A 72,089-nucleotide genomic window follows, 5' to 3' on the forward strand; every position below is an offset into this window, starting at 1 on the left:
ACCGAGCAAGTCTTCTGACTCACTCTTATCCGTGCTCAACGCGCTTCGCGTGGAGGAAGTGAACTCACTCTGCCCATCGTTTTTATTGTCATTCGAAATATTCAACTTCAATGTTCACAATTGTTTGGTTGATTCTGGCATGCCAATCGGTGTCATGCCACTCTCTATTGCTAAGTGGATCAATGCTCAATGGAGTAGTACAACTGCACAAATAATCCATCATAATAGAACATATGTGCCAGCCATTGGTGAACTTTGGGATGTGATCATCCAGTTATCGTTTGACGGACGAGTTCATCAATGCATTAACATTGTGACTATGGACATCCCGTAAGCATATGGCTTATTTCTCAGCAGAGACTGGTCTAGCAAGCTGCAAGGATACTTTGCTACAGACTGGTCACACTTATGGCTTTCGCATAGGGGCAGAAACAACTATATCCATGTGTTTTAGGAAAGATACATGAAGCATAATGTTACTACCTTGGATGGTCAAAATGAACCGTTGGCTTTCGCAGAACTTATGTTCAACAATTTCTTTCTGGAAATGCAGCTTGTGTGTTATCTCGCATAGCCAACCCCAACCCCACCAGACAAATAGTTGGGTCTCCTTCCTTGCCCAATTGGCGAAAATGAAACTTGTACCATAGATTGTAACAGTAAAAACAATAGTGACAATAGTACTAGCGTAGCAAGTGGTCCTTGTATAGATAATATGTGGACCCTATACTTTGATGGATCCAAGACACAGGAGGGCTCTGGAGCTGGTTTTGTTTAGACGGACCTATTGCAAGGGAATCACTTAGTCTCAAGCCGCTTGGAGTTCGAGTGCATGAACAACACTGCCGAGTATGAAGCACTCATTTTGGGCTTACAGAAAGCCATCAACCTCAACGTTGTTGTGCTTAAAGTGGTAGGTGATTCAAATATCGCAGTATGTCAGGTACGTAACAAAATACATTGTGTTTCACCCCATATTAAGAGTTACCAAGAAGAGGTATGGCGACTTACCTCTAACTTCCAAGCCTTCAATATTATTTATGTACCAAGAATGCATAATGCAATTGTAGATGCTCTAGAAAATACAGCCGCTGGGATGACACCGCTTAGGGATAAATTTTCTGTTGAAATTTTGTATAAGCCATATATCCCTGATAACATCACTAATTTGCATGTTTTTGATGATGATCAACAGATACTGCATTTCATGTCCAACACTGACGTCTTCATGGACACAGTGATAGATGAAGACGAGCATGAGCAATCTCAGTAGAGTGCAGCTGATGACAGTAAATGCAACCTCATCTCCAAGGGTGTGGTATCACTTGAGAAACTGTATGACTTGTAGAATTGTTTTCAGGGGCTGGTGAATGCCAAAGCCCACAGTTCCACAATGTTGTATGAATATATAAACTTGGGAACAGAAAAAGATCCGAAGTTCATGAATCTCGATACATGTTTCACACTAGAGGAGTGACAAGCTTTTATCACCTATTCAGATAATACCGTGATCTGTTCATGTGGACGTATGATGACTTGAAAACATATGACACACAAATATTCGAGCACGTCATTCTAATCAAAGAAGGGGCCAAGTATTTTCATCAGAAGCTAAGGAAGGTACATCCATCACTTGTACCCCTCATTCAAAAATAATTGACTAAGATGCTGGAGGCTTGGATCATTTACAAGGTTCATCATTCCATGTGGGTTCCAATCTTAGTCCCTATCAGAAAGAATTCCCAGGAGATCCATCCGTGTGTTGATCTCCGAAATATTAACCATGCCTCTAAAAAAGAAAACTACCGAGTGTCATCTATGGAGCACGTACTATAGACAATATCTAGAGCAAAGATGTTCTCTTTGTGTTGACGGTGTTGGACCCACCAATATGTCAAGGGGATCTCCCCGGTAAGAAGTCCCAATTAGACCTCAGACCGTTTATTGTAGGAGTCCTAATAATGGGTCGTAGAGCAATGCCTTGACCGCAATTTCACATAGAGTCAAGTAAGATAACTCTATTGGTAGCAAGGGTGTGACCGTTGTAGTGAGTCAAGGAAGGTGCATGAGAGGTTCTAACACCGGTGGGTTGAGATGAGTGCACCCCTTGGCTGTTAGGCCCCTATAATACTAGTGATTCCCCCATTACTATTGTCATTATATTCCTTATTGTTATTATTGTGTCCCTATTGTCCACATATTGTTATTATTATGCTCCATAGAAACCCACTATTGTTATTTTTGTGCCCTTATGTTATTACTGTTATGTCGGCTTAATTATATTGTGACCCCTTAGACTCCTATATATAGAAGGGAGGTTTAGTCATTTGTATCATCCAATAATTGTTCATTTGTGTAATGTAAAGGAGGTTACCCCCTCAAAGAGGCAGAATTCTAAGACGTTGATCTATCTTTTCTATCTTTTTGTGAGCTGGTTACCTAACATTTGGTATCAGAGCATTAGATTCTAGGGTTTCGCTGCTCCAAACAGGTCGTCGTGGAATTTTAGCTATAAATATTTTTCTGTGACATTTCAGAAGCTACCAAACAAACCCATTTGAGCTGAAATCATTTTGAACTTCAGGTCCAAATTGCAGAGCTTGTCTTGCTATATTTGCGGAGATATGATCTGAGGAATTCAGTGTTTTTTCAAACTCTCGAATTACATTCCAAATAGGTGACCTGGGGAAAATCATCATAATTTTTGTTTTAAGCATCATATTGAAATTTCGTAAGAAGTTTTAGAAAGAGGATGGCCTTTAGTTTTCTGTGTATCAGTTTTAGGTACTAAGGTCGAAACAATGACACGTGGTATGTCGTACAAGTTCGCTCTACTCAACTAGTGTATAATTAGGTCACCATGGGATATTTGACTTAACTCTTCCTTGGAGAATCCAATCTTGATCAGACTTGCGGGGTTAGAAAGAGGACACAAAGGGCTACCATAGGAAGAGATTTCAGATATTTGAGATCCGCCGTTACAGAGATACAACAGATTCAATATCGAGATCTTACAAAGTGAAAAAAATGTGTGTATTTGTTTTTTAAATTTTGCATAAGATTGGTTTGAAAAATTAGTTTGAAGGAATTCAAAGGGAATAGTGAAGAACTATTAGCATTAATTAATGCCCCAAAGAAAGAAAATGGAAACACCTAGTAAGCAACCTGAAAGCTATAGCATGACTCATGAAGAAGAGGAAGAAATGCAACATGATATATCAAAATTACAAGACCAAGTACACCAAATTTCACTCTCACTAAAGGTAAATGAAGCCAAGGTGAATGGCGTGGAAGCTAATATGAATGTCATGCAAGTTAATATGGATGTCATGGAAGCTAAGATGAATGGCGTTGAAGCTAATATGGATGGCATGGAAGCTAAGATGAATGGCATGGACGCTAATATGAATGGCATGGACGATAAGATGGAAGAATTGAATAAATTTGAATAAGTTGCTACAAGAAATGGTCACTAATGGTGGAAGAGTAGTAAAGGAAACTCATTATGAGAACAAAAGAAATTTTAATCATCATTTCATAGACTCTAATGTTGGATTGAAGACCCAACATATTCCAAAAATCGATATGAGGAAGTTTGATGGCAAGGATCCCGGAACATGGATACTACAGATGGAGCAATTTTTCGATCTCCATAATGTACAAAACACACAAAAGGTACGTATTGCAACTTTATATTTGGAACCAAATCAGTTTATATGGTATCAATGGCTTTGCTCTCGTAAACAAATTGTCACTTGGGTAATTTTTACGGAAGAAATGATAGCACATTATGAGGATACAAAAAGCAACACCTTTTTTAGCCAATTGATAAATCTCAAACAAAAGGTTTCAATGATGGAGCACATTGAGGAATTCCAAAAATTGAACATAAGGGTAAAAGATATTCCAGAGGAGAATAGGATTGATGTGTTCATAGGGACTTTAAAGGATAAAATCCAACATGAGGTTCACCTTTGGGAACCTGATTCATTGGAGAAGGCATTCAGGTTAGCAAGAAAAATGGAAAGCAAAATTATGGCAACCAGGAAGCCTACCACTAACAACTATAAAGTTGGAAGTGTTGTTTCCCCTAGCCTTCCACAACCTGCAAGGTTGACACCACAACAATTGGAAGAAAAAGGAGCAAAAGGGCTTTATTATAGTATTGATAGGAAATACACTAAAGGTCATAAGTGTGCTGAGAAGAAATTATTCTACATAGATTGTGAAGGGGAGGAAGAAAAGGAAAAATAAATTTTAAAAGAAGAGGATATACTCTAGGAACAAACCCTAGATAAAGAAGAAATGAATCTGACCATATCTTGTAATGCATTGGCTGGAATTACCACTCCTCAAACTATCAAGATAGAAGGACATATCAAGAAGAAAAAGGTAATAGTGTTGATTTATTCGGGAAGTACCCATAATTTTATTCATTGTAAGATAGCAAAGGAATTGAATTTTTTCCTATATCCAGCACCAGAGTGTCAAGTGATGGTTGCAAGTGGAGGAACCATAAATTGCTCTGGAAAGTGCCATAATATCAAGCTATCCATGGAAGAATATGTATTGAATAGCCCAATGCTTTCCATTCCAATGGGTGGTGTTGATGTTGTACTAGGAGTCCAATGGCTACAATCCTTGGGTACAATACCTTTTAATTTTTAAAAACGTTTCATGAAATTTTGTGCGGAAGGAAAGGAAGTTGAATTAAGGGGTATTGCAGCGAAACCAGGAAATATAATCAACTCTAATGGTATGACAAAGCTTCTAAAGAAGGAACAACAAGGTGTAATTGCAAAATTATGTTCCTAGAGGTTCCCACATCGAAATCATCTATTTCTCTAGATCAAGTTTTGGACAATCATTCCAAGGTATTTGAGACTCCCAAAGGTCTCCCACCTATTCGTGATCATGATCATGCTATTCATTTGATTCCAAGAAGCGTTCTTCCAAACATTAGGCCGTACAGATATCCCTATGCCCAAAAGAGTGAAATTGAATGCATGGTTGCAGAAATGATAGAGGCTGGTATAATTCAACCTAGTTAAAGTTTTTCTCTGCTCCAATAGTATTGGTGCACAAGAAGGATGGTTCATGGCGCATGTGTCCGGATTATAGGAATCTCAACAAGCTCACTATTAAAGATAAATTTCCCATTCCTGTCATTGATGAATTATTGGATGAATTGAATGGATCAATTTACTTCATGTTGTAGATCTGATCCAAAAGATATATGAGAATAGAAATAAACCCAAGAAAGAACAAGATCAAAATAGATAGAAATGATTCTTTATTATCAAACCCTTATGGTAGGGCAACACCATACATTCACTCCTTAAGGAAGGAGAACACTCCACAAGCCATATGCCTGTTCATACAAGAATCCTTCACTTCATATCTCTCCATGTGGAGTCTCTAGCCTCTATATAGGCCTCATACATACAATACCATGGGTCATTACCATGGTTCCCTCATACCATCAACTAATACCATGGGCCCATTACATTATTATTAACTACTTGTGGTCCCTTACATGACATGGGTTAACCACCTTATTTATTACTATGGCCCATCCCATTATTACATTATTACCTTGGGTACCTCCCTTGGTACTCCATATTATCCCCCCTAGGTATATAACACTTCACCAATTTGGATCTTCGTTCAGGATATCATCAAATCAGAATGAAGACTGGAGACATTCCGAAAACAACATTTAGAACTCATGAGGGTCATTGTGAATTTTTGGTCATGCGTTTTGGCCTTACCAATGCACCTTCTACATTTCAAGGTTTGATGAATTCCATTTTCAAACCCTTCCTTAGAAAAATTGTGTTAGTATTTTTTGATGATATACTAATCTACAACAATTCTTGGAAGGATCATGTTGAACATGTTGACAGGGTGCTCAAACTATTGGAGGAGAAACAATTATATGCAAAAAGCTCCAAATGTTTCTTTGGAGTACAAGAGGTGGAATAACTGGGTCATATTGTATCTCATGAAGGTGTTAAGGTAGACCCTAGCAAAATTAAAGCCATTAAGGAATGGAAAATCCCCACATCCATAAAGCATCTGTGAGGATTTCTCTGGTTGACAGGTATTATTGCAAGTTTGTTAAGAATTATGGGAGAATAGCAGCACCTCTAATAAAATTATTGAAGAAAGATGCATTTTCATGGAATCCAGAAGCAACAAAGGCCTTCGAACATCTTAAAGAGGCAATGTGCCAAGCACCGGTCTTAGCTACGCCGGACTTCACAAAAACCTTTATTGTGGAATTTGATCCTTCAGGAAATGGAATTGGTGCTGTTTTAATGCAAGATGAAAGACACATTGCTTTCGAAAGTCGTCCATTCAAGGGAAAGTATTTACACAAAGCTATATATGAGAAGGAAATGTTGGCAATACTACACGCACTTGAGAAATGACGACCCTACCTAATGGGAAGACACTTCAAGGTAAAAACGGATCATGATAGTCTTAAATACTTTTTAGAACAAAGATTATCCTCTGAAGAGAAACAAAAATGGGTCACAAAGATGTTGGGTTATGACTTTGAAATCATCTACAAAAAAGGGAAGAAAAATGTTCTGGCAGATTCACTCTCAAGAAAGGATAAGGATGTGGAAGAATTGTTGTGCGCCATTTCTATTATCCAACCAGATTGGATAAATGAAGCAAGGGAGGAATGGAAGAATGATGAAGAAGTGTGGGCACTCATTTGAAAGTTACAAAAAGATCCTAGTACATCTGATACATTTAGATGGAAAAATGATTCGTTATGGTACAAAGATCGCTTATACCTATGTAAGAATTCCCAGCTCAAACAAAATATTCTTATTGAATTGCACACTTCTCCCTTAGGAGGGCACTCAGGATTTTTAAAAACTTACCATAGGGTTAAGAAGGATTTGTTTTGGGATGGCCTTAAATCGGATATTCAAAATTTTGTGGCGGAATGTTTGGTTTTCCAACAAAATAAAGTTGAAACAATTAAGACCCTAGGTCTATTACAACCTTTATCCATTCCAAGACAACTTTGGGAGGAGGTTTCAATGGATTTTATCACAAGTTTACCCAAGTCCGAAAGAAAGAATGTCATCATGGTGGTAGTTGATAGACTTACCAAGTATGCACACTTTTGTGCATTATCACATCCATTTAAAGCTAGTACAATTTCTACTGCATTTATGGAAACAATGCAAAAGCTACATGGAAACCCAAAGATTATTGTAAGCAACAGAGATCCCATTTTCACTGGAAATTTTTGGACAGAATTATCTTCTTGTCTCAGTAATCAGTTAGCTCATAGCTCATCTTATAATCCTCAATCTGATGGGCAAATTAAGATAGTAAACAAATGCTTGGAAGGATATCTTTGTTGCTTTGTATCTGATGAACAAACACAATGGGTCAAATAGTTGCCTCTGGTGAAATGGTGCTATAACACTTCCTTCCATACTGTAGCAAAAATGACCCCATTTATGGCACTTTATGGATATCATCCAACATCCATCACATCATATCTAAGAGAAAATTATAAGGTTCAAGTAGTGGAACATCACATCAATCATCAATAACAAGTTCTCCAAATCTTAAAGGATAACCTCACGTTGGTGCAGAATAGAATGAAACAACAGGCAGGATTCTTTTATTTTATTTAATGATGAAACAAGTCCTCCCACTGAGGATAAGCCATTGGCTTTAGAACTGGACACACACACCGATGAAGAATTGGTTGCCCATACTGATGAAACTGTCAAAACAATCAGGGCAACCGGCATACAAGAAGAACCTCCCCTAATAGAAAATTCAAATCTGCCCACTGCAAGAATGACTGAAACTCTCGATACTAACCACAAGCAAGAAATCACATGGTATTTAGAGTTTGATGGCTCTGTCAACAAGTTAGGAGCAGGGGCAGGTGTATGGATTCACAGTACACAAAACAATCATGCAGAAGGCCATGCCTACAGATTGAATTTCAAATGCACCAACAACATGGCAGAGTATGAGGCTCTCCTTTTAGGCCTTAAACTGCTCAAAGCTCTAGGAGCTGCGAAAGTATCCATTTTAGGTGACTCTGATTTAATCATACAACAAATGAAAGGCAACTTTGGCACTAATGACAATAGAATGAGGGCCTATAGGACTGCTGCCACTAATATACTCAATGCATTCACTGAATCCAAGCTTGCCAAGATTTCAAGAAATCATAACATTCATGCACACAGCCTAGCCACTTTTGCTAGTACATGCAAGCTTCCTTTTGAGCCAAATCACCATTTCACTGTTGAGATAAAACATAGGCCCGCTGTCCCAAAGAATGTTAAAGATTGGCAACTGTTTGAAAATGATGCCTAGATTAACAATTTCCTCACTCTTGAGCATGAGTTTTCAAATATTAACATTGACATGGATGCTATGACAAATGAACAACAGCAGACAAATGAAAATCAACAGGCTGTAACCGCTATAACAACCAAACAAATGCTGAACCCAACTGTTTTTGACAATGCAAACAAAGAAGAGCTGAAACAGATGCATTTGGAGGAAATAGCCGAAACAGAGGCCGAGATCGTTAATCTAAAGGATAACTTTCTCCCTGCTGGCCTCACTCTATTGGAAGATATGTTTGATGCAAATGATGTGCCCAAAAGGCCAATAATGCAGCCCTTAAACACTGCTATAGAAGAACACAACATTATGACAACAGAGGAGCCCAAAATGATCAAACTATCTCAATCTTTGCCACCCGATCAAAAGCCCAAATATGTTGATTTGTTCAAAGAATTCCAAGATGTATTTGCTTGGAGTTATGAGGACTTGAAGTCCTATGACACCTCAGTAATCCAACACACCATTCCCTTAAAACCAAATCAAAAGCCCTTCAAACAGAAACTAAGAAGAATCAATCCTATGCTTCTTCCCTTGATTGAAAAGGAAGTGAAAAGAATGTTTGAAGTAGGCATAATAGAACCCATCAGATTTTCTGAATGGGTATCCAACCTTGTTCCCACAAGAAAAAAGACAGGTGAGATTAGGCTATGTGTAGATCTAAGAAATTTAAACCAAGTCTCCCTAAAAGACCACTATCCATTGCCAAAAATGGACCACATCCTACAAAGAGTAGTGGGGTCATCTAGAATCTCTTTGCTAGATGGCTTTTCAGGTTTCAATCAAATACTGGTTCACCCGGATGACCAAGACAAGACAGCCTTTACCACACCGTGGGGAACATTTAAGTATGTGAAGATGCCTTTCGGACTTAAAAACGCTGGTGCTACCTTTCAAAGGGCAATGGATATTGCATTTTCCAAGGAAATACATGATTTCCTAGTTGTCTACCTCGATGACTTAACCCCTTTCTCCAAATCTGATCGAGAACACCTAAAACATTTGAGGCAAATATTCATGACATGTAGGAAATATGGCATTTCCTTGAACCCCAAGAAGTCTCTCTTTGGCCTTGAAGAAGGCAAACTACTTGGCCATATCATATCAAAGGACGGGATTAGAATAGATCCGGAAAGGATCCAAGCCATCCTCCAAATCCCATATCCAAGAAACATAAAAGAGTTGCAAGCATTCCTTGGAAAGATCAATTTCCTAAGGAGATTTATTCCAAATCTAGCCGAGCTGATAAGACTGTTAAGCAACATGTTAAAAAAGTATGCTAAGGTATAATGGTCTCTTGAGACCAAGCAAGCCTTTGAGAGTATCAAAGCTGCCTTAACCCAAGCCCCTGTCCTCACCAGTCCACAATTTGACAAAGATTTTATCATTTTTTCTTTTGCATCTGAGCACACCATAGCTGCTGTCCTTTTGCAAAAGGATGATCAAGGAGCAGAAAAGCCAATTGCCTTTTTCAGCCGAGCCTTAAGAGATGCTCCTTTGAAGTACCAAATCATGGAGAAGCAGGCCTATGCCCTTGTTAAAGCAATCAAAGATTTCCGAGTTTACATTTTATATTCACATGTGATTGCCTATGTCCCAAATGCTGTTGTAAAAGACATATTAACCCAAGAGGGGCTAGAAGGCAAAAGAGGCAAGTGGATTGCTAACATCCTTGAGTATGACATAGAAATAAAACCAATCAAGCTCATAAAGGGACAAGGTTTAGCCAAACTGATGTCCGAAACAAAATTTCAAGCCTTAGACATTAACCAAATGGACAATGAATAGGAGCTGGCGACTCCACAGATCAGTGAAACCTTTTTGCAATCCCCATGGTATGCTGATATATGCTTTGTATTGTTAAACCTGTTTGCTCCCGCAGGATTGTCCAAAACCAAGAAAAGATTTTTAAAGATGAAGGCTTCAAAGTTTTGTGTCATAGATGGTGCTTTAATTTGGAAAAATCATGAAGGCATACTGCTTAATTGTTTAACCATGAATGAAACTAACAATGTCATGAAAGAATTCCATGCAGGGGACTGTGGAGGACATCTATATTGGAAGTCCACTGCTGATAAAATTTTAAGGGCTGGTTTCTATTGGCCCTCTTTGTTTGCAGATGTAAAGAAGTTTGCTATCTCATGTCATAAATGCCAAATCTTTGAGGGCAAAAGAAAGTTGTTACCTTTGCCTCTTAAACCCATCTCAACCGAGAAACCTTTTCAACAATGGGGTCGTGACTTCACTGGAGAAATCCACCCCTCTTCCTCAGGCCAGCACAAGTGGATTTTAACAGCCACCGACTATTTCACTAAATGGATTGAAGCCATCCCATGTAGATAGGCCAATGAATCCATCATTATCCAATTCCTTGAGTGCAATATCCTTTCTAGATTTGGCTGCCCTGAGAAGATCATTACTGACAACGCTGCTGCCTTCAAATCCAAAAAGATGATCAATTTTTGCCATAAATTTCACATTACCTTGGGCCATTCCACAACCTATTACCCTCAAGGTAATGGCTTGGCCGAGTCATCTAACAATAGCTTGATTAATACTATCAAGAAGATCTTAGAAGAAAACAAAAAGAACTGGCATAGAAAGCTCACAAATGCCCCATGGGCAGACAGACTTTCAACAAAGAAATCCATTGGAATGAGCCCTTATGAGCTGGTGTATGGCATAGAGGCCAGATTTCCATCTTCCTTGGGCACTCCTATCATCAAGCTGTTACAAGAGATCCAAGTAGAACCAAATGATATTCAAAGAAGAATAAACCGGACCATTCATCTTCAGCAAACAAGAGAACAAGTCTATAACATAGCTCAAATTTTTCAAGAGAAGCTCAAAAAGATGTTTGATAAGAGAGCTAAGGCTGAAGATTTCTGTGTTGGCAACAAAGTTCTAAGGTGGGATTCACAAAGAGAAGACAAGGGAAAACATGCAAAATTTGATTTTTTTATGGAAAGGGCCATTTTTTATTTCTGCTATTCAGGGCTCAAATCTGTAGAGGGCAGCACTGCTGAAGAGGGCCCTGTTAATGGCCGAATGTTAAAACATTACCATGATCCCTTTTAAGGGATACAATGCAGCTCTGTATATATCTCTTTGTACATTGATATTTGTATATATCAACACTTTGTTTTTATTTTGGGTATAAGCAGTCTGATTGTTAGAGGAACAGTAGCAAAGTTTGTGAAGACACAGTTAATGCCAGTATTCCATTTTTAAAAAGCTCTATCTCTGCATTAATCTCAGCAAAACAGCAAGAGCAGTGTTGTCATATCACAACAATTCATGGTAAAAAGAAACTGTTTGCAGCTTGCAGTCTTCAGTCAAACAGTATCAATAAGAAAGGAGCATTTTTTAGTTTCACATCAGCAACTGTTTCTAAACCAGAGACTAAGGGAAATACATCAGTTTTGATCCATATCTTGGATCTATTTCAAAGGCAATGCTTAAGCAACATTGTATATAATATCAAGCACGCAAAGGAAAGCAGGCAGTGCTATGTATTTCACAATATTTCAGTTGAGGAGAGGGCTGCTCATATTTCAATGTTTCACACTTTTAGTAGCCAACACAAAGAAAATTTTCAGTCCACAGCAACAATAGAAGATCAAGGCAGTCTGACCTACTGTTCTTGGCTTTTCACAAGGAAAAGCCATCCCCAAGTGGAGCCACTGTTAGCCTCCTGTTGCAACAGGTGTTCATCTTTCATGATTGACAGTTGAAAGTGCCAAATATGTCATACTTTGCATGCTGCAATGCTCCATATTTCCAAAAGAGGCCAAAGAAGAGGCCATGAAAGTGTGCCAGTCTAAATGCCACTATTGTATTCCAATTTTGATGAGTTATTCCTTTTTGAAGAATTTTCTGTTAAAGGAAGTCCAAACAGTTTAATCTTGGCCTCCCTAGGTTTCAATTTCTTGTTTTAGAATATAGAGAATCATTATCTGTCCAAACAGTTTAATCTTGGCAGATTTGTAGATAGGCAGAGAAACAAAGGAGCCCAACTGCTTAATCTAGGCCCTTGGAAGAAATAAGTGTAGATTTAGATAGGAGGATAGCAAAAAGAAAAAAGGATAATCAGGGTTTGCAAGTTCAAGTGCACCCACGCAAAAAGGAGAAAAAATGTTATGTAAGTAGGCTGGGTAAGTAGTTTTGTGGTTGCAGAATCAAGCTATGTGATCCATTTCATGTTTTCAAATGTTATATTTACTCAGATCACAATTATGAGGCAATTTTCTTTTGGAGGAGCTCAAGCTGGACATGTCTAACTTCCCCTTCTTCTTATTTCCCAAATCATTCACTAACCACCCCAAAGAGGTCAGGATCTGCTTGACAACTCTTGAATTCATCATCTTCCACTATATTTGCCTAAGTAAAGGTCCACTTTTCTTAGGAGTACTATTGATTCACTCTTTGAGTCATTTTCCCCTCTAAAAAATAGCCTAAGATCCCTTACCTTAGCTCTTTCTGGTCATTTTCATATTGACTCCTAACTCTATTATCTAGCTCCCTATATCATTTCCTTATCCCCTATTGTACAAAAACTATATAAAATCCCAAAAATATTACATATTCCCCTCCCCTTGGCATTATAGCCATATTTATCAAGTCCGGGAAATAGTAGTCCATTTGGGGCTCCTACTAACCCTTCTGTGTCCTAACCTGGAATTAGTCTGACATCTGGTCACACTAATAACCATTTCCCCTAAAGTCCTAACCCTACAATACTCATTTCCCACCCTTATCCTAAGGTCATGCATGTAAAATATATTTTACCCCGCTTGTATATAACCCAAAACCCACTTTCCTAAAGTTTTCCCCCCGCCACATTAAAACAATTAATAAAAGCGTCGCGGGCCCCGTATCTATCCTTCCGCCATTTTGATCGTGCCACCGACCATCCGATCTGATGTGCCCAAGATCTACGGTGGGCGGGTATTTTTGTGCCCCGACATGCTGAGGGTTAGCATCTGGGAGATGGGCGGTTTTCCCATCGTACTCCCGCCACGCGTCACCCTCTCGACTGTGGCGGAGCCCCTTCCTCTGAAACCGCTTCTGCACAAAAGCGGTGCGACATGAAGCCGGATACTGCCCTCCCCTGTGTGACGTCGGTGCCACGTCTCCCCCATGACATCATCATCCTGCGTCAGCCTCCTGCCACCGTGTCCTTGCCATATCATTGCCACGTCGCTGCCACCGTACTACCACGTCATCACCCCACCGTACCGCCACGTCACCTGGCCGTACTGCTGATGTCACCCTGCCACGTCACCACAGTACTGGGACCCACTGCTGACGTCATCATCAAAAAGTGCGCGAAGCGCGAAATCTGCACCAATGGATGCCCGGAATGAAAAACCGAGGCAGTTTTTGATGCGCTAATCGCTAAGGGAAATAGGCCAAAATGGAAAGCCCTTTCATGGCTTGGCCACCAGCAGGCCCGAAAGTCGCAAAATGACAAGAATTTCTTCGCGCAGGATTCAGAAAAGGGGCAAAGACAGTTTTTAAAGCAAAAAAGGGCCGAACCACAGCCATAAGAGGTCGATGGGACAATTTAAAGAATATCAGCGGTGAGAAAAGGCGCACATTCAGTGCCCAAGCATATCAATGAAGCGGCAAAGAGTATCAGTTAAATGTTTTTAATGGAAATCTTTATTCCCAATGTAGGTGAACATTGAATGGCCTCGATCTCTTTAATTAACATCTTGATTCTATGATTCAATCGGTCTCGACATCGCAGATGGTTATGGACAACATTCTTTCACAGTCTCTGAACAAACAAGCTAAGCCGGAAAAATCATGGCGGGTTAAAGCTGAAAAAAAGGGCAAGAAAAAAGACAAGTACCGTGCTCAGAATGCTGAGGTACAGGCCGCCATGTCAGTGGGAGGAGTGGCCGTGGCCGTGGCCGCTGTAGCGGCTGCAACGGCGCGTTGTCAAGACAATGGGGGACAGTCGAAGACAAGCATGGTCGTGGCATCGGCTGCAGCCCTCGTTGCAACGCAGTGCGTTGAGAAGGCAGTGTCCATGGGAGCTGATCGCCGGCAACTAGCTTCTCTTCTTACTTCTGCTGTTAATGTCAAAACCCCTGGAGATATCGTCACTTTGACAGCCGGAGCAGCCACAGGGTTCAGTCAGCACGTTGCTGTGGATCCGCGGTTCAGCGCGAGGAAAGATGGGAATCTGGTGACGTTCGAGATGTGCCGAAGCATCTTGAACACGCTCACATGGAGATTCGATGTTAAATGGGGGAAAATGGAGTTTGCAGACAAAGTGTTTGAGAAAAGTCCTGAACGAAACGCTATTGATTGGAAGGCATCGCTTTCTGGTTCTGTGAAGAATGGGAGAGTGGACGATGCACTGGAGTTGTTTTGGGCAAAGACTGAAAGAAATGTGGTCTCATGGACTACCATGAATACAGGACATGCGCAGAAGGACTGTATGGACAAGGCACTTCTGGCCGGAGGCAAGCAGCGAATCTGCTCCTCATTCTCGCCAGACTTGCTTGCAGAGGTTCCTCTTTTGACTCAGCCAGATCTGTTGGAAGAATCTCAGGAATTTCAAATCCAAGTCAAACTACTAGGAAAGACAAGGATGCATTGGGTTCGAGCAACAGATCTAGTCCAGGATCTACTGCAAAAACTGGAATGCCAGCTGGGGATCCCCTCCTCCCTCATCAGATTGTTATATAAGGGTAAGCAACTATTGAATCCCCTACCTCTCTCTTTTTACAGCATTCATAAGGACGCCTCCATCGAGGCTTCTTTTCGTTTAAGAGGTGGTTCCTTTGGGCAGACCTCCTCTGCCCCTTTTTTCTCTTACAAAGATGCAGCTAGCAAAGACGCTGCCCAACCTCAGTCTTCTTCGAAAACAACCCATCCAAACGGGGCTCCAAAGCCTTTTTTGGTAGATAAATCAGAGGAAATTCCCTCCCTCAATTTCACTCATCCTGAGATTGAAAATCGTTTACAGATTTTCGAAGAATCGACACTCATCTGCAGATTTAATGGGCTTTGGCCTCGCACAGCAGATCTTTACCAATGGATCCACTCCAGTTGGACCAAAAAAAGCAAGATTTACTTATGTTCAAAAGGATTCTTCATTGTGGTTTTTGACTCAAATGAAGATTACCAGAAGGCCTTAATGGAAGGCCCTTGGTTCTGGGGTGCGGCTGGGCTCTTTCTCACCCCCTGGTTTCCAGATTTTGACCCTTCTACAGCAGTCATCACCAAGCTTCCCATTTGGGTCAGGCTCCCGAATCTTCCAGCTCATCTATGGCATGCATCTGTTTTCATAGCCATTGGAGAATCTTTGGGACGGTTCCTGGCTGTAGACAGCTCAAGAAAGGAAAATGGTCTTTACACCTACGGCAGACTTTGTGCAGAAATAGACATCAGTAAAGGACTACCGGATCAGATTAATCTCAAGATTGGAGATTTCCATTGGACTCAAACCTTAGATTACGAGAACACAGCCTTCAGATGCCGCCATTGCCATCAAACGGGGCACCTCCAAAATACATGTTCTCAGTTCCTCCAAAAAAAGAAGAATCTAAATCGCAAACCCAAATCCAAGCGCTGGAATCCTTGTGAGCCTCCCCGCTCAATGTACGATCTAGATTTCTCTAGCTCGGGGGAGGAGGAAACTGAAGATGTTTTGCAGAATGATGAGGCCACAGTAGCAGATGTGAAGAATGATGTGATTCCGATGGACACTCCCTCGGGTGATCCAACAGCATCCTCTGACCCACAGCTTTCTCAGAAACGTACTCATTTGTCTTCTTCCTCAGATTCTGACAAGGAGATTCTGCCGCCAAGGCAGAATAGTCTTCAGATTGTCATGGCTCAGCCAAACTCCACTGGGTGGGTCAAAGTAAACAAGAAAAAAGGCAAAAAATGTCGTGTGGTTGGAAATGACTCCTCGGGGTAGTTCTCTGAGCCGAGTTCTTTCTTTTTGTTCTCCTTTGTCTACTTAGTCCTTTCATGGAATGTCTCTTAGCGCGAGGTGGTTAGCCTTTCACCGATGGCTCCCTTGCTTTTCTGCTTCGCTTGCTTGCAAGCTTGACTGTACTATACTTTTCTTTTCTTAATAGAATTAGTCTTTATTCAGAAAAAAACATTGAATGGCCTCCAACAAAGTCAAAGAAGGCGGTGAAAGCCCATCAAGGCTCTCCTACCACAGTTAAAGCATTTAAAGCCACCGAACAGCAATGGATCAGAGATCAAAGCACAGTTATGGCCAAATGCCAGCACAGAGCCATAAAGACAACACATTAACTCTTTTTGATACAGCTGCCCCCAGCGCAGCTCGAAGATATTTTCTTGCATTTACTTCAAACATATGTTAGGTTAAAGACACTTATTACAACAGATCTGTCTGAGATCTGATTTTTGTAGATATTTTACTTATAAAACCACCCTAATTCACTGTTTAAGGGGTTGGTTGGTTGTATAGCTCCAAGAGAGACTCGCTCTATATACCTGATATGTTTTCCTTAATCAAATATTGTTGAAAGCTTGGAGAATGGACTGTGTGCTGTGTATAAATGTTTGAAGAGTGAATTACGAAATTCTCGTGCTGCAATATGACTCAATAAGTGCCTCTTACCTCTGTTTTCATTGATATATGCTCATATCATACATGTATTACCATCTAAATAGCAGAAAGAAAGATTAACTCAGAACTTGTTTAACTGCACTCTATGCTCAATTTCTGTTGTTTCTTTATGTTTTCATCTGAACTGAATTGGTAATGAATGTGATTTCCCTTTGGCTCATATTTACCCTAATTCACCCATGTTTGATAGTTATCTAGGGATTCTTTACTGCCCCTAGATAGAGCTCATTCGCCTTCCCTCTGTCAAGCTGAACGAGAGATTCTTAATTGCCTCTCATTCCTTAGCTTTCATTCCATATTTTTAGCTTGAATCATTGTTTCATGTGCAACTAGCTTGCTCCATATTTCTCTCTTGTGACCAAGAAAACACACCAGCAGTCCTAATCCTTGACTCCATGCCCAATGGTTTGAAACTCTCATACTATACCTACCTCTCTACTTGAAAGCATCATCCTTCCCACCAAAACTCAAACAAAACCCCTTGAATTCAATAACTAGCCTAAAATCATCATCAACAAAGCTAAATCCTAAAGAGAGAGCCCTCTCTGACTGCTGGTAGGCTAGGACCTGCAGTCCAAAGATTGGTTTGTGGTTACCTCAGCCGTATCCTTTAAGGAGCTTTAAGGACAACCTGAGTGATAACATAATGGCGACTCCACTGGGGACATCCTGATCCAGGTGGATCTTGGTGGCCACCCACCTATCCCATTTGGACCCCCACAACTGTCTCTTTCAGTTTTTCAGTTTCCTTAATTATAGCGCAATTTACCATTTTTAGCAGTTTTTCGGGTCCTAAACTTCCAGAGCCGTTTTGAGGCCCTAAACGACGTTTTTTGGGAAATCTACCTCCGCGGTTTTTATATAAAAAATCGTCTTTTCCGTCGTAGTCCTCGGAGAGATCTTTCCAACGGGCTATCATGCGCGTCAAACGGAGATCGTATGCCAAAGTTACGACCCTGGGAAGTTGATGTACCAATTTACCCAAACGGGGCCCATAGTTTGGCGTTTCATCTTCTAGGGTTATGTTTTGGAATGTTAAGGGTTTTCCATTGTTTCTCAATAATAAATAGGCCTTCGAGCCTCATTGTAAATAGAGTTGGAAATAGTTCAGAGGCATGTAGCCGACACATCTCTTCTCAGAGATAAGCTACCATCGCCCTAGCTGGGTTAGTTCTATTTGTAAGCATATTTCAGTATTCTCCAGTAATGAAATGAAGTATTATTTCCGCTGCATCTCTATTTTTATGGTTATTGCATCTCTGTATTTATGGTTATCTCTGTAATCTATTGCGTTCCTGCTTAAATCTGGATCAGTGGTATCAGAGCGGTCTGCTTTTTCTCTGTTTTTCTTTGCATGTCCCCAACGAGGTCGGGATATAAGGAGTTAGGGCTTGAATTGGTCGAACCTTTGCAAGACCAGCCTCGCAAATCTCGACGACCTCCCATGGTGGATGAGAAGAAAGACGAGGGGGCAGGAGATCCTATCAGAATCTTGCTCGAAGAAGCCCTCGAGCGGCAAAGGAACGCGATGATGGATAGATTTGCGCAGATCCTTCAGCGGCTACCCAGAGGCGACGCATCGGCTTCCAACAGCTACTCTGGAAATGCCACACCGTTTAAGGTACAAGTTAATTTTGAAATCCCCATCTTCGAGGGTCAAATAGATGCAGATGCCGTAGATAAATGGTTAAATCTGCTAGATGGGTATTTTTCTGTTCATGAATTTTCAAGTCAGGAAAAGATTGTTTTCGATCTTCTCAAAGCAGCCCCCCACGTCAAGGACTGGTGGGAAACATACTGCGAGCAGAAGGATGAAATTACAGGCTCACTGTTTTCAGCTGCCCCCACTTGGAATGACTTCCGGGATGCCATCAAGGAGCAGTACTACCCTGTCAAAAGCTATGAGGACAAATACATCAAATGGACCACACTGCGGCAGGGACGAGACCAAGATGTACCAGAGTTCACAAATATTTTTCATACCCTTCGCACACAGTTGGGTATCAAAGATTCTGAGCTGCATCTAGTACTCAAATACCGTGGCTGCCTACACAGATACATCCAGGAAGAGATGGAGTTCTTGAACATCTCCTCACTCGGCACAACATACCGATACGCTGTCAAAATTGAGAAAAAGTTCAAACAGAAGAAGTGAGACTTTGGATCTGCAAATCCGAAGCCCAAAGGACAAAGCCAAGGCGGGGTGACCCAAGATAACCCCTCTAAGCTGCAAGAAAAGAACAACACCACGAAGCCGAAGAGGGACACAGGAAAGTGGTGTGAGTTCCACAAGAGTCCCACTCATAACACAAGTGAGTGTCGGACCAAGCAGTCACTGGTGGCCGAGTTGAAGGCTTCTGAATCAGATGCATGTTCTGACTCTGAGCCAGAACCCGACAAGGGGGATGGCAAAGGGAAGCAAATCATTGATGCGGATCCTAGTGCCACTGTTGCCACTGCCAAGATCCAGAAGAATGAGCCCGAAGAGCTAGAGGAGGGGGAACGTCTTTTCCACTCACAGATGTGGGTGAAGGGTTCGCCGCTGCAATTCATTGTCGATAGTGGTAGCAAAAAGAACCTCGTTTCAGCAGAGGTCGTGAAGCGGTTGGGCCTACCAACTACGCCACACCCACAACCGTACAGTATCAGGTGGCTTCACGAAGGACAAGATCTCAAAGTTCACCAGCAGTGCCGCCTTCCCTACAGCATCAAGCCCTTCACAGATGAGGTATTGTGTGATGTTACACCTCTGGATGTTTGTGATGTACTATTAGGCCAGCTATACTTGTGGAGGCGACATGCTGTGTATGAGTCAAGGCCTCGCGCTGTCATTATTTCTTTGGATAATTCATTATACAGGATACCAGAGGTAGCTCCACCTACCACCACCTCTTTGATCACTGCTAAGAAAGGCATCAAGCTCATCTCACAAACTAGGAAATTTATTTTCTGTCTGGTTCGCTCCCAAAGTAAGGGGAAGATCGTTGCTACATCCATGACCCCCGCAAAGGGTTCCTCCATGCAGTAGCAGCAACATAGGGATACAGTCATGACAGAACATAGGAACAACTTCTCCTTACCCAGAGGGGTACCACACAAGTTTCAGGTGGGCGAAAAAGTTTGGTTACATCTGCAGAGAGAACGCCTTACCAGAACCCATCAGAAACTCAGACCGCTTCGACATGGTCCTTACACCAGTAACAAGGCTGTGGGCAACAATGCTTTGAAGCACAACATTCCTCCATTCCTTCGCTTGCACCGATTGTTCAATGTGGACCATCGCCGACCATGCTTCCCACCATTTCTGGACACATCAGAGATTGCAGAACAGCTCACTAGAGACCCAGCTCAGCAGAAGCTTCCTCATCTCAAGGAGGAACTCAACGCAATGGGGACCATTGCTTCCTAAGGGGGGAGGAATGATCCAGGTGGATGTTGGTGGCCACCCACCTATCCCATTTGGACCCCCACAACTATCTCTTTCAGTTTTTCAGTTTCCTTAATTATAGCACAATTTACTATTTTTAGCAGTTTTTCGAGTCCTAAACTTCCGGAGCCGTTTTGAGGCCCTAAACAACGTTTTTTTGGGAAATCTACCTCCACAATTTTTATATAAAAAATCATCTTTTTCGTCGTAGTCCTCGGAGAGATCTTTCCAACGGGCTATCATGCGCGTCAAACGGAGATTGTATGCCAAAGTTACGACCCCGGGAAGTTGATGTACCAATTTACCCAAACGGGGCCCATAGTTTGGCGTTTCATCTTCTAGGGTTAGGTTTTGGAATGTTAAGGGTTTTCCATTGTTTCTCAATAATAAATAGGTCTTCGAGCCTCATTGTAAACAGAGTTGGAAATAGTTCAGAGGCATGTAGCCGACACATCTCTTCTCAGAGATAAGCTACCATCGCCCTAGCTGGGTTATTTCTATTTGTAAGCATATTTCAGTATTCTCCAGTAATGAAATGAAGTATTATTTCCGCTGCATCTCTGTTTTTATGGTTATCGCATCTCTGTATTTATGGTTATCTCTATAATCTATTACGTTCCTGCTTAAATCCGGATCACATCCTTAGTTAATTTCACAAATCAAGTTGGAAAGCTCCACTGGGGAACAATGAATTTTCCAATTGCTGTATATTCCTTAAAACTACAGATGAAGCCTGAATGTCAGCCAGGGAGCCTTTGAAACTATTCTTGCTTTGCATTTACAGGAGTAAATAAATGCTGCTTCAGTCAATCTTCATGCTAGTTTTAAGTTATACATAGTCATTCCAACATTTGATCAGTCCCTTGCTAATTCTAAAAACATTCACAGAAAATACCAAAACAGGTTCAGAATCTGGCTCCCAAAAGAAACTCACGTTATACAAGGTCAAATCCAGACCCAAATCCCCCAGTTGCTTTTGAAAATCCCAATTTGATCCAAAGAAACCTCAGGAAGCTACAGCAAAGAGGAGATTTTGTCGATTCTAGCCCTGAAACAGTTCAGCCAAGCTGTGTTCCAACCCCTGTCAAAGTTTTATTTTGTTCAATCCCTACTTCCCCTTGCTCATCATCCACCTCTCAAAGCACTCCTTCCACACCTCCATTCACTGCACATACTACCACTACCACCACTATTGTTACAGCTATTCTAGCTGTTCCTGTTGTTCCACTTATCCTTGTAAACATGGCCAATAGATATGCACCCCTGCAATTACTTGCAAATCCTGGGGCTATGCCCCAGGATTATCAAACTAAAATCACATATTTTGATGGAACTGGTTCTTGCACAGCCCTTTAGCATACCAAGAAGATGCAAGACTATTTTGAGAACTACGAGATAGATGATGATAGCGTGAGAATGAAGATTTTTGTCCAAAGTTTGACAGGTGATGTCAGGACTTGGTTTAGAGCACTCACAGCCAATTCCATAGAAGACCCAGAAGCCTTATATCAGTCATTTATCAACAGATGGGAGAAAAAGAAAGATCCCTTGCACATATTATCTGAATATGACACCATCAAAAGAGGCCCTCAAGGGTCTGTCTTGGACTATTGTGCAAGATTTAATAATGTTTATAATGCAATACCACAGAACTTACGACCTCCACCTGATCTTGCTTTGTATAAATTCCCTGATGGTTTTGACACTGACATGGCTTATCAGTTAAGGGAATGAGCCCCTCAAACCCTTGCAGACATGAAAAATGTTGCTGTTAGCGTAGAGGCAAATCTAATTGCCAAAAGAAACAGAGCTAGAACCGAGAGAAGAACCACCTTTAAAGAAGAACCCTCAGCCTTAGATCAAAAGCTGGATGCTATTATCAGTGGCATGCACAGGCTGGGAGACAGAGTAGAGAGTGTTGAGAGGAAGTCATCATGGGAAGGACAACAACCTAATACCATAAGGAACCCAAATTTCAGGAAAACTCAGAACACAAATGCTGGTAGGTCTAGCCCAGACCATGATGTAAGGCCTCCTTTTCATGAAAATTATGCTGAAGCATCTACATCTAGTGAACAGACAGAAGACACTCACACGAACTTGGTAGATTTGAAGGCTGAGCAACAAATTTTCCTAACCCAAGCAGACCAAGATGAGCATGACTTTAATCGATTTCAAACTAAATCTGGTGAGTCTTTTGACTTTAAACAGGGTTATTATTCAGCTGTTTATGAGGTCCACAAACAGTATAAGCTGAGGACAAGAACCATAGATGTGCCCGAAAAGGTTAAACCAAATGATACCAAGCAGCCGAAGAAGATCAAAGAGAAGGCTGCCCTCATAGAAACTGCTGATATAACTGTCCCAAACCCGCATCAAGTGACTGTAGAGGATGTCACGAGCATGCAACCCTCTAATGATCAGCCTCTGCCACCTTTTTCCTCAAAAGAAGATTTGAACAACATTCCTAAAAGCCTTCCAAAAACAGAAGTACCGCAAGATATCACTCACCACAACTCTGATAATCAAGAGGAAAACGCAGAGAATACACTTAAAAAAGAGAAATTTGCTACTGCCAACACAAAGACTCCATTGGAGAAACCATTTAACTTAGAGAAAGAAATAGGTAAACTGAAGATATCCATCCCGTTATCTGAACTTGCCAAACATGATGTGTATAGGCAACAAATTCAAAGATCATTTCAAATGCCAGAGGTCAAGGATGATGTAAATGTTCTTGATGATCAGCCTGAACTGCTGTTCGGTCCAGAAGTTAATGGAAAATCAACATATGGATCTGTTCTACCATTCTATGTCAGTTTGCACATACATGACAAAGTCTTGCACAATGCTATGTTTGACTCAGGTGCCTCACACAATCTTATGCCCAAAGCTGTAATGGAGAAGCTAAACCTTGATGTTACAAGACCCTACAAAGACTTATTTTCCTTTGACTCAAGTCAGGTCAAGTGTTTAGGCTTAATCAAAGACTTATGTGTCTCCTTAGTCCAATATCCAAATAAGACAATCCTCATGGATGTGGTGGTTGCTGACATTCCACCAAAGTATGGCATGCTATTATCAAGATCTTGGGGAGCAAAACTCCAAGGATCTCTCCAACTAGACCTCTCCTATGCCACTCTATCTGTCTTTGGGCAACCAAAGAGACTATATAGAGAAACACTGATGAAATATGTGGTAACTAGTGAGGACAAGCCCCAAAATTTTCCTATTTTTTCAATCCATTCTGACATGGATTCTTTTATTTTATTTAATGATGAAACAAGTCCTCCCACTGCTGATAAGCTGTTGGCTTTAGAACTGGACACACACACCGATGAGGAATTGGTTGCCCATACTGATGAAACTGTCAAAACAATCAGGGCAACCAACATACAAGAAGAACCTCCCCTAATAGAAAATTCAAATCTGCCCACTGTAAGAATGACTGAAACTCTTGATACTAACCACAAGCAAGAAATCACATGGTATTTAGAGTTTGATGGCTCTGTCAAAAAGTTAGGAGTAGGGGCAGGTGTATGGATTCACAATACACATAAAAATCATGCAGAAGGCCATGCCTACAGATTGAATTTAAAATGCACCAACAACATGGCAGAGTATGAGGCTCTCCTTTTAGGCCTTAAACTGCTCAAAGCTCTAGGAGCTGCGAAAGTATCCATTTTAGGTGACTCTGATTTAATCATACAACAAATGAAAGGCAACTTTGTCACTAATGACAATAGAATGAGGGCCTATAGGACTGCTGCCACTAATATACTCAATGCATTCACTGAATCCAAGCTTGCCAAGATTTCAAGAAATCATAACATTCATGCACACAGCCTAGCCACTTTTGCTAGTACATGCAAGCTTCCTTTTGAGCCAAATCACCATTTCACTGCTGAGATAAAACATAGGCCTGCTGTCCCAAAGAATGTTAAAGATTGGCAAGTGTTTGAAAATGATGCCCAGATTAACAATTTCCTCACTCTTGAGCATGAGTTTTCAAATATTAACATTGACATGGATGCTATGACAAATGAACAACAGCAGACAAATGAAAATCAGCAGGCTGTAACCGCTGTAACAGCCAAACAAATGCTGAACCCAACTATTTTTGACAATGCAAACATAGAAGAGCTGAAGCAGATGCATTTGGAGGAAATAGCCGAAACAGAGGCCGAGATCTTTGATCTAAAGGATAACTTTCTCCCTGCTGGCCTCACTCCATTAGAAGATATGTTTGATGCAAATGATGTGCCCAAAAGGCCAATAATGCAGCCCTTAAACACTGCTATAGAAGAACACAACATTGGGACAGCAGAGGAGCCCAAAATGATCAAACTATCTCAATCTTTGCCACCCGATCAAAAGCCCAAATATGTTGATTTGTTCAAAGAATTCCAAGATGTATTTTCTTGGAGTTATGAGGACTTGAAGTCCTATCACACCTCAGTAATCCAACACACCATTCCCTTAAAACCAAATCAAAAGCCCTTCAAACAGAATCTAAGAAGAATCAATCCTATGCTTCTTCCCTTGATTGAAAAGGAAGTGAAAAAAATGTTTGAAGCAGGCATAATAGCACCCATCAGATTTTCTGAATGGGTATCCAACCTTGTTCCCACAAGAAAAAAGACAGGTGAGATGAGGCTATGTGTAGATCTAAGAAATTTAAACCAAGTCTCCCTAAAAGACCACTACCCATTGCCAAAAATGGACCAAGACAAGACAGCCTTTACCACACCGTGGGGAACATTTAAGTATGTGAAGATGACTTTCAGACTTAAAAACGCTGGTGCTACCTTTCATAGGGCAATGGATATTGCATTTTCCAAGGAAATACATGATTTCCTAGTTGTCTACCTCGATGACTTAACCCCTTTCTCCAAATCTGATCGAGAACACCTAAAACATTTGAGGCAAATATTCATGACATGTAGGAAATATGGCATTTCCTTGAACCCCAAGAAGTCTCTCTTTGGCCTTGAAGAAGGCAAACTACTTGGCCATATCATATCAAAGGATGGGATTAGAATAGATCCGGAAAGGATCCAAGCCATCCTCCAAATCCCATATCCAAGAAACATAAAATAGTTGCAAGCATTCCTTGGAAAGATCAATTTCCTAAGGAGATTTATTCCAAATCTAGCCGAGCTGATAAGACTATTAAGCAACATGTTAAAAAAGGATGCTAAGATAAAATGGTCTCTTGAGACCAAGCAAGCCTTTGAGAGTATCAAAGCTGCCTTAACCCAAGCCCCTGTCCTCACCAGTCCACAATTTGACAAAGATTTTATCATTTTTTATTTTGCATCTGAGCACACCATAGCTGCTGTCCTTTTGCAAAAGGATGATCAAGGAGCTGAAAATCCAATTGCCTTTTTCAGCCAAGCCTTAAGAGATGCTCCTTTGAAGTACCAAATCATGGAGAAGCAGGCCTATGCCCTTGTTAAAGCAATCAAAGATTTCCGAGTTTACATTTTATATTCACATGTGATTACCTATGTCCCACATGCTGTTGTAAAAGACATATTAACCCAAGAGGGGCTAGAAGGCAAAAGAGGCAAGTGGATTGCTAACATCCTTGAGTATGACATAGAAATAAAACCAACCAAGCTCATAAAGGGACAAGGTTTAGCCAAACTGATGTCCGAAACAAACTTTCAAGCCTTAGACATTAACCAACTGGACAATGAACAGGAGCTGGCGACTCCACAGATCAGTGAAACCTTTTTGCAATCCCCATGGTATGCTGATATATGCTTTGTATTGTTAAACCTATTTGCTCCCCCAGGATTGTCCAGAACCAAGAAAAGATTTTTAAAGATGAAGGCTTCAAAGTTTTGTGTCATAGATGGTGCTTTATTTTGGAAAAATCATGAAGGCATACTGCTTAATTGTTTAACCATGAATGAAACTAACAATGTCATGAAAGAATTCCATGCAGGGGATTGTGGAGGACATCTATATTGGAAGTCCACTGCTGATAAAATTTTAAAGGCTGGTTTCTATTGGCCCTCTTTGTTTGCAGATGTAAAGAAGTTTGCTATCTCATGTCCTAAATGCCAAATCTTTGAGGGCAAAAGAAAGTTGTTACCTTTGCCTCTTAAGCCCATCTCACTGTTTAAGGGGTTGGTTGGTTGTATAGCTCCAAGAGAGACTCGCTCTATATACCTGATATGTTTTCCTTAATCAAATATTGTTGAAAGCTTGGAGAATGGACTGTGTGCTGTGTATAAATGTTTGAAGAGTGAATTACGGAATTCTCGTGCGGCAATATGACTCAATAAGTGCCTCTTACCTCTGTTTTCATTGATATATGCTCATATCATACATGTATTAGCATCTAAATAGCATAAAGAAAGATTAGCTCAGAACTTGTTTATCTGCACTCTATGCTCAATTTCTGCTGTTTCTTTATGTTTTCATCTGAACTAAATTGGTAATGAATATGATTTCCCTTTGGCTCATATTTACCTTAATTCACCCATGTTTGACAGTTATCTAGGGATTCTTTACTGCCCCTAGATAGAGCTCATTCGCCTTCCCTCTGTCAAGCTGAACGAGAGATTCTTAATTGCCTCTCATTCCTTAGCTTTCATTCCATCTTTTTAGCTTGAATCATTGTTTCATGTGCAGCTAGCTTGCTCCATATTTCTCTCTTGTGACCAAGAAAACGCACCAGCAGTCCTAATCCTTGACTCCATGCCCAATGGTTTGAAACTCTCATACTATACCTACCTCTCTACTTGAAAGCATCATCCTTCCCACCAAAACTCAAACAAAACCCCTTGAATTCAATAACTAGCCTAAAATCATCATCAACAAAGCTAAATCCTAAAGAGAGAGCCCTCTCTGACTGCTGGTAGGCTAGGACCTGCAGTCCAAAGATTGGTTTGTGGTTACCTCGGCCGTATCCTTTAAGGAGCTTTAAGGACAACCTGAGTGATAACATGTGTAATGTAAAGGAGGTTGCCCCCTTGAAGAGGTTGAATTCTAAGGCGTTGATCTATCTTTTCTATATTTTTGTGAGCTGATTTCCTAACATTGGAAATCTGTAACAGTACTCGGATGGGAAGGGAACACACGAGTGAAGATGCATCAAAATCTGGAAAGCAAGTCAGTTGGCAATCCAAAGTGACGGTTAAAACAATCAACACATTTCATTAAGATTCATACATGCTCATACGGATTAGTCCATACATGCGTGCATAAGAAAGAAAATACATATGCAATTTAGAGTAAACAAGAGAGTTGGAATACAATACAACATATGCATGTAACGTGTTGGCTCTTATTATATAAATAAGTGTAAGTTCTAGTCATACAATACATCCATGTAAATGCGCTAGCTCTAACAGTGGAATGTTACAGCAACATCTGCCTGCTCCTCCAAATAGATGGACTAGCTCCGTGCAGTGGAGAAGCCAAGGCGCATTACAATACTGTCCAAGCTCTCTCCAAGATAGTCTTATCGAAATCTTGGTTGACCAAAATCCTATACAATGAGTTATGAGGGACTATTTATAGCAAAGGGTGGGGGGACCCTTAACATTCCCCTTCATGATAGTTCAACTACCCTCATGACTCTTCACCTACTCTATGACTATTACATCCAACTATTGACACTTGACTTACACTTGACATGACTCAACATTACAATGCACATGTACCATGTGAGACAATTGGCTTAAGCAAGCCAAACTAGACATCACTCTGACTTAGACAACCATGGGAGTCCAACTACTCAACATCTTCATAGTGATCGACAGTAACATACTAATGCCAAGATCAGTAGTCCTTGATGGTGTCCATGTGCTCCACTATGACATCTATCTGAACCTAACTCTTGCCTCCATAACATCTGGGTACACTGCTCGGGCTTCTCTGTCCAAATCATTTGAAAGCATGCGCATCATTGTCTTCAATGTGGCTGGACCAACAACATACTTGTGCATGATGTCTGCACTGATGGGTAAGTCTGGGCTGGTGGCGATGTGCATCAATTCGTCGAAGTACGAGCCAAGCTCTAGTCGTACCTGCTTCTTTGTCTTTGCTTGGGTGAGAGTCCCGATTGATGGGATCGCATGTGTGTGCACCACAACATCCAAACTATTTAATACTCGTGCATGGGAAGCCAGTATGATAGTGATGAGTTGCGGGAGCTCGTCGTAGTTCTGGATCTGACTTTGGATACGTGCCTTCAGCTCAACTGCATTGGCCATCATCATCTTAGGCAAGTGAAGTGGGGCTCCCTTGTACTTCATCGTCCATGTTTGCATGTCATCAACAACAACATGCAAGTTCGTCAAGATACATGCTCTTCTAGCACATCGCTGCTGCCATTCGTTGAGATGGATGACTGCCTTATGCACGGTACCAAACATGGAGTACAATGCTCACATAACCGTGTCAAGAGACAATAATTCATCTAGTATTGCCTTCTTCAATTCAGCTCTGGTGGACATTGTCACCAAGTCTCCTCCTTTCTTGGCCATCTGTAGTTCCTTCGCCATTCGCTCATTCTCAACTATTAGAAAACAAACACTTGAGCTAGTGGCTTCAACATACACTCTGATTGCATCAGCCAAGGCTGTTGGATGTTCATGCACATCAGTCATGATCACTCATTCTTCAACTTGCGTAGGAGATGTTTGATCCTCTGGAGTTGACACTCTGCGAGACTGCACAACTCTATGATGATATTCGTCAAATGAGATGTTGTGCATTTCTTCTTCCGGCTGATCACCAAGGATCTTAGTGCCTCCTTGGTCATTCGAGACTTGCTCATCATCTATATGCATTGAAGCGGGTGAGTTGACCTCGTTGTGGTGAGGCATGAGGTTGATGTCCTATTCCAACTCCTGCTGTTCCATGTTTGCATCCAATTGTTGGAGTGCTTGTTCTATCTCATGAGCGAAATCTTTCTCCTGAGATGGTTCACCCTATTCACCTGATGCCAACTGTTTGGATGAATCAACTACTTGTACGGGTGCTGCTTCGTCTGTTTGCACATGTTGCACCACCTGCTGTATCTACTGTTGTTGTGCTTCCCTCTCTAGTTTGCGCATCTCTTGTTCCTTTTGGAGTTGCTCCCTCAACTCATGCAACTCCTTCTCTGCTTCTTCCATTCTCTTCTTATCCCTCTGCCTTCGTGCGATTCACTTGTCGCGCTGGCGCCTCTTTGCATCTGTAGCCATAGTTGCTTGTTCTACAAGTGGATCTACTTGAAACTTGTAGCTTTGCTCCTCCTCCATGCGATCGTCAATCTTCCTCTTACCTTTGTCACACACCGATATGCTTGCCTCTGTTTCCACTGCTGCTACTTCTGCTGCTAGTGCTCTCCGAGATGCTGCTTCATGTTGCTTCGCATACCACTCCACGACGAAGCTAACTTATTCATTAGGTCTGGAGAAACTGTAGTAATATCTCCATGGGTTCTCCTCGACCCAATGAAACGCCCCGTGGATCCAATTGAACTGAACTCTCGTGCAATGATATTTCACAATGAAATGTGGGTCATACAGGTTGTAGCTTTAGAGGTCGAATGGGTACTTCTTCATCTATTCTGCTTCAACATCTTCTTGCTTGATACTCTGGATCTCATATAACCCAATCTGCAATGGAAGAGTTGGCCAAGGTGCCTTCTTCTTCCGATGCAGTCTAGCTGTTAATCCTGCTAAGATGTGATATGCTACTTCTTGCATGACAAGTATGTCCAAAGAAAACTTTGGAAGAAATTATGGAGGCTTCTCCACATTTAAGATTCGGATGAAAGTGCCAGATAGTGAGGCATACCAACCTGCAATGCCTATCGATGCCTTCATTTCTTCCTTTGACATGCAGGGTGGATCCTGTTCAAATATCATCTTGTACACTAGGGTGAAAAAATGATTGGACAGCTGTGTGATTACTCCTATGAAGCTGCATTTGGAAAAAAACTTGAAATATGCGTTCATAGCATTCTCCACTGATGACCATGCCCACTCCGGGCTCAGGAACTCCTGTCGGGCACAAACTACATCTAGGATGTAGGCAGACATGTAAATCTCTACATGCATACCTCCGGGTGACTGTCGAGCTTCATTACTTGTTTCTTCAGCTGATGAGCTAGTATGCCAGACCAATTACATGGTTTTCCTTCTCTAACCAGTTGGTCCAGTGCAACCACCCAACTTTGTGGAAAGGTTTTAGTGCTTGCTTGGCCATACAGTTGACATGCAAATATGACCAAGTATTGGTATGCCTTCCTTAGTAACTTCTTCTTGTAGATCTGGTTGGGTGTCAACCTGAATCGAGTTGGCTCCTTCACCTAGTTCTTCAGAATGTCTCTAGAGTTAGCGCTGTTGTTGGGTAAGTGAATGGAGTCTTCATGACAGTCACGGGCTCTGACATTTGATACATCTCATCATAATATTGTGCCCAAAAGGTTGCAAGCTTTGTCCCACTGACACTGCTCAAGGTCATCATCTCGGGATCAGTGTGAGAGATGATCCAGTGTATCATGTCTGCACAGGGGAACACGGGATATATACATGCAATCCGGTAAAATTCAAACTTGTGAATGTTCACGTACTCTTGACGGTCTTCAAGGTCTTCCCCAAAAGTGCCTACAAATGTTTCAATGACCTCTTGCCACTTCAGTTTCATATCCTTGTCTAGATACAACTTTGTATCTTTATAGATTGGTAGACCAGAGGACACTCGCTCAACTACTGCCCCAGCTGCATTTCCATCAGTGTCCTATGATCCCACTCTCTGGGAAGCCACTGAGATGGATGAAAACCTGAAAGATTTGGAGACAAGAAACATGCATGGCAAGAAATATGTTAGTGAAAAACAAAGCAAATTCAGGGAATGACATAACACATACTTGGGAAACTGATGGGCAAGATTGCATAATTTCTTCTGGGAGGCTGGGTGACTGGCTGCCAAAACTACGTAGAAGGCAGTCTATGCTGTTTGGGAGGTAAGAGTAGCTTCTGGACTTGCACAATGCGCAGTCCAGATTGGCTACTAGCTGCTGGGATTGAGTAATGCGCAATTCCAGCTGGGAGTGACTTCAAGCTTAGGGACTGCATTGGGCAATTTTCTGGTCCAGCAGTCACTGTCCCTTAGAAATTTGAAAAAAAGTCCTAGAGGACATTGCTGGGCAGAAATGCACATTTCCGGAGAGGAAGATAGAGCCTTCCTCCCCCAGATTGTGCAATGCTGTTTAAGTGAAGGCAGAGTCCAGGCCAAGGTTGGCCCGACTCGTTGACGGGCAACTGAAAGAAAATAAGACAGTGAATGCATGGTGACACTAAGTGAAAGAAAAAGTGATTGAAAATGCATGAAAACATAAATGAAAGATTCAACAAACAGATCAACATGCATGTGGGTGAAGTGATTCACCGATTTGGTGAATGTTCGTGCAAAATAGTTTCATGCATGTGACAACAATGAGATAGAAACAAAAACTGACATAGAACTAGAAAAAGCTCTTATACATGTAAATGACAATAGACGTTCAAATAAATCAAGAAAACAACATTCACACAAGCGAATACACAAAAGGTGACAGAAATGTTGAAAAAGACAAGTCGAGGCCACTTATCTGTGAATAGTTGAGCCAAATGTGCCTAAGAGTCCTGGATGTGTTGTGGGATGTCAGAGCTCCAAGATTGACATGAAAGAATGAGCTCTGATGTGTCAAATAAATAATTTTGGGCTCATGAAGCGCATGCGACAAATCTAGGAAAAAGCGACACTTGGAGGGAAGTTTCTAAAACAACATTGCATGTAATCTCTGGTTGCTAAAAATAGCTCCCTGAATCATGGGATGCCTTTTGCATGTTACCTTTTTCTATTCTGTGAAAAATAAAGTCATGCATGCAAGTAAAGTTTCCTTGGTCTCAGGTGGAACTGGTCAACCAGACTGCTCATGCATGAAGCTGCTCAACTGCTTGAGAAAAATGCACATTTTTGGCTGGGAGCTGGGCTGGATACCCAAGAGATTTGCACAATTTCTAGGCAGAGCAGCTGATTGCTACCCAGATTTGCACAAATCCTGGGCTGAGCATCTTTGCTGAGGAAAATTGCGCAATTTTCATTGGGAGTGCTAACTGGCAGAATCGACAATTCTGGAGCGTAGTAGGCTGCCATACAGAATTGCACAATAATTGGAGGTAAGGCTGCTTGCCCTCCAGAAATGCGCAATTTTCTTGGGGAATCTGCTTAGCCTGCAGCTAGACCAAGTCCAGGTGAACAACCTATGAGGGGAATGCATCAAGGTGTGATTGACAGGCTGCCTTTGTGCAAGAAAACACTGAAGCTTGTGTACTTGACGAAGCAAGACAAGGTGTTGTGAAAGGTTGGTAGGGAGGCTGCAAAACAAAGCTAAGGTAAAATTTGGGAGGGTGGTTGTAGCCACTACAACACTTGGCGACACACTGGTAGAACTCCAGCTCTCTAAATGATCTTGTTCGTGAAGATCAAGTCTAACACCTCCAGAAGTATTGTCCAGTTCTCAGATCATCTTGGTTTCACACTAGCTTGATTGCAAGATGTAGCATCTGCCAAGCTCTTGGTCGATTGACACACATTCCAAGCCAAGGCAACACAGCTGCTTCAATTTGGGTTGAGGGGTATATTGATGCACAAGTAGTATAGTCATCAGAATCTTAGTTTCATCTCTGGTGTTGCTTCGCTGCTAGCAAGCCTGGACAGTAACCCGACGGAGTCACATAGGAACACAAGCATGGCTCTACTGCTAGCGAGCCTGGTCAGTACCCCGACAGAGTTACTTGCATCACCTCCCTGCGTAGGAAGCCTTTCTCTTCTTTCACCTTATTAATTTTTCATTTTGAATTTTTTGACTTTTTCATTTTTATAACTGTGCATAACACTTATTCATTATTGAGGCAGAAGAGGGATCCCGACTTATTAAGAGCAGAAGAGGTTGTTCCAGTAGAGAAATAGTTTATTATATCTCTAATGTGCCTGTTAAGGTTTTCCCCCTCATCTTACTCTACTTGACTGAGCTGAAAAGGGTTAACCCAAAAAAATCGACTAGAGAAAGTGACAATAGTTAGTGCGCAAGCGTTGTGTTTTCACCAAGGTTCATTTCGAACAGTAAGTATTTTCCTTCGAGTATCATGGACTAAAAGTAACAAGTTCATCATTCAGATGCAAGATGATAGATAACCAAGTAGTGATAGTTGTACAAGCCCTCTTGTATTTCACCTAGCTCATTTCAAGAGTCATACATGGTTTCATGTGAAACTAACCTACAAACGAAAGAACGAACTATATGAACGAAACAAGTGAACTAACAAATAACAAGTAAAGCAAGAGAAGAAGCGAACGAAAGCAAAGCGAGTAAGCAAACAAGCAAGCAAACAAGCAACTGAACAAAGCAAGTAAGCAAACAAGCATGCAAGCAAACAACTAAAAGCAAACCCTACTCTTACTCCTACACTAACATTGCATGGGCCTGATCACGTGAAGTGGTATTTCCAATGCAGCCACCGGCGCATTGGTTGACCCATGTTGGTGAAGGCTTGGTCCGCGAGCAATCCAATTGTGTGAACTAGCAAACAAGAAAGATATAACAATGAAGACAACCACACTTCGTGTTTCAAAGTGCCCACAAGACATAATTGAGTGCAAGTGCATGATGAGCAGTCCGTGGACTTATCATAGTGTTGTGTGACACTGCGTGAAATTTTGAAGCATAAGCACACTCTTGACTGTGACATGCAAGCAAACAAAAGAAACAAATATAACTTGCATCACGAACGAGTGCTTGCAATGTAAGATCCCTCCAATGCATGAGCGATGGGATCATGTAGTTTGATTGGAGGAAGTGTGGTCTGTGTGTGAGATGGATCTTCAATGCATACAGATGAGCGATGAGGAGCCTTGGGTAATTGAACAGTTTCATGATCGGAAGTGAGACTAACCCCAAGAGAGTGAGGGCCTGACATAACCATAAGCTTGGGCTAAAGTGCCTTGACAGTCTTGGGTGTTTCAACTTCTTCATCAGATAGATCATCATAAATCGGTGGCTTCGAAAGATCAACTGTGATAGAGTCATGATCGTGATCAAATATGGAAACAAATGGATCACGACCGCCACGATCAGAAAAATAAATGATTTCATTGGCATCCTCATGATTAGATGAATCAAATAGAGGGGTAGATGAAAAGCGAACAAAATCATCCTCTGTGTTTTCGAAAAAGACAGATGAAAGATCAAGCAGATTTTCAACGAATAGCTTATCCTCTCTATTGTCAAATGATGGAACAACATCCTATGAGTCCTACAAGTGATACACAATGGGTGCATCCATGGATGAAGGCACACATGCGAAATCATGGATGGAAGGCTTACCAAAGATGTTAGGAAATAATGGAGGGGGCTTGGATGGAAGGGAGTCATCCTTCGTCGAGTGCCGATGTTCAAGCTCCCACTCATACTATTCATGAATAACAACGCATGTTGGTTGTGCAACACCAACTCCGTTAATGGCTTGTTCCTCATTCATAACAAGTGAAGAGTTCGAAATAGACGAACACAAGACAATATCATCCGAAGGAACACCCGAGTGAGAAGAAGGAGGTCGTAGAATAGAATGCATATGAGAACTCAAAGGATTCACAACCAAATCTGTGTGAAAATTGAGTGAAGTGATGTCGGGAGAATGTGAAAACTCAACAAGTGTGTGAGCATGATCCTTAATATCACTCGGCAGTGGTGGAGTTGTTGAATGAGGGGCAGGCAAACAGTCAGTCGAGACAGTGACCGCATCCATGTGAGATTGCGCAGCTCCATTAGTGAATAATGTTGAGCGAGGCTTGATCTCAAGCTTCTTCTTGGGATGAGTAGATTTCTTAAGGAAATACTCAAACCGGTCCCAAAGAAAGGCAAACTTCATCTGGCTCCTCAGAGATTGAAACTGCAAGTCACAGAAGTGCTGCCAAAATTCCATAACTGATTCATGCGGAGCCTTCCATTGCTATAACAGTTTCCGGTCAAGATAGTCTGGATCAAAATGATAGAAAGTGTCTTCATTGAGATAAAAAAAGTGCTCAAGTGAGTGCATGCCATTAGCCAGTAGGCTTGTTATGAAGAATTTGGTATCTACGGATAAATACTAATTCCCTAGATAAGTAGCTATATCTAGAACAACAGTTTAAAGCATTTTAACCTTTTTCTATAAACAATAGATAAGACAAAGAGAATGAGATGACCTACTTGTACTTTCGCTTTCCTCTTGTCTCCTTTGTATTGATCCTGTCACTCCTTCCCGTACTTAACACTCTTAAGAAGTACCTGTAAACATCAACAGAAGACAAAGAACCAATCAAATCAAAAGATCTATTGATTAAAAGTAAATGGAATCAGATACATTCACACATATAAGCATCACATATCAAGATAAGCATATGGAAAATGGTGAAAATACTTTATTGAATAGAAGGAAGGATTACAACCATGAAGCCTGATTCGAAGTCACTCCTCTAGCTTTGGTTCCATCCACATCACATCATAAGCATGACAATCCGACAACATAACGATACTTACAATAGTCTCAATTCTCAAACTAACATTATCTCCTTACAATTCATCAAAGTCCAGCTCCTTGATCACTTAGATGAGTGCTCAATTTATAGGAATATGGAGGATTTTTTGTCATCAATGAGGGTATTGAATGGCCTTCCATATTTAGAATTAGTTCCATGGAAGGGATGAGAGGATAGGAGGTATCTTAACTCATTCCTCATCCATTTTCGAGCTCATAGGAGATGATAAGTGTAGGAATCTTCTAGAAGGCTCTAGAAGATAAGAATATTCCCCAAACCCTATGTTAATTTCGCTCAAACTTGCCCAGCGTAGGTCAAAGAGGGCCTAAGTGCTCTGTAGAGCACCTAGGCATGGACTTAACTACTCTACAATGCACCTTTACATGGGCCTACCTGCACTGGTCCCTCTAGAGGTCATTTCAGGATGTCTTCAGGTCATGAAACTGTTTGGGAAGGAGGCATTCAAAAGGTTGAATTGTTTAGGGCATGTAACAACTGAAATTAGGGTTTGATAAGCCCTAAAACACTGATATGGATGATGGGAGTGATGTGCCCAATGAATCTGTAACAACTTCCCCCTAAAGCATGAAGTAAAAAATGTAATGTTGACTGAAATGATTTACGATGTGATGAGGAGGTTTCGAAGTGGTTGGTGACCTACATCGATTACAATACATAATATCATGATATTTTAATTTTTTCTCAGGAATTGCTGAGGGAGGCATACCCATGCTCAGCATATAAACTTTCATTACAAGTACATAGATAGTCGTCTACAGATATAAAATCATGATCGGAATGACCATCAATGTAAAGCCATTGTACGAATGATTTGGTACATTCTTGAAATCACAGCCTGGATGGATGAAACTAGATCTGGGGTCTTCTATCTCGTTCAATTGTTCGCTCAAGTATGAGTCTAACCATGCGAATATGTGATTTGAAGTTGAACATGGGAAGACACCGTCTGATTACCAACCAATGATGTAAGCCGTTAATAGACGCGAGAGAAATCATCGATAATGATAATGATCCTCAAGGTACTACAGTACATTCTGGATGGTGTGAATATATGTTTTGATGTCGAACACCATACAAAGTCTTTCAGTCGAAGGCCAGTGATGTCAACCTATTGCCGAGAGCGAGAAACTTGCCATTGATGCATGCAAGCCTCAAGGTACTGGAAGGGTGTTTCTAAGTCAACTTCTTGGATAATGTGCTGATGTCAACAAGAAGCGACTCATCACAGTAGGGCCTTGATGTATCCCACATCAATGACATGAAACGAGTGTAATGATTTTGGAGATGGAATTTGACTGACGATACAAGGTTCAGAATGGTGGTCATGAAAATGAAGGTTTATGGTATTGCAAAGGATGAATTTTAATTGAATGACTTCTCTTGAACATGTCGGCCACACTGAAATGAATTGGTAGCATTGACCCAAAACAAGGTGATGGATGGTATGATAGACCAATGGTATGATAACCATCAAGCTGATAACCCAACCCAAATAGTCACGGTGATGAAGTGAAAGTGTCATGTTCAAGAGCAACCTGCTACCAAAAGTGTTTTACCCCTTTTTCCATTTTCCCCAGTCATTGCTGACCAGTACCTCTTTATTTTTTATCAAGCTTGAGGAGGATAACATATGCTTGTTGTATAATTCCACCCTTCGTGTGAATCCATCGCTTTGTGATGTTTTAATGAGTCTAGCAAAGGTGAAACTTGGTCTCGTCATGATCGACAAGTTTGTCACTATCTGATGTTTTAACGAGATTAATGACAAATATAACTCGGTCCTCTTCATGTTTAGAGAGTTTGAAAAGGGATGAAAAGAAAACTCCACAAGTTCTTTTTCGTAGATTTGTCTCTCAAGCCCGAAAACACGTAAAACAATACAAGAGAGAACCTATTGACCAAGTTCGATCAACATATTTCTTATTCGTAAATAATCTATCTCAGATAGAAAAAGGGTTAAACTTATACTGAGTAGATGTTGTTTCCAATCCGTTAACGAGCTAAAAAGGACAAGCGCTTGGAAATCTTTTCATATTTAGAGAGTCTGAAAAGAGCTTAAAGAGGACGCCAAGGGGGTTCCTTTATCGATGTTTAACAGAGCTCGAAAAAGAGATAAATGTATGCTCTGTGGTCAAAGATGCAATTTATAATCGAGCATGTCAAATTCTATAAGTTAGCTATAAAACCTACTCAAAACACCTGGTGAGCACCAGTATTACAGCAAGAATGCTACAACTCCTGGGCTGCCAACTTTACTCTTACCAACCTGGTAGTTTGTAACAAACTTGGAAGCGTCGGTGCTATATGCACAAGTACTAGTTCTCACTACAGGTTGTCACTTGGTTAGCTGGCACGAGATCACTAGTAGCTCAAGCCAACCTCTATAGAATTCATAAGAAGCTCTATGTGTGATGAAAGGAAAGAAATATTACTCTACAGATGCTATTCTAACTGCAGAAAGGAGAAAGGCTGGAATGTAAAGCAAAACCTAGTAAGCCCTAATTAACAAGCTAATTCTACTTTTGCCAAAAACATTATGAAAACCATGAAAGAAATGCCATTACCTACTCAAGGAAGTAAACAACATCTAACCATGCTATTTTTGGAAGCAAATAAGCAAAAAACATATTTTTGGATTTTTATGTGAATTTAACATGCATCTAATTTATTGTGTGTGAGTGTGGCAGCGACCAGGTGGCGTTAGAGGGCGGTTTTTGAGCTTGGGAGGATGTAGGAAGGTGTGGACGGTTCCTAGGAGGTCTTAGGTGGCCTTCTAGAGGCTTTTCCCACACTTGTCCTTCAAAAGAAAGCCTACAGGAAAAAATACAGGAGGACACAGGAAAACTATAGGAGGAAAAGATGGAAACTACAGGAGGCTTACAGGAGGAGGCCGAGAGCAATTTTCGTTGTTTTGAGGGCGTGAGAGTGGGTGGAAAAGGTGGATGAAGGTTGGAATGATGTGTTAGGGCACCTAAGGTCTACCATGAATCACAAGGAGAGAGAAAGATGATTGGGTTTGCTCAAGGAGAGAGGAAGAAGTTATAAGAAAAATGAAGGAAACTAGGGTAGGATTGAGGTGAGGTTTGGGAGACGTATAGGGCATGGATCAGATGGAGGGTGTGACTGCTGGTAATCTGGCCTACTGCTGGAAGAGATCTACTGCATAGAAACTGACAGTCAACCAAGAAAATCAAGCAACCAATGAAATGAGTGCATCCTAGGAAAACAGAGTTTTGCATTGAAATGGCCTAAACTATGATGCATAAGAGGAAATGTTGAGAAATGCTATAAGAAAGGAAAGCATGCAAAAGGAATATTGCAAATCAGGAAGTGAACATGATAAATAAGATCTAAAGCAAAGCAAAACTGGATGATCAACCTACTAGAGAGCTACAAACACTAGAAGTCCTAGGAATGAGGAAAATCTTTGTTTTTGGGGCAGCAAAAGAGTCTTTGCCTCAAATCATGGTCCCAAAGGGAGGAAGAGAGGCCAAGGCATTGTTGATAGCCTTTTTAATCTTCTCTTATCACTTCTTAACCTGCTACAGAAATAAAAAATGGAAGAAAACTACTAAATCATCAAAAGCAACCTATTCTTAACTATAAGAGAAATACATCTAACAGCAAACTGATCTACAAACTGAAGTAAAGCATACAAATACAAGTATAGAGAAGCTTGGCTACTTATATTGGGCCCTAACCCAAGAATTTCAGCCCTCTGAGGTAACTCAGTGCTAGCTCAAAAAGGATTCCATCTTCATTATAAAAAAATAGCAAGATTACATAAAACTGTCATAACAATAGTAAGCTCGAAATTTGAGTAGAGTTTACATAAAAAAAAAGTCAACCCTAGTGAGGCCCTAGGCCTCTCTACTTACACATTTGAAGCTACCAATAGATTCCTTAAAATCAAGGAGGCTTGGCTCCCAAAACTCGAGATAACTAACAATCATCTTCCACTTGCTCGGCTGCCTTCTAGTGCATGATTCGGCTGAAGGGGAATTCGAAGTGAGGAGCAATAATTGAGGGGGATTCCCTCCTATAAGTCCTCTCCTCTGTATACTTCTAGTCATTGATATAGTTTGACCACTAGATCCTTGACTTTGACCTCGAAATCCATCAATAATCTGCATTAAATACATGTTAGACCACATGGCATAATAACTAACTCAACTCACCCTTTAAGCATAAATATAACCGGAAAATCATACAGTAAGCTAAGATAATGGTTGATTTGATTAGGTTAGAAGGTAAAATGAGCCCATATAATTACCCATTTATGAGGCTCATCAACACCACCAAATGGATTAAACATACCTGTTTCATGAGTAAAAATAGGTAAATACTAAAATTTATTCGATTAATGAACATGAAATAAACATAAAACAAGTATTTACCATGTCATTTTTACCATTTGATATTTACCATTTAGTTTTGTGCTATGGGCTAGTTTTTTACCTCAAAATTCAGTAGCTGATTGCGAGATGTTATGTGGACCATTTCTCATGCCATCCAGACCAGGTAGGAGATCTGCCCCTCCTCTTTCTTTTCATGTCATTCTTTTACTGTTTCATGCATGTTTTAGGGTTTTTTTGGGGCCTTTGGGGTTAGATTTTTTCTCCTTGGGATCATAGCAGGCTTGCATGTCAAAAACTGCGCTGAAAAGCACCCAGATAGAAGGCTGCCTGCTCTGTAGCACACTGTCTCCTTGCCTGGGCTGCGCTGGGCGAGTTTCCCAAACTTGTTTCACCTGTTTTATCCAAAATTTGTCTTGTGTTTTGCATGGAAAGGATCCTAATTAAGCTTATGGTTTGATTTCAGGTTTCATCAGATCAGAATGAATATCACTTGGCGAGAAAGAGAGTGTTAGAGCCTGGATTTGTCTTAGGCTGAAAAGACAAGGTTCTAGGTCCACATCAAACCACGCTCAGCCTCGTAGCTAGCCCTACGAGGACAGGAGAGGGCTCTCTCCGGGTCAATCTCGGAAAAAGGTAATCGATGAGGCTCGAGATGACTAAATTTGCAACTGATCTTAGGCTAGGTATTAAGTGCAAAGGATTTGATTTGAGTTTTGGTGATTTTTGTTGAAAAATGGGAAAGGAAAATTGGGCTCGGGGATGAGGCACATTTTCTGCAGAGTTCTGATTGGGGCAAGGAAGGCAATTGTTTTGATGCTTTAAAGTGAGTGAGATGGATAAATCAGACTGGTGAGGAGCTAAGGAGAGCAAGAAAGTCTCAAGAATTCTCCTTAAACAGATGAAAACATGGAAATTTAAACAAATTCAAAGGCAGAGCATAACAGTTATGGATTCTACCTTAATCACTCATTTGTTCAAATTCAGAAGAAGAAAGCAAGAAAATGATACAAAGAACACTAATGAACTTAAAATTACTAAGAGAAGCACACCATCAAAACATAAAGCCACATGGATCCCAAACAGTGCTGCAAAACCTTGGTCTTTCCTTAGCCAAAAATGCAGAAATGAATGTACAATAGAGTGCCAAACTTTTCCCAAGAGTCCAACCCTGAAAATAACTTAGAAATTACATGATATAGACTAGCCCAACCCATTCCCTTGCCTCTAGGGGTCGAGCTCATCATTCTAGGAGCTGTTTCAACCAATTCTAAACAAAGCACTAAAATCTAGGCAGTCAAAACAACTTGCCTCTATAAGGTAGGAAATTGATTCATTCATTAAATTTTCAGTTTTTGGTGAATGAATCCTCTAGAAAAAGTAAATAAGTGCCAAAATTACATCATTTTTATCCAATTACATCAAGTTAGATAAAAAATTACATCACAAAGCAAAACTAGTCAAACTGGCCGAATTTCTGAGCTGGAAGATGAAAAAATGGGCAAAAATCCTCTGTGCGCTGCGCCAATTTCTGTATGCGTTGTGCCACGTTGATGCTGAGTTTGAGGCACTTCCTGAAGTCAAAATTGAGCGCAAGTGTACTTGTTGGAAAGCCCTACCTATCTACTTTCCAACCCAAGTAGAATTTTGGAATTTGGTGCCCATTTGCCCCTCCAAGACCTCAATCTCCCAAGACTGCTTCATGTGTGTGAAATTAGGGGCAGAGAGGTCATTTTTAGGGTGTTTTTGACCTCCTGAGGACTCAAAACTTGCCCAAAATTCTTGGCCATGCACAAACAGTTATGATTTTTCATGAAAAATCAAAAAATATAAAGTTTTTTGCAATTGGAGCCTTATATCATAAGCGCGCGCCACGTGGCACGGCGCACAGGGAGAAAAACCTTGTTTTTTGTACAAAATTTTGCAAAAATACCAAAAATGCCCCAAATTTCTTGAAATTTGGGCTGGAACTTCTTCATTAAGTGTTATGCTGGGCTAAAGAGGCTTTGGCCAATATCTGAAGACGATAAAGCTCCCTTTGCCTCTTTTGCTTCCTTATTGCCTTCCTCAATTTTTCCTTCAAATTCCTAATTCGGGCCTTGCACACCTTGTTTCGTGCCATGTAGTGAAAAGCCATGTGTCTCAGCAAAGCATGGTCTTTATCAGCCTTTTCCAACAGCCTCTCCAAGTGCATGTTAACTCTCTCAAGATTGGCCTACCGATCCTCATTAATTTCTTGCTCCAATGATGTGAGCTCAATTCTTCTCCTTTGTGCAGCTTGGCGATTCTTGCGGATGTTTTGTAGCTCCATGATTGCCTGCTGATCTTCAAGCTGTTTGTTCCTCTGCTCCAAGTATTTCATGGTCCACTTAGCCCTCTCCAAGTCAAGGAATAAGGCTTCGATCTCTGTTTGCTGCTCCTAGATGATCTCCCTAAGCTTGGCACTTTGCGGGACCGTATCTGTATCATCATCATGAATGAGAATGAAGTCAGTCTCTCGTTCACCTGATGGCCCCTCATCCTTCATTGGCCTCTTGCCTTTGTCCTGTACCTATGGTGTTGATGTCAGAAATGAGGCCCCTTCCACCCCGGGTGGAGATAACACTCGCTTTTCCGCTGCAAACAAATGTCTGGTGCCTCTCTGATATGTGATGAATACCGGCACACTAGTGGTCTCATGGCGCTCATACTGATGAGAAGGTCCACCTTCATGCTTAACCTCTGATAATCCCCATGAAGCCCTGAAGAAGTCACGAGAGATGCAATCATCCCAAGTGATGCCCTGCAATCCAAGCTGATGAACCACCAAAATCTTAATAAGAGAAAAATGATAGACAATGTTAAGTTGCTGCTGAGGGGTTTTATGCTGTATAAAGGTGGTCATCCTCTCTATGTTCCGCCAAATGAAATATAGAATTTTCATCATCCGTATCCTGGTGAAATGCATGAGCAACTTGATGTGATAAGCATAGAGACGAGAGAACCGTCCCTCACAGCTGAAATATTTCATGATCAACTTCATTAGTGGAGCATATTCATCTTTTTGAGCTACCTCAAGAAACTGGTTTTAATGTATGGCTTATAATGCTACCGATCAATCTTCTATTTCTTGTGCCATGGTTCACCAATGTTCAGTATACCGGTTGCTAATGAGACAGATTCTGGTGTAAGTGTGAAGGTGACATCGACTAAGGTAGCCTGATCTCCATGTAAGTGCAACACAAAAAGACGAGCTAGCTCATGATGAAATTGAACACTAGCCACCTTTTGACAAAACTCATAGCATGACTGATGCTGAAAACACTGCATAGCAAGAGGGCAAGCCTGCAATTCTGTAAGGGTGGTTGGTTCTTCTCTAACATGTCTACCACCTTTATGAGGCCTCCGGGGTGCCTGTTCTTCCAAGGGTGAGTCACTTTGGGTTTCCACTTCATAGTCCGATGAATGCTCAGATGCCATGACTACTGTACAAAATACCTTGAAGAAAAGATGTTGTTGTATATGAAAACTGTTTAACTGCTCTTTAGAGTGCAAAGTCTGCCAGCAAAGGGAAAAAACAAATGAAACAGGGACTGTTAGGAAGGGGAAATAATAGTGAGGAATGGGAATTATTGAGAGAAATTTGATAGGGAAATATGGGAGAGGGTTTGAGGGATTTATGTATGGGAATAGCGTTTAGGGTTTGGGATTGTTGTATAGTTTTTGAGGTGTGAGGTTGGAGGATTTGGGACAGAGCATGTAGGAGAAGGGAATAATGAATTTAGGTGATAGGGAATTAGGGATTGGTGAAGACAAGGGAACAATGGGAAGGAGAAATGATTTTGGTGGCAAAACAGTGAGTTCTGAAACCCTGGCAGCAAGTTTGCTTGTGTTTATAGAAAGAGGGTTTGATATATGTGTTCACCCATTGTCATCCATAAACCACCATCACTAATCACAAAACTGGATGAAATATCAAAATAGCAACCCTACCTGGAAAATCCACGCAAGTTATGAGAAAATTGGTGAAATTTGAAAAAATTTCGGGCTTTGGACTGTATGTACCATGCCAAGAACCCAGTGCGCTCCCAGTGCGCTGCGCCCGTTCAGAAAAACACTGGGCAGTTTCTCCCAGTGTGCCGCGCCACCTGTTCTGTGCGCCGCGCCGGCTAGCTGCAAGCTATTTCGCCCCAAAACACGCAATTGCTCACCCAATTCAATTTGAAATGATTTTCTTTGACCTTGGCATGCAAAATGATATTGATCTTCATGGCAAAAGCTTTATAAAGACATTGATTTGATTTTTGGTTCTTCAAAACCCATTTTTGTAATGTTTTGCAATTAGCACTTTTGCACAATTAATACAACTCTGTCTTTTTGTTTCCTCCTTGATTTTTTGGTTGAAATGATGAAATTTTTGGTGAATTTTTTGTAGGAATAGCTGACATGGGACTTGGCAAAGGAGACCAGGGCTGCGCCTGAAGAATTCAAGAACTGAAAATTTAGGAAAATTATTACAAAAAACGAAATGTAGACTTGTCTTCAAAACAGAGTTTTGAAGAAAAGTCATAATCCATCCATATGACGATAAAAATCTTTGAAATAACAACTTATCAAGAACCTCCCTCTGGCCTGCTGGCTTTATTAGACCTTGTTGAAGACCAAATTGACTAACCCTAGACCTAATGACTAAAATGACTGTTATGACCTAGAAACTGAAACACGACTGCAAAAAACTTTTAAGACTTTATTTTGATGGACAGACCTGAGCCAGCAGTGCAAAGCATGAGGGGTAGTGAATGACAAAGTCCTTTCGTCAGATTTATGGCATGCTCCTAACGGAATGCAACTGATTGAGTGAGATGGGACACCTAAAAATGAAATGCAAAAAGAGTTTTGATCTCTGACGAAGGGATGACCAAACCGACTCTAACATTGGCTCCAATTGGGATGGTAGCTCCTTGGAGGTGCCAAGAATGGCAGATCTCTGGAAGAGCTAGACAGTGCCTTCGTCCATTGGGCTATGGAGTCATTATTTCGACAAACAATACAAGATTCTGACTCAATTTATTTGATTGAAACTTGACTCAAAACGACTCGATAATAAAACTAAAATGACTGAAAAACTAACTCGACAAACTAAACTCAAAACTGAAATCTTTCTTAAGAATTATAGCCTTCACTTCGGGCCCCATACTGAAGAAAAGATCACAGCACACACTTGCAATGAAACTGAAATAAAATGGTATTTACAATGACAATGATAACAATAGAAAAAACTCAGAAAAGGTACCGCTTGAGCAGCCGACCATTGACCGGCCCTCCTAGACAAGCTTCCTCGTTCATCTCCTTCAAAAGAAAGGCATTCTGACCCCGATATGCTGCAATCTTAAACGGACCTTTCCAGAGATTTTCAAATTTACCGCGCTTTCCCTTTTCCTCATTCCTTGCATCCCACTTTAACACCACATCATCCAACTAAAATGTGTTCGCCTTTGCTTTTCTGTCGTAAATATTTTTAATTCTCTCCTGCAATTTGAATGTGTTTTGAGAAACATCCTCCTGTGTCTGGTGCAAGTGGATCATTTGATTTAGTCTTCTCAGCATTGGATCCTCTTCACTACCAGCCTCTTGAAGAAGTTTGACTACCGGAGCTGCAAGAGAGGTAGGGAACACTGTATCAACTCCATAAACTAACTCAAAGGGGGACATACCAATGGATTTCTTCTGACTCACTCGATCTGCCCAAAGTGCATGGACCAGCTTCTTATGCCAACTTTTCTTGTTTATTTCCAACATCTTCTTAATGATATTAACCAAAGATTTGTTGGAAGACTCCGCCAATCCATTGCCTTGTGGATGATAGGCAGTTGAGTGCCCCAAAGTAATGTGATATTTACTGCAAAACTCAACCATCCTTTTTGACTTGAAAGCTGCTGCGTTATCAGTGATTAACTTATTCGGGCAAACAAAACGAGACAAAATATTATTCTCAAGGAATGAAATTATTACCACATCCCTAGCTTGCCTAGTGGGAATTGCTTCGATCCACTTTGTGAAGTAATCTGTTGCCGTGAGGATCCATGTATGCTGACCTGAAGAAGCGGGATGAATTTCACCAATGAAATCCAACCCCCACTGCTGAAAAGGGGAACTCACCTCAATGGGCTTAAGCGGCAAAGGCTGTAATTTTTGCTTTCCTTCAAAAATCTGGCAGTTATGACAGCTCTTGACAGTCTTGAACACATACAATGTCGGCCAATAGTATCCAGCCCTCAGAATTTTATTTGCCGTTGTTTTCCAAAAAAGGTGACCGCCAAAATCTCCTTTATGGAAATCCTCCATGACCTGCTTCGCTTCTTCCTCCACCAAACAATTTAACAAAACGCCACCGGGATCTTTCCAATAAAGTGCAGAACTCAAGATACAAAACTTAGTAGCCTTTAACTTAAGAGTTCTATATTTGTTTCTAGCCATACCAGGTGGCGCAGACAAATTTTGAAGTACATATATGATATCTGAATACCATGGAGAAAGAACAAACATTTCTGATACCGGAAGTGACGAACTTTCTTCATTTTCATCGGACATAGTAGCGATCAGATTTATGTCCAAGATGTGCAGATTTGATTCAGCCATCAACTTCGCCAATCCCTGACCTTTAGCAAGCTTTGTGGGCCTTATCTCCACATCATACTCCAACAAAGCTGCTATCCACTTGCCACGTCTTCCTTCAGGATCTGTCTGAACCAAAACATCTTTGACATCAGCATTAGGAACATAAGCTAAAATATGGGAATGCAAAATGTACACATGGAAATATTTCAGTGCTTTTACAAGTGCAAGGGCTTGCTTCTCAATAATGTTGTATTTCAACGCAGCATCTCTTATAGTCCGGCTGAAGAAATCAATGTGTCTTTCATGCTCATCTTTTTTCTGCATTAACACAGCTGCCATAGTATGCTCCGAAGCAAATGAAAACAATATAAAATCCTGAGTATAATCCGAGCTGATTAGAACTGGAGCTGAAGAAAGAGTCAATTTTACTAAATTGGAAGATTTTACAGCCTCTTCCGTCCACGACACTTGGCTATCCTTCTTAAGCATGTTTGTAATCTCCCTTAGATGTTCAGCAAGATTAGGAACAAAGCGGCGCAAAAAATTCATCTTACCATTAAATGATTGAATCTCCTTCTTATTCCGGGGCAGGTCAATTTGCTGAATTGCTTCCACACATGCTGGATCAATATGAATGCCATCCTTTGAGATAATGTGCCCAAGTAGTTTGCCTTCATCCATGGCAAACAAACTCTTCTTAGGATTCAGCGACACACCATATTTTCTGCACTTTTCAAAGACAATTTTCAAATGATACAAGTGTTCTTCATCTGATTTGGAAAACACGGTCAAATCATCAAGGTACACAACCAAGAAGACATCCTTCTCATTTGCGAAAGCCAAGTCCATTGCCCGCTGAAAAGTGGCACCCGCGTTCTTCAAACCGAAAGGCATTTTGGCGTAATGAAAGGTTCCCCACGGAGTGGTGAACGCTGTTTTGTCTCGGTCATCTTCATGGACTAAAATTTGGTTATATCTGGAATAACCATCGAGTAGTGACATGCGAGATGCTCCAACTACTCGCTGAAGTATGTGATCCATTTTTGGCAGCGGATAATTATCCTTCAATGAAACTTTGTTGAGATTTCGAAAATCAATGCACAAACGAATCTCACCGGTCTTCTTTCGCACGGGCACCAAATTAGATATCCAATTAGAAAAACGGATGGGAACAATGATTCCTGATTTGTACAACCTGTTTACTTCCTTCTCAATTGATGGTAGCAATTTTGGATTAAGCCTTCTTAACTTCTGTCTGAAAGGTTTTTGATTAGGCTTAATAGGAACAGTGTGCTGAATTATACTGGTGTCATATGTTTTCAAATCAGAATAGTCCCAAGCAAACATATCGGCAAAAGATGACAACAAACTGATATATTTGGCCTTTACCTTCGGTGGTAATGCTTTGGACAGCTTTACCATCTTCGGATGCTTGGTTGTTCCATTATTCACGTCTTCAACTCCCTTCTCTGTTGGCTGCAATGTTGGTTTGCGGGCTACATCATCATGATCAAAGAGTTCTTCTAAAGGTATCAAGCCTTTAGGAATCACATTATCCTTGAGCTGCAACACTTCCATTTGATTGATCTGCACATCATCTTTACCATCATCATGTTCTACATCAATTGAGGTATCTTTGAATTTACCTTTGTTTTGCAGAAAATCATTAATCTCCTCATCATCTTCGAAAACTTGCCAATATCTCTGATTGTCCGGGATAGTCAGACGATGCTTCACATGGATTTCAAATTTATTGCTTGAGTTCATAGGAATATTCAAATTACTTGCTGCCTTAGCAAGTGCATCAACAATACTATTTTGAATACGAGGTACACACGTCAAAGTGTAATATGAAAACAACTTCAAAATGTCTAGAACAACATTATGGTATGCTCGCATCCGAGGATGTTTTGCTTGATATTCACCTTTAACTTGCTTAATCACCAATTCTGAGTCGCCATATACAAAAATCCTCTTAGCATTCAGCTTTCTTAGGATCTTTAGGCCAGCAATCAAAGCCTCATACTCAGCTTCATTGTTTGAGCAATCAAAAGCAAGTTTGTAAGAACATACCCGCACATTACTCGGCACTTTGTTTGGAGTAGAAAAAGGATTGCGTACCCAAATTCCAATTCCAGCACCATCATTTCCCACTGCGCCATCGAAATCCATGGTCCACAGGCCATCTTCCTCTTCTTCTAAGTGTTGAAACTCTTTTTCCTCTGTTTTTTCTGCTTGCTGTCCATCATCTTTTTCTGATTGCTGAATGGTATTTCCATGTTCTTGTCCTTCTCTCTTCAAAACTTCTCTAAAATTTTCTGCTATTTCTGGAATATCATCTGCTACAACTAACTGACTACCAATATCATTGAAACTATTTGAATACAAAACAAAAGACTCTAGATCTGTATGTACATAATTAATTGGATGATTAATTGGTTTCTCCTTGCTTGTAATCATGTATTTCATTTTCTGTTCACGATACAATTTTCTCATTTGGCCAAACACTGGAATCATTGCATAGGAGAAATCAAGTTGCATAGTTCCTTTGATCTTTGCTCCCCAAGACCTTGAAAGAAGCATATCGAATCGGGGAGGAATGTCTGCCACAACAACATCCATCAAAATATTCTTAGTCGGAATCTGATCCAAACTGACCACCAAGTCTTTAATAATCCCAATACATCTCACCCTGCTGGAATCAAATGAATACAGATCATGATATTTCCTTGCGATGTCCAAACCCAACTTCTCCATGATAGCTTTTGGCATAAGATTGTGGGAAGCACCGGAATCAAACATAGCGTTATGCAACACAAACTTATGCACTCTCAAACTGACATAAAAAGGAGGCACATCGCTGTCTGGAGACTCACCATTCAATGCTGGTCCAAAAATCAGTTCAGGTTTATCATCTTCCACACTCACCATATCAGACATTGGATCAAAATTCAGAATTTTGGTGACCTGACCTCTATAACTGCTATTCTTCATCAGCTCTGTCAAGGGAATGGATACCTTCAATTTAGAAATTTCATTTTCTAAACTAAAAGTGGAAGTCTTCTCTACCTCTTTGGCTGGAACCTCTTTCTTCTCAGCTTTATCTTTCGGTACAATGGGCTGATTGACTCGTTCATTTGATGATGGAGATTTGTTAGGCATAGGATCAGTAACTTCTTTTCCTTTATTTGGTGCAACAGGTGGCTCATTCTTAGATGCTGGACCTTCCTTTCTCTTTTGGATTGGATTGATGGAGACATTTCTGTTTCTTAATGAATACTGACACTGCTGGGTGGACAAGGCATGCATATACCCTCTTTGATACTCATCCGACTCCTCTTCAAGAGCTGTGTCATTCACCAAGATAAAATCTGCATCCTGCTGTACAACTGAACTTTCTGCATACTCATCATCTTCAGTGATAAATGTGGGCATATCATCAGGAGTAAAGAAGTGATTTTCTTCTCCTATTACATGGTCTTCATCATCAGATTCGGGGCCAACAAAATTCTGTTGAAGAGGTGTCTTTACTTGCTGTTGTTGTGATGCCATTTCTTGTGCTTGCTGCTCACGCTGTTTGATCTTGAATTGTGGCTGCTGCTGGCCACGGAAATTAGGATTCCGAATCTGTGGTTCAGGCTTATCAAGTGTCAACCTTTCAATCATCTTTTCTACCTTGCGTAGCACCTGATATGAGGTAGAAGCTTCTTCTTTTATTGAGACTTTCTTCTTTGCTTTCAATCTAGCTCTCTTGTCATTCAAATTTGCCTCAACACTAACAGCAATTTTCTGCATTTCTTCTAAGGTAGCTGGATCTCTCTCCCTTAACTGATAAGCCATGTTTGGATCAAAACCATTCGGGAACTTAAGCAAAGCTGATCTTCTAGTTGGCTTTAAATCATCAGGAATTGCATTATAAACCGCATTGAATCTAATACAATAGTCTTGAACGGACTCACCAGCATTTCACTTGATCTTGGTATATTCAGAAGTGATTTGCAGAGGATATTTCTTTACTTCCTAGCGTTCCAAAAACTATCTTTTAAGCTCTTCTAATGTAGGAATACTTCTGGCCGGCAAAGCTCTGAACCATTTTCTTACCTCGCCACCGAAAGTCTGCACGAATAACCTCATGGTCACATTTTCTGCATCGATCTCATGGAGATCGAAGAAATCCGTCATTTTGTCCACTTGTTGCTAAGCTGTGATACCCTGAGGCGTGCCATCAAATAAAGGAATTTTGCTCTGATAATCTACGGGCATGTCATTCAAAACTTGAGGCAGCGCAAGAGGTGCAAACCGAGCAACCATTGCTCTTGGTGGATTTGGTCTGGGGGATGTTGGAGGAGTGAGAGCAGTTAATGTGTGAGGTGTATGTGGAGGTGTATGCAGAGGTGAAGCAATTTTTGATGTAGAAGGAGTAGATGGAGGTGAATTTACAGTAGACTTTTGATCAGCAATGTTAGGCTGTGGGGGAAGGGTGGGAATGAAGGGAGGTTCGGTAGGGATTTTCGAAGCGGATGTCGTTACGGAAGATTCGAGGGATGTAGATGCGGCTTCTAGGAAATCAGTGATATTTGAAGCGTGAATTTCACTTTGGAGGTGCTTCAAGATAAAATTCTCAATTGATTTATTATTTCTTTCAACTTCAAGAGCTGCAACAAAGTTAGGATTTCGAACTATAGAACCAAGAGCACTTTCGGATTTGGTTTCAAATAATGACAATTCAAACTTTTCATCAAAATCAAGCTCTTCAAGATACTTAAAAATTGCAGGACATGAATGAGATTTAAACATGGGAGTGACAGAGCTCTCTTGGCAAACAATTCTTGAAATCAGATTAGGATTTTCGTAGAAAGGGGGAGGATTTGGATTTGGATTAGCTCTGGTATATCTCTTTGAAGCCAGTGTGTTATTCTCAAGAAATAAAAGGGACATAGACAACTTATTCAGCCTTTCAGATTCTAAACTTATCATCCAAAGCTTAGAATTATCAAATGTACTGGGGCGATTTATAGGTCAAGTGTCATGATTACAAGCTAGACCAGAGATTGACTGAAGCAGCGTTTATCTACTTGCGCTAATGCAAAGCAAAAGCGTTTCGAAGGCTACCTGGCATAACATCAGGCTCTGTCTGTAGCTAAGAAAACCAATGACATCAACAAGCAAACCATTTTCTCCCCAGCGGAGTCGCCACTATGTTAGAGCCTAGATTTGTCTCAGGCTGAAAAGACAAGGTTCTAGGTCCACATCAAACCACGCTCAACCTCGTAGCTAGCCCTACGAGGACAGGAGAGGTTTCTCTCTGGATCAATCTCGGAAAAAGGTAATCGATGAGGCTCGAGATGACTAAATTTGCAACTGATCTTAGGCTAGGTATTAAGTGCAAAGGATTTGATTTGAGTTTTGGTGATTTTTGTTGAAAAAATGGGAAAGGCAAATTGGGCTCGGGGATGAGGCACAGTTTCTGCAGAGTTCTGATTGGGGCAAGGAAGGTAATCGTTTTGATGCTTTAAAGTGAGTGAGATGGATAGATCATACTGGTGAGGATCTAAGGAGAGCAAGAAAGTCTCAAGAATTCTCCTTAAACAGATGAAAACATGGAAATTTAAACAAATTCAAAGGCAGAGCATAACAGTTATGGATTCTACCTTAATCACTCATTTGTTCAAATTCAGAAGAATAAAGCAAGAAAATGATACACAGAACACTAATGAACTTAAAATTACTAAGAGAAGCACACCATCAAAACATAAAGCCACATGGATCCCAAATAGTGCTGCAAAACCCTGGTCTTTCCTTAGCCAAAAATGCAGAAATGAATGTACAATAGAGTGCCAAAATTTTCCCAAGAGTCCAACCCTGAAAATGACTTAGAAATTACATGATATAGACTAGTCTAACCCATTCCCTTGACTCTAGGGGTCGAGCTCATCATTCTAGGAGCTGTTTCAACCAATTCTAAACAAAGCACTGAAATCTAGGTAGTCAAAACAACTTGCCCCTATAAGGTAGGAAACTGATTCATTCATTAAATTTTCAGTTTTTGGTGAATGAATCCTCTAGAAAAAGTAAATAAGTGCCAAAATTACATCATGTTTATCCAATTACATCAAGTTAGATCAAAAATTACATCACAAAGCAAAACTAGTCAAACTGGCCGAATTTCTGAGCTGGAAGATGAAAAATTGGGCAAAAAACCTCTGTGCGCTGCGCCAATTTCTGTATGTGCCACTTTGATGCTGATTTTGAGGCACTTCTTGAAGTCCAAATTGAGCCCAAGTGTGCTTCTTGGAAATCCCTGCTTGTCTACTTTCCAACCCAAGTGGAATTTCTGAATTTGGTGCCCATTTTCCTCTCCAAAACCTCAATCTCCCAAGACTACTTCCTGTGTGTGAAATTAGGGGCAGAGAGGTCATTTTTAGGGTTTTTTTGACTTCCTGAGGACTCAAAACTTGCCCAAACTTCTTGGCCATGCACCAACAGTCATGATTTTTCATGAAAAATCCAAAAATATAAAGTTTTTTGCATTTGGAGCCTCCTATCATAAGCGCGCGCCACATGGCGTAGCGCACAGGGAGAAAAACCCTGTTTTTTGTACAAAAATACCAAAAATGCCCCAAATTTCTTGAAATTTGGGCTGGAGCTTCTTCATTAAGTGTTATGTTGGGCTAAAGAGGCTTCGGCCAATATCTAAATACGATCAATCTCCCTTTGCCTCTTTTGCTTCCTTATTGCCTTCCTCAATTTTGCCTTCAAATTCCTGATTCGGGCCTTGCACACCTTGTTTCGTGCCATGCAGTGAAAAGCCATGTGTCTCAGCAAAGCGTGGTCTTTGTCAGCCTTTTCCAACAGCCTCTCCAAGTGCATGTTAACTCTCTCAAGATTGGCCTCCCGATCCTCATTAATTTCTTGCTCCAATGATGTGAGCTCAATTCTTCTCCTTTGTGCAGCTTGGCGATTCTCGTGGATGTTTTGTAGCTCCATGATTGCCTGCTGATATTCAAGCTGTTTGTTCCTTTGCTCCAAGTATTTCATGGTCCACTTAGCCCTCTCCAAGTTAAGGGATAAGGCTTTGATCTCTGTTTGCTGCTCCTAGATGATCTCCCTAAGCTTGGCACTTTGCGGGCCCGTATCTGTATCATCATCATGAATGAGAATGAAGTCAGTCTCTCCTTCACCTGATGGCCCCTCATCCTGCATTGGCCTCTTGCCTTTGTCCTGGACCTGTGGTGCTGATGTCAGAAACGAGGCCCCTTCCACCCTGGGTGGAGATAACACTCTCTTTGCCGCTGCAAACAAATGTCTGGTGCCTCTCTGATATGTGATGAATACTGGCACACTAGCGGTCTCATGGCGCTCATACTGATGAGAAGGTCCACCTTCATGCTTAACCTCTGATAATCCCCGTGAAGCCCTGAAGAATTCACGAGAGATGAAATCATCCCAAGTGATGCCCTGCAATCCAAGCTGATGAACCACCAAAATATTAATAAGAGCAAAATGATAGACACTGTTAAGTTGCTGCTGAGGGGTTTTATGTTGTATAAAGGTGGTCATCCTCTCTATGTTCCGCCAAATGAAATACGGAATATTAATCATCCGTACCCTGGTGAAATGCATGAGCAACTTGATGTGATAAGCATAGAGACGAGAGAATCGTCCCTCACAGCTGAAATATTTCATGATCAACTTCATTAGTGGAGCATATTCATCTTTCAGATATTGGAACGGGAACACTCCCTTGAGCTGCCTCAAGAAACTAGTTTTAATGTATGGCTCATAATGCTGCCGATCAATGTTCTGTTTCTTGTGCCATGGTTCACCAATGTTCGGTATACCAGTTGCTAATGAGACAGATTCTGGTGTAAGTGTGAAGGTGACACCGGCTAAGGTAGCCTGATCTCCATGTAAGTGCAACACAAAAAGACAAGCCAGCTCATGATGAAATTGAACACTAGCCACCTTTTGACAAAACTCATAGCATGACTGATGCTGAAAACACTGCATAGCAAGAGGGCAGGCCTGCAATTCTGTAAGGGTGGTTGGTTCTTCTCTAACATGTCTGCCACCTTTATGAGGCCTCCGGGGTGCCTGTTCTTCCAAGGGTGAGTCACTTTGGGTTTCCACTTCATAGTCCGATGAATGCTCAGATGCCATGACTGCTGTACAAAATACCTTGAAGAAAAGATGCTGCTGTATATGAAAACTGTTTAACTGCTCTTTAGAGTGCAAAGTCTGCCAGCAACAGGAAAAAAAAAATGAAACAGGGACTGTTAGGAAGGGGAAATAATAGTGAGGAATGGGAATTATTGGGAGAAATTTGATAGGGAAATATGGGAGAGGGTTTGAGGGATTTATGTATGGGAATAGGGTTTAGGGTTTGGGATTGTTGTATAGGTTTTGAGGTGTGAGGTTGGAGGATTTGGGACAGAGCATGTAGGAGAAGGGAATAATGAATTTAGGTGATAGGGAATTAGGGATTGGTGAAGACAAGGGAACAATGGGAAGGAGAAATGATTTTGGTGGCAAAACAGTGAGTTCTGAAACCCTGGTAGCAAGTTTTCTTGTGTTTATAGAAAGAGGGTTTGATATATGTGTTCACCCATTGTCATCCATAAACCACCATCACTAATCACAAAACTGGATGAAATATCAAAATAGCAACCCTACCTGGAAAATCCACGCAAGTTATGAGCAAATTGGTGAAATTTGAAACAATTTCGGGCTTTGGACTGTATGCACCGCGCCAAGAACCTAGTGCGCTCCCAGTGCGCCGCGCCCGCTCAGAAAAACACTCGACAGTTTCTCCCAGTGCGCCGCGTTGGTTAGCTGCAAGCTATTTCGCCTCAAAACACGCACTTGCTCACCCAATTCAATTTGAAATGCTTTTCTTTGACCTTGGCATTCAAAATGATATTGATCTTCATGGCAAAAGCTTTATAAAGACATTGATTTGATTTTTGGTTCTTCAAAACCCATTTTTGTAATGTTTTGCAATTGGCACTTTTGCACAATTAATACAACTCTGTCTTTTTGTTTCCTCCTTGATTTTTTGGTTAAAATGATGAAATTCTTGGCGAATTTTTTGCAGGAATAGCTGACATGGGAAGTGGCAAAGGAGACTAGGGCTGCGCCTGAAGAATTCAAGAACTGAAAATTTAGGAAAATTATTACAAAAAACAAAATGTCGACTTGTCTTCAAAACAGAGTTTTGAAGAAAAGTCATAATCCATCCATATGACGATAAAAATCTTTGAAATAACAACTTATCAAGAACCTCCCTCTGGCCTGCTGGCTTTATTAGACCTTGTTGAAGACCAAATTGACTAACCCTAAACCTAATGACTAAAATGACTGTTATGACCTAGAAATTGAAACAGGACTGCAAATAACTTTTAAGACTTTATTTTGATGGACAGACCTGAGCTAGCAGTGCAAAGGATGAGGGGTAGTGAATGAAAAAGTCCTTCCGTCAGATTTATGGCATGCTCCTAACGGAATGCAACTGATCAAGCGAGATGCGACACCTAAAAATGAAATGCAAAAAGAGTTTTGATCTCTGACGGAGGGATGACCAGACTGACTCTAATAGAGAGCATGAAGAACAAAACATGATTCCCCTAAATAATCCGGGTACAGTTGAGGCCCTCAAAAACTGTGGGTTGCTCAAATACTTTAGGTTGTTTGGAATGAGGCAAAAAATAGAACTATTGCATTTCTTAGTTCATGCATGGGATCTAACAGATCAGACTTTTCACATAGGGGACAAAGTGGTCCCTATTCTGATGGATGATGTTTACTTTCTTACCAGGCTGTCGAGGTGAGGTGCCCCCATCTCACTTTCAGGATTTGCCCGTGGAGGTGAATCGGTGAGGGATTACATTTGACAATTTTTTCAGCCAGGTACACAACCTATCAAGGATGGGAAAATAAACATCAGGGATGTATGTTATTTGCCTTTGAGAACTATCCTTTCCACTATCATATAGTTGGCTGGCAGTGTGATACTTCATCTGGTGAACAAATCATATATGCAGTATGCACTAGAGTGTCTTGAGCCAAAAGTATTCAATTGGTGTGAGGTTGTGCTTTCTTCACTGAAAGAACAACTGACAAAGGTAAAAAGTGGTAAGATGAAGAATTTTAGCTATGGTTTGATCTTAATCGCTTTTTCCTTAGAAATAATTCCATTGATGCAACCATAGCATGTAACACTCGGTGTAGCTGGTCCTAGAGATCCATAGATACAGAGGTGGGTCGAGTTGATGGTTAGACATGCGAGTCAGTCAAAAATAGTTTTCTCCACTACATTATTCAGTTGGCTCAATTGACAACACATTGTCATCGAGGAGCATCCATACTCAAGGATGGATTTTCGTGGAGATCCAGATTTGATTCTACAAGTGGGTGCTCAATGGGGTGCTAAAGGTAAATTTTTTACCAAAATGTTTTTTATTTTTAAGTTTCTACATGTTTTTGTGTTTTGATGTTCCAAGACTAAACTAAAATCATTCTCATGCATGCAGATGTGGGTACTATTCGACCTATGAGGCACCAATAGGGGGTAGGTGGGCCACCGAGGAGAAACATTGGGAGAGCGGTCCTCTATGATTTGGATTTGGCCAAGACCTTGGCAGAGCTGCAAGATCATGTTGAGGGATTAACCCTTGGTATTTTGAATGTCCAGATCGAGGAGTTACCTATGAGGATGCAGCACCATACTATTGGTGTTCTAGGCCATTGGATGCGGCTCTTGTGCATGATAGCTCAGGCTGTGACCTGTTATCATGAGCATCACTAGGTCTACTTAGGATGTTTTTGCATGCATTTTGAGTTTTTAGGTTAGATGACCAAACATGTATTGGACACAAATTTTGTAAATTTTTTTAAAACATCTATCTATTTTACTTTCAGAGTTTTTATATGTATGGCTATATGCAATCCTATTCAACTAATTATGTGAATTGAAAATTACTTTTACATGTGTCACAAATGTCTGTTTAACATAGTTTGCTAATGAGTCAGTTAATGTGTTAAAGCTTCTGGAAATATGTTGATATTGAATGTACTCAAAATGTCTTTCCAAAAGACGAACTCTAAGGAACATATGAAGAATTGTTGGATTTCGGATAGTATAAATGTTTGTTAATTGTTGTACAATGAGTTGTGAATCTAGCCTAATGATGATTCGGCGGACACCAAGTGAGATGGCATCAGAGAGAAGTTCGATCAATGTGCTATACTCAACAATATTGTTCGTCAATCGACTAATACAAATCCCTTGAAAAATCACTAACTCGCCACTTGGAGCGAAAATGGACCATGCTACAGAAGACAGGCTGTACGTACTACGACTAGCACCATCGATGTAACAAACAAATGGTTCCAAAATGTTTTGACATCTGCAAAAAATGCAAAGAGGATTACTTAACCACATAAAAAACTCTAAAAGACACATTGACACACACACATGCAATTAGAGCATATATACAATGATTTTTTACTACATTCAATTAAGCATAGTAACGTTTGAGATATAGCCCATTTCAGGGCTGCGACAATGGAATTCCACCATAATCCACCAACGCATAGGCACCTTTTGCCAAAACACGCTTGACAATATAAGGACCCATCCAAAGCGATTCAAATTTCCCTGCTCCTAGTTTATCAGCTTCCTGATCGTAAAGCAAGACCAGGTCTCCTTCTGAGAAAAGGCGAGGCTTGACATTTCTATCATATTGCACCTTGATTCATTTCTTATGCGCTTCGTTAGCCAATGTGGCTTCACGATGGGTTTCATCCAGATGGATAAGTTCCAAGAAATGCGCTTCTTCTTTAGAAGTGTCAGGTAATAGGTCAATCATGAGTTTGAGAGATGAAATTTAGCATTTTATCGGAAAGATTGCCTCTAGACCATACACCAATTGAAAGGGTGTGAATCCAGTTGCATTTCTCACCGAGGTTCGATATGCCCACAAGGCAGAGTACAAGATTAAATTCTAATTTCATTTATGAACCCCTATCATTCTTTGAAGCATTATCTTTAGGACTTTGTTGATGGCCTCAACTTGTCCATTCGCTTGAGGATAATAAGGGGTAGAACTATCATGTGAAAGTCCTAAATTAGTAGTCAACTAAGCCATCATGTGATTGTGAAAATGCGACCCATGATCTGTAACTATAGCCTGTGTACACCAAACCGGGCAACTACGTGGTTGAAAAAGAAAAGAACAACCATTTCATCATTGTTGTTTAATGTTGGCATTGCCTCAGCCCATTTGGTAAAATAGTCAACGACGACTATAATATACCCATGCCCCCCGACTGAGGTGGGGTTGCATGTCATGAAGCCAATGCCCCATTTGGTGAATGGTCCAACAACGACGACAAGATGCAATGGTGCAGGTGGTGATCTAGCTTTATGGTCATAGATCTGGCATGTGTGACAACTTCTGATGGCAATTATGCAATCTTTGAATATACTAGGCTAGAAGTAACCGCACGGAGAATTCTCTGCGCAGTAGCAGAACCAGATAAGTGTCCACCACAAGCACCTGAATGGAAATCATTCATAACCTTCTCAGCTTCCTCATGAGTGAGGAACCTTCGTAAAATCGTATCGATACCACGACGATAAAGAGTGTTGCCAATGATCAAATAATATTTGGCTTGGTATCGGATACGTCGCTGTTGCGAGCGAGAGGTATCAGGCCGAAAATTTTGGGTCTGGAGATAAATTAGTATATCTCCATACCACACATCAGATGATGAAATCAGGAACAGAGACTCATCCAGCATTGATGGTTCTAATGTTGAATCGATGATATTAAAGGGAAGATCACAAAGTAACTCAGTGAAAACTAGATATTTCTTTGATTTGGACTTGATGAATTCCAGATCAAACTCCTGCAAAATGACTATCCATTTTGAGTATTTCCCCCCAAAAATTGACGTGACAAAATATATGTCATAGGGTTACAATCCGAAATGGCAATGGTCTTTCGGAGCAGGATATAGTGATGAAATCTCTGTACTGCTTTAACTGCTGCCAAAGATAGTTTCTCGACATAAGAGTACTTACTTTATGTATCATTGAGATTGTGGCTCAAATAATATATTGGATGTTCAATCCCATCTTCCTCTTGGACTAAAACCATTCTAATGCTTGTATCTACAGCGGCGAGATACATGAAGTAGTAGTTTTGATAATTCAGGGAATACATTAATGAGGCTCTAATCAAGGTATCTTTAAGAGCATCAAAGGAAGCTTGCGCAACCTGTTCCCAATGGAAGGGTATCCCCATTTTTAATAAATGAGTAAATCCTTTAGCCATTTTAGCGTAATTGGGAATGAACCTCCTTAAAAAGTTAGCCTTCTGTAACTGAAGTAGATTTGAAGGTGGAGGCAAATCAAGGATTGTCTAAACCTTAAGTTGATCGAGTCGAATTCCCTCCTTAGACACTACGAAACCAAGAAAATGACCAAAACCAACAAAAAACACACATTTGTAGTGTCAGCACTGTAAAAATATATCTCTCAAAAACTACGGGTGATCAGATCGCTTTCGTGAATGAGCAGGTAAATCGTCAAGGTAAGGTTGACCAATATGCTTGATGTCATGGAAGGCATAATTCATTGCCCTCTGAAATGTTGCCCCTACGTTCTTCAAACCAAATGGGAGTTTTGGATAAGCGAATGTGCCCCATGGACAAATAAAAGCAGTTTTAGATTGGTCCTGTGGGCGGTTATTGATTTTATTGTAGCCGGAAAATCCATCCATAAATGAGAATATTTCACATCCGGCACATTCATCAATAACTTGGTCGATAAAGGGAGTGGGATAATTGTCTTTTGGACAATCCTAATTAACATCCCTATAATTGATGCACACTTGTATTGTCCCTTGTTTCTTCATGACAGGACCAATATTTTAAATCAAGTCAGTAAGGGGAACAGGGTAAATGAAACCAACATGCAAAAGTTTTTCAACTTCTGCCTTAATGGCAGCAACCTTCTTTGGATGAATAGGTCAGAGGTGCTGTCATACTGGTTTGACATCAGGATAAATTTTTATTTCATGTTCAACTATACTAGAGTCAATTCCTGGCATCTCCCGTATGACCATGTAGATATATCTCAAAATTCACGAAAGAGAGCACGGTAAATATCAAGTTCTGATGGAGAACAAGATTTGCCAACATGAATGTTTTCTACAACATTAGGTTTGGTTGAAATATTTATAGAAATGGTTTCTTCAATATTTGACAAGTTTTTCTCAGAATCTACTGTATCTATAAAAACAGAATTCGAAAGGAAATCAACAACTGAAGGGTGATTAAGTTCATTTGAATAATATTCTATGTGATCTTGAAGATGGGAATAATTATGATAATCTTCCCATGGTTCTCCTTCCATCATCATTGATTGGACGATTCCTTCATCAGTAGAAAATATACGTGAAAAAGGATCGGAAGAAGTACCAAATTATAATGAACGATCTACCCATACAATTGATGAAAATGGATTTGGGTTCGCCGCACAAGCCAGAAAAATTGATTGCTATGCAAGTTCAATAGGGCTTAGCAACATGATTTCATTATTACTTTCAAATTAAAAACTATTGGTAATCCTCCTTAAGTTAGATGAAGTGGAAGATATCATGTTGCAAGTCTCAATTTTTGCCACTTCCGCCAAATTTGATGGTGGTGGTAGTGAAAAAGTACCCATTAGGGAAGAGTCTTTAAAGATACCTACACCAATGTTTTGGAGAGATAGCGGGGGTCCATGTACCAATGGATTTCTTCCAGTAACCCGTGAACTAGAGACGAAGAATGCGAGTTGGTCGATAACCGTGATTCCACCTTTATGAGGAAATGTAATCATACGAAAGTATGTTGAAACCATAGCAGCCATGGCATAAACCCATGGCCTTCCTAGTAATATGTTGTATTCAAGGGGTCCATCAACTACCTCAACTTCAACCGTTACCATTTTGTCCCCTAGTTCAATTTGTAGATTACTCAATATACCACAAGGCATATATGTGCGACCGTCAAAAGCTTTTAATATTGTTGGTGAACGTGACAAAGGCGGTGAGTCAAGTGTCTTCCAGCAACTCATAGACATTATACAAGTAGATGCCCCCTCTTCAATAATGGTTTAATGAACAATTTTATTCAAGGCAATTACTTGAATCATAAATGCTAATTGTGCTGGTAACTTTGGTGTATAACCTGCATGGTTGAAAACCACAGGATTGAAATCAGTTGGATCGATTCCACCAATTGCTAACAACAAAGCTTGATTTTGGGAGGGACAGTTCTAAAGTACCTTGAGTGTAAACATAGTAGAAGGTGATTGAGCCAAATCTTCTACTATATTATAATTCTATGTAGCTTGAGCTAGAGGGTTAAATGTCGATTTGTGTACAACTCCCTTAGGTGGTTTTATTGTTAACTCTTGTGCAATAGATGGTGGAATAGGATCATTCAAAGTTTTATTCTAAGGGTTAGGTTGATCAACCTGGTTATTTGACGATGATGGTTGATTTCCATAATATTTACTTCATGTTGACACCAAAACATCATCTTTTTGCTTAGAGGAGGATATCATAGGCACTTTGGAAGCGGAAGCTTGGTCTATAGCAACCAAATTTTTCTCCGGTTTTGGAAAAGGATTAGACAATACCACGGATGTATTAGAAGTATTTAGAAGCTTTGAGACTTCAGAGCAGTGCAGATAATCTCTCGTAAAACGCTCATCGTTACAGATCAAACACAAATAACGGTTTCCTAGTTGAAGAAGAGGAATCAGATGATTTCTCTTGAGGGGAGTTATTTTGTTTCTTCTTGTTTTTCCCATTTTTCTTACCTCCTGGTTGCTTTTCATTCTTGCCTTTTTCAGATGGCACGACATTGATTTTGGAAGTAAGAGTTTTATGAGGTGCATTTGTATTTTGATTGGTAATGGCAAGTGTTTGACCAGATGGTCTCCCTGCCGTTTGTGTGCTTGAAGAACCAATCACACCGTCGCCAGCATGAGAGTCCTTACTCGATGGCAGAGGAGGAACAATGAAAGTTGGTCAGGGTGCATTCAAAATATTGTCATAGAGAGTGCCAGACTGTGTATAAATTAGGCCCAAATATTGGGCACAAGCAATTACTTACTCTTTGTGACAACTCCACCTTTCGCCACATCCTCAGTGATAGATGGCAACAAGGATTTTATAAACCACTCAGCCAGAAGTTGATCAGGAACAAAAGTTTTAACCATGCAATGATGACGATGCCATTCATGAATATGATCAGAGATATGAGTAGCAGTAGTCTCTTTAAAGTTGGTTAATAGTTCTGTTCCAATCTCATATCGTATGGGTAACTAGAAATGGGTTAAAAATGTGGTAGCTAAAGCAATGAAGTTATCGAAAGAAGCTCGTGGTAATTTGATGTACCACTTCGCAGTTGGACCAGTAAGTGTTCTCTGGAAAAGATGAAGTCTAGTAGAATCATCACTCAAGGAGTTTGGTGAACACCATAAATGAAAAGTCATGACATGGTTAGACAGGTCTTCTCCAGTATTTCCATTGAAGTTTGGAATATCGGAAGGTAACTTATGAGGAATCACTAGCCACCAAGGTGCATAAAGAATTGGGTAATTGGTGAGTCGGTTTAGGTCTGGTAACTCAAGTGTTGCAACGAAAGGAAACTGTCTATTGAGGTTAGGTTGAGCATATCCAGGGTAAGATGGAATTGCCTGGGCAATGGGACTTTGCATACTAGCATAAGGCATCTGCTGCTAATAACCTTGATATGGGTAAGTTTGTTGAGAAAATTTGGTGTAAGGTTGTTGTTGTTGTTGTGCACCAAGGTAAATTTACTGTTGTCCAAACCTAGTGTAGGCTTGTTGACCAGGGCCTGGATGAACTTGTTGCTGACCAAACCCAAAATAAGCTTGTTGTCCAAGTCCATGTTGAGGTTGGTATAGCTGGAATTGCTGTTGTCGATATTGGGGCTGCCAAGGCTATTGAATCAACTATTGTTGTTGTTGTTGGTACAATGGTTGTTGTTTCCCACCAATGTAAGGTTGACCAGGTTGTGAATACACTAAACTAGTGTAAGTCTGAGTCATTCTAGTAAAAGGTAAACTAGCCTGAAGTTGTTGGACTCTAGACACAAGTGGTTGTTGTAAAACTACCCGACAAGGCTGGATCTATATACCTGAATCTTGGGTTTTTGAGGTTGAAGGGCCAACTTTCACAAGTTGTAATACAACAATCTGGGGTTCTGACTGCGACACAGTTGTAACAATAGGTGTTGGAGGTATGGATGAGGCAGATTACATAGGTTGTGATGGATACACAAGCCTAGGTTGAACGGGTATGATTGGTTGCCACTGATAGACAGTCATTCTAGGCTGACCTAAAGACGACGACATACTGACATATGGTTTTCCCCCAGAATATGGAGGATAAGGATAATATGCATAACATTCGTTGTATGGGGGTAGTACTGTGTTAAGAGGATACATAGGACGGTAACCAGATGAACCAACTTGATGTGACAATCTTGCGAAAGCCCAAGTGTTTTCCAAGATGGACTTGAGGCATGGGTATTATTAGCTGCGGATAGCTGAAGGAGACGAGAAAAAGACCACGATAGTAACAAGGTATGGTAGCTTTGAGTTCTTTGTTATGCCATTCGGCTTGTGTAATGCTCCTGCTACATTTTTCACTTTGATGAATTATGTTCTACGACCATACTTGGATTCGTTCGTAGTAGTGTACTTGAACGATTTAGTGACAACATGGAGGATCATAAGAAGCACTTGGTGATGGTGTTCGAGGCACTGAGGGAAAATCAGTTGTTCTTGAAGAAGTCTAAATGTGTGTTCGCTCAGACTGAGATTCCGTTCCTTGGGCATATTGTTGGTCAAGGGTACATACGGATGGAGCTGAGAAGAGTGAAGGCGATCGAGGACTGGGTTGAACTGAAGAATGTCCATGAGATGAGGGTGTTTTTGGGCATGACCAACTACCAACGAAAGTTTGTAGAGGGGTACTCCAAGGTAACATCATCATTGAGAGACCTATTGAAGAAAGACAAGAGGTGGAATTGGACGGATAAATGTCAGAAGGCATTTGATGACTTGAAGAAGAAAATGGTTACAACACCGATACCGAAGTTGCCTAACTTAGAGAGACCATTTGAGGTACACACTGATGCTTCGGATTTTTCCATGGGGGGGTTCTTATGCAGGATGGGCATCTGGTGGCGTACGAGAGTTGGAAGTTGCAAGATAGAGAACGAAGGTATCTGGTTCATGAGAAGGAGATGACTGTAATCATTCACTGCCTTCATGTGTGGAGGCATTACCTAATTGGGAAGTTGTTTGTTGTCAAGACTGACAATGTTGCAGCAAGTTATTTTGCATCACAACCGAAGCTTTCTGCGAAGCATGCTCGTTAGCAGGACTTCTTGGCAGAATTCGACATGAATATTGAGTATAGAACGGGAAGGCACAATGTGGTAGCAGATGCCTTTAGCAAGAAGGGACAACTTGCAGCATTGGAAGGTGAAGACCGGGCAAAAAGGGGTAGGATTCGAATTCAAATGTCAGAAGAGATACAGAATAAGCTCAAGGAAAGTGTTGAAACCGATACTTTGGCACAGAATATAGTGAAGCAGATAAAGGAGGGGAAGACACGAACGTTCTTTCTATAGGACGGGTTCTTGTTCTTTGGAAACCAACTCTATGTTCCAAAGTCATATGGACTCAAGAGGCACCTTTTGAAGGAGTGCCACGACTCACCGTGGGCTGGCCACCCAGGGCAGCGTCGTTCTTTGGCATTGTTGGAGAGAGGATTCTTTTGGGAGAAGATGCGAGAGGATGTAGAGGAGTATGTACATAGGTGTATCATTTGTCAGTAGGACAAATCGGATAATCAGAGGCAAGGAGGACTGTTGCAGCCTTTACCGATTCCTGAGAGGCCATGGATGAGTGTCTCGATGGACTTCATCACTCAGTTGCCACAGGTTCAGGGGTATAATGGGATAATGGTCGTGGTTGATCGTTTTTCCAAGTATGCTGTCTTTGTTCCAACAAAGATACCTTGTGGAGCCGAGTGGATTGCGGAGTTGTTCTTTAAGAACATAGTGAAGTATTGGGGGATGCCATTAAGCATCGTGTCGGATAGAGATCCGCGTTTTACAGGCAGATTTTGGACCACATTGTTCAAGTTAGTCGGGACAGAATTGTTGATGAGTTCGAGTTACCATCCGTAGACAGATGGACAGACCGAGAGGATCAATGCATTGGTAGAGGATTACTTGAGACATTATGTGATGGCTGATCAAAAGAATTGGCCTGAACTCTTGGATATTGCTCAGTTCAGCTACAATATTCAAAAAAGTTCTGCGACGGGGTATAGTTCATTTGAGTTGGTGAATGGACAGATGTCGGTTGCACCGCATACTGTAGTGACAGGAGGGTTTTTGAGGAGTCCTCATGCGAAGAAGTTCATGAAGGCTTGGGATGAGACCTTGGAGTTGGCACAGTTGCGCTTGCACGAAGCTGCAAGGAGAATGAAGAAATGGGCTGATAGAGGAAGACGAGATGCGCACTTCAATGTGAGAGATATGGTGTTTCTCAGGATTACCGGGGAGCAGTTTCAGTCAACCAAGGGGACTTCGAGCAAACTGACACAGAAGTATGAGGGACCATTCTGAGTGAAGAAGAGAGTGGGAGAAGCTGCTTATGAGTTGGAGCTTCTGCACCATATGCACATGAAGCATCCAGTTTTTCACATGAGTCAGTTGAAGAGATGCAGACTTGATGCTGATCATCTAGAGAGAGCTGAACCACCGAGAGGACCAGCTGGGATTGTGGACAAGCCATGACTGGAGTTGGATAAGATTTTGAGCTATAGAACTACAGGGATTGGTTGCCACATGAAACAGGAGTATCTTGTTAGATGGAAGAATGCACCAGAAGAAGAAAGCTGGGAATCGGAGAAATCACTTTGGAGATGGAAGAAGAAGATTGCGAAGTATGAACGGAAGATACTGAGGCAGTGGGGATTGTCGAAGGCGACAATGATTTCAAGTGGAGGAAGATATAACGCCCTGTGGTTGATAGGCGAACGGGCGTGCCCTCCACTCGCTGTGCGAAGCAACTAAGGCATGAAACAGAGCGTGGGGTGACCAAGGACGAAATGTTATGTTACATAGACGAGTTGGTCGTTCGAAGTTTATAAGGGCGAGTGGAGGAGCTCGTCTTACAAGCCAACCAAAGGACGTAAGGCAAACGGAGGGCGAGTTGGGGGGCAGTCCCGCGCCATGGGCAGGCCGACCCACATAAGGCGCTAAAACATTTAATGGATGCGGTGGTTGGAAGAGGTATGGAGGCTCGGCCAAGGGCACGACCTCCATGCACGAAGGCGTATATACATGCAATGAGAGGATGCCATTGGAGCATCGCACTTCGGTCTTCGATCAAGCGAATAAAGGTGCGAGCGAAGGAGTATAGAGCCGCAGCGAAGGCGCAGACTATGCGCCTTCTTGCCGGGCGGTCTACACGAGTTTTGCATAAGGTTTGAACGGTTGAAGGTGCGGGTGGTGGGTGTGTGAGGGCGCCCGCCCGCCGGAAGTGTTGAATGAGTTTTCGGTTGTGTGTTGGGTGGTGGGTCGTGCACGGGCACGCCCGCCCGACTTGGCAAACTGACTCATGTTGTATTGTTGAACAATTGGAGGGCGAGACCACCGTGTGGTCGTGCACGGGTGGGCGCCCAATTTTGTAACGCCGGTGGAGGCTAGCTCCTGGTCAATTTTAAAACTTCTCATATATATAATAAAAGATTGACTTTACATGTGATGTTGTTCTCTTGCCGTTCTATATTGTTGATGTTTAATATTAATGGATTCCGCACATTAATATGTTATTCATGTATAATGATGAATGTTAAGGCGTAGTTCGTAAAGTAACTAACAATGGAAGATGTTAATTACTTAGGAGGCGCCGCACCCGACCAATTTAACGAAAAAAAATTGGGGGCGTGACACGTCATCTGCTGAACCATTGCTTGAAAATTTGCTATCGCGCAGTAACTTCATACAGGTTTCCATGAAAGTTGTGAGCATAGAGGGGTCCATCTCTGGCTCAGGCTTATCCTTGCTTCCTGATCAATCCTTCTCTTTTTCCTTTGTCTTTTTACTACAACCCTATGCTTAGGGTTGTAAAAGACATCTAAAGGTGGTATTTCTTCTATATGCAAAACAATTTCATCCGATGGATCCTTAGGACTTATCTCTACATCTTTACTTATAGGTAGGCCACTAGTTCCTTCATTTAGAACCGTATTTGTTGCTGTCTTGTGACTAATTGTCACTTCAGGCATGCTGAAACCCTGTGAATTCTCAAGATTGCTTATAATGGAATCGAACTGTTGCCATTCTTTAAGGAGCTTGGGATCAATCTGAGTATCTATATCCATGTGTTCACTGCCTTTTCCCTGTTCTTTCTCCTATTCTGGCGCTTTTCCTTTCTCAGGAATTTTTTCCATAGCAGGAGATTTGTCAACAGTTTGCTGTTCAGGCTCGCTTGAATGGATTGCTGGGGTGGTGGCTAATAAGTCTAGAGGCAGAGTTTGCAACCTTTGTTCTCTAAGCCTATTAAACACTTCCAGCCCTTCATCTTGATACCTGATCCTGGCCAATGTTTTTACCTGAAATAATGATTCTACTGAGGAAAATAGGTCATCAAAGTCATCCTTTTCATGATCAAACTTTGCAAGTTTGGCTTGTTCAAGAACATTATAGGCAACTTTTCTTGGATCATATTGTCTGTTGGGAATTGTTGCAAGATTGAGCATTTTTATTTTTTTTGCTTCCTTTTCTGCATGTTTGTAATCATGGAGAGTGTAAACACCGCATCTTAAAGGAAATGTAGGCCATACCTGTTTCTTGGAATTTTTAAGGGTTTTGGATGTTCCTTCCATTGTTATTTGGTAGGCCAATTCCCGAGCTAACAGCTTATCAGGCACATACAGGGGAAGGACATGGGGTTTTGTAAGGCTACCAAAAAGCCTTATATAAGTGAATTTGTCTTCTCTGAACCAATTAGCTACTGCAGTCAAGTCGATCCCTGCTTCTTCGGAAATCCTGGGGGTAGGCTTATAAAAAATAGCATAATAGATAGGCAACATGAAACCATTGCAAATTTTGTACAAATGATCTTTGTAGTGAGCCTTCCATAACATTTGATGATAAATATGGATTGGCTTAGGGTCTTCGGGAGTCCATCTCCATCCGAGTATCGGATATTCGGAATTAAAGCAAAGAGTATCCATAATATAAGCACTGTAATAAAAATGGGGAATGGTCCTGGTAGTTTTACGTGAATTTGATCTAAATTCGAGAATTGTTGTGGCTAATTTGTCGGACAAAATGTTTTCCCAATCCATCACATAACTGTTGATGGTTGCCTCCATCAGAGGGACCATTTCAATAGTAAACTTGGCAGAGTCATGTATTCCCTACATTCTACACATCATTGCTACGTCATAACAGTAAGGACAAGCTAATGAGTCCACGAAGTACTTACCTGATGATTCATGCTTGTACTTTTTGGGAAAATGTCTCCACTGCCTAATCGGGGCCGATTCTGTCTCGTTTTCCTTTGCAAATTTTTCAAGGAAGGCTTTGTTGTACTGCTTTTCAGGCTCAGGCAAGTGATACATTTTCCTTAGATCATCAGGCTGAAACGAGCCAAATATCCTCCCGTCAATTGTGCAAAATGTTTTGTTCGAGACTGGAATTTCCTCTACCACCCATCTCACTATGTCAGTATATGGGAGGATTTTTTCTCATGCCGCTATTCTGTGCAAATATGAACAAGCTAAATCTTTGAGGGACGCTTCTGATTTGTTACTTGAGTCAGCTGTGGCTTCTTCTGATATCTCCTCAGGCTCCTTTGCTTCTATTAGATTGTAGATGCTCTCCCAGCTCGTATTTCCAAGACCGAGGCACGTAGTGTCTGAGATTAACCCTTTTTTGCTTGGTCCGGGATCCTTGGCTGGTTGCACTGCTGCTGTAGGAGCCGCTGCTACAGATTTCTTTGATTTCTTTCCCATTTGTTTCAAATTTCTGATTTCAGTGGAGTTCTACACAAGTGATTGGAAAAACCGTGATACAGAGAAATGATGCTATAAACCAATATGACAATGAAAAAGAGTTACGTCAATAAACATGTGATAATGGATTATAATAAGATCGCCGTGGATAAAATCTAAAGAAAAGATCTACCCTTAACTGCTTCATTGATTAGCCATTTAACCTGTCAATCATGGTAAAGGAAGTTTTAAATTTCCATCATTTTGTTTATATGCCAAATGATTCATTCAAGCATGGCTTAGATTTCTTTGATGGATAATCAGTGATAATTCGCAAATCGGCGATCGGTAACGTGAAAGGAAAGGCTTTAATTCTTGTTTTAAACATCTCTGATCACCGAAAGGTGATCTAATGCATGCAAACCTTTAAGATATATCCTCGAGATATGTGCCTCATTAATGCATCGCAATCAAGGAATGGATTTGGGCTTTATTGCTGTGTCAATGTGATTTCGCCAATAGCCGATTGTGATATGCTTTATCGCATCGGAGGATTTGAGTCTGCCTTCCATCATGTGTTGACTTGTTATTGCCGATTGTCGATGGCGCTACGATTTATCGTATCGGTGAATTTGAGAGGCTGTATTATATTGCTGCTTTGTCATTTACCTTTTCCGATATCTGATTGCGATATGCTTTTCGGATCGGAGAGAATGGATGTATCTTTGTGCATGCTTCCTTTGTTATTGCGATATGCGATCTTGCGATCGCTTTATCGCAATAACGAAGAATTTTATAATATTTTAAAGCCACACTTTATTTCTATTCAAAAAGACTTTTATTAAAATAATTCGTTTACATTAAGCCTTTTTAATAAGGGTTTTTCTTATGATGGGTTAATACCAATTTATTTACACATCTAAGTTTATTTTAAAAGGGACCCATTTCATATTATGATTTTATATAAAAATTTTATGAAATGGGGGGTTGTTGTACAACACAACAATTGGAAATTCACTGGGAGAAACAGTTATCTCTGAGAAATTAATCGAAATACTTAAACTTTCTTAATCTGGAAATCTTACATGATAGAGAAAATCTAATATAACTAGGTAATCATAAATTCTAAACATAATGATAACTATTTTTGCTATTTCCTTATGTTCTTAAAATTAAATACATTCTAAGTTTTAAATAAGCCTTAATTGGTTGATAATGATGAAACAAAAGACTTTTCCAACTTAGCTTTTATAGTGACTCCTTTGTCATAGGTAGAGCCTCTGTTGCCAGAAAACGTTTATAGTCTTGACAGGGTTACCTTTTAACTATTTTACCATTCATTATTCCATCCATTTCAGAGTATAATTAAAAAGAACGAATCCAAAAGATATGTTTCCATATTTTTTGTATTACTTTTTCTTTTTTTCCTTATTTTGTAAGATAAAAAGCCATTGTCCTGGTTTGGTGGCCAACTATTGACAACACCATTCACTGGTTGTAATTTAACTGAACAAGTTGGCTCGTGATGAGATCCCTTGTCTTATAATTATAAGTCATTACCCTGTTTTGGTATGAAATGTTGGTAATGTCAGTTGAACTATTCCCCTATGATCATGGTAAGCAGGCTTGTAATAAGACCTCTTATCTTTTATATCAAATATATTTTAGAATTACACTCTGAGTAATTATAAACTTTGATGGATGGGATGAACAATTTTCTCCTTAAGAGAATATGGATGACAGTGTGGGAGTTGAAGATGCTAAGACTGAATCAGTCTCTGTTTTGTATTGATAACCATTTTCAGGCTACTAAAATTTAAAATGATTTACAGTATTTCTAAGTTTTGAGAAGATTTCACAAAAATAAAATGGGGTTTTCAGAATCTAATTATACCTAATTTCCTAGAAATTTCTTTTTCCTTTAAGGCTTCCATTTCTTAAAAGTAAATATCAAAACTATTTTCTTTTGAGTAACTTTT

Source organism: Pinus tabuliformis, chromosome J, assembly GCF_031772625.1.
Source record: "Pinus tabuliformis cultivar Carrire ecotype Pingquan chromosome J, CPIR1, whole genome shotgun sequence".
Lineage (NCBI taxonomy): Eukaryota > Viridiplantae > Streptophyta > Pinopsida > Pinales > Pinaceae > Pinus > Pinus tabuliformis.